General features: G+C 45.2%; 4 protein-coding genes and 1 pseudogene across 17 annotated transcripts; 3 read left to right on the top strand and 2 right to left on the bottom strand.

Moving 5' to 3' along the window:
* Positions 1–21,610: 21,610 nt before the first annotated feature.
* Positions 21,611–22,266, top strand: LOC122679281 (prolyl-tRNA synthetase associated domain-containing protein 1-like). The gene is made up of 2 exons (XM_043879812.1): positions 21,611–21,707; positions 21,811–22,266. The coding sequence occupies exons 1-2, from the start codon at positions 21,626–21,628 to the stop codon at positions 22,242–22,244; spliced, it is 516 nt and encodes a 171-aa protein (XP_043735747.1). The 5' UTR covers positions 21,611–21,625; the 3' UTR covers positions 22,245–22,266.
* A 2,445-nt stretch (positions 22,267–24,711) lies between these two features.
* On the top strand, positions 24,712–26,862 carry C21H8orf33 (chromosome 21 C8orf33 homolog). The gene is made up of 6 exons (XM_043879802.1): positions 24,712–24,810; positions 24,899–24,944; positions 25,042–25,184; positions 25,374–25,458; positions 25,604–25,750; positions 26,092–26,862. The coding sequence occupies exons 1-6, from the start codon at positions 24,805–24,807 to the stop codon at positions 26,229–26,231; spliced, it is 567 nt and encodes a 188-aa protein (XP_043735737.1). The 5' UTR covers positions 24,712–24,804; the 3' UTR covers positions 26,232–26,862.
* Positions 26,863–30,002: 3,140 nt separating this feature from the next.
* ZNF34 (zinc finger protein 34) lies at positions 30,003–49,391 on the bottom strand. 12 transcript variants are annotated; one of them, XM_043879705.1, is made up of 8 exons: positions 49,242–49,380; positions 48,523–48,638; positions 40,516–40,724; positions 35,205–35,257; positions 34,805–34,942; positions 34,367–34,493; positions 33,888–33,998; positions 30,003–31,782 (listed from the first exon to the last, which is right to left on the bottom strand). In XM_043879705.1, the coding sequence occupies exons 5-8, from the start codon at positions 34,835–34,837 to the stop codon at positions 30,419–30,421; spliced, it is 1,635 nt and encodes a 544-aa protein (XP_043735640.1). In that variant the 5' UTR covers positions 34,838–34,942; positions 35,205–35,257; positions 40,516–40,724; positions 48,523–48,638; positions 49,242–49,380; the 3' UTR covers positions 30,003–30,418. The 12 variants fall into 12 exon arrangements, with proteins under 12 accessions (XP_043735640.1, XP_043735637.1, XP_043735641.1 ...); XM_043879702.1 differs by lacking the exon at positions 40,516–40,724; XM_043879706.1 differs by lacking the exon at positions 48,523–48,638 and having other exon boundaries at positions 49,242–49,351.
* Positions 40,593–42,598, top strand: LOC122679645 (annotated as a pseudogene).
* A 2,434-nt stretch (positions 49,392–51,825) lies between the features above and the next one.
* On the bottom strand, positions 51,826–56,033 carry RPL8 (ribosomal protein L8). 3 transcript variants are annotated; one of them, XM_043879780.1, is made up of 6 exons: positions 54,401–54,537; positions 54,031–54,177; positions 53,807–53,948; positions 53,360–53,578; positions 52,247–52,362; positions 51,826–52,019 (listed from the first exon to the last, which is right to left on the bottom strand). In XM_043879780.1, the coding sequence occupies exons 2-6, from the start codon at positions 54,166–54,168 to the stop codon at positions 51,861–51,863; spliced, it is 774 nt and encodes a 257-aa protein (XP_043735715.1). In that variant the 5' UTR covers positions 54,169–54,177; positions 54,401–54,537; the 3' UTR covers positions 51,826–51,860. The 3 variants fall into 3 exon arrangements, with proteins under 3 accessions (XP_043735715.1, XP_043735716.1, XP_043735714.1); XM_043879781.1 differs by lacking the exon at positions 54,401–54,537 and having other exon boundaries at positions 54,031–54,384; XM_043879779.1 differs by lacking the exons at positions 51,826–52,019; positions 52,247–52,362; positions 53,360–53,578; positions 53,807–53,948 and adding an exon at positions 54,687–56,033 and having other exon boundaries at positions 54,158–54,177; positions 54,401–54,576.
* Between the last annotated feature and the right edge of the window lie 4,915 nt (positions 56,034–60,948).

Consider the following 60,948-nt stretch of genomic DNA (forward strand, 5'->3'; position numbering starts at 1 on the left):
CTTTCCTCCACAAAAAAGCTAGAAGGCAGTACCATAGAAAGTTCCGGAGAAGGGTTCTGAGGACATGGGAGGGAACTCACGTGAGAAACCAGGGCAGCAACTCTGAAGACTGTGCCCAGGAAATTAGCTCCCAGGAAGCAAGCAGCACCTCAAGCACCGGGCGGCAAGAACACAGGCACTGAGACACCGCTGGGCCACATAGCCCGGGGGAGGAGGAAAGCATGTCTGCAGCTCACAGCCAGGATCCAAAGCCGACAGACTCCCCACACAGTAACTGTAACCAACCCGTGGGAAGCCAGCCGGTGCCATGACTTCACCAGGAGGACCTGCCTCCCCCACCAGAGTCTCTCAGTAAGAGGCCACCCAGTGATGGGGACAGCTCTGCCCACTCACCTCCTCTCCCCCCAGAAGTGGATGGAGAACACACCAACACAATTTGTCAGCTGTCTCCCAGCCCCTTGCCAGCCAGTGTCCACCCCAGAGTTCAGCCTGTAGTAAACCCCAGTTTACAGGAGTTACTTGACTTCTCAGCAGGATGTTAACAGTTTGAATCTACACAGAAGCTTCACCTCATTTCTTAACAAACTTTGCAGTGTGCCTAAGGCTTCTCAACCAAAAAGGGACAACCCCTTTGAAGTTAAAGTTATCACATCCCTCACAATAGAACAAAACATTTTGAAAAGGCCCTAAAAGCAAACAAATAAGAAAACCCCAGGACTTCCCTGGTCGTCTAATGGTTAAGAGTTTGCCTTTCAATGCAGGCAGTGTGGGTTGGATCTCTAGTCTGGGAGCTAAGATCCCACATACCTCCAGGCAAGAAAAAACAAAACAAAAACAGAAGCAATATTGTAACACCTTGAACAAAGACTTTAAAAATGGTCCACATCAAAAAAGAAAAAGAAGAAAACCCCAATCCAGTTCCATCATGCTTGAAAGTCCATGGATCCCAGTTTCTTTTCTTGAAGCTGAAATAGATGATGAAGTTGAAAGAAAAAGTCAGCGGATAATAAAACACCTTACTGTACACTAAGGCCTGCTGTTGTAAAAACATGATCTAAGAAAGTATATTTGAGTTGAATTGCGTTCATTTAAAACACTCAAACAGAGAGCTATCCCCTGAATCTGAAGGAAGGCAAGCTGCCTTGGAATGTTTACCATGTAATATGGCAGCTTACCTTCAGTAAGCAGCACACTGACAGTTTAATTCCTTAAGGGTTGAATTTCCAAAATGTAAGTCATAAAGTGAGCTTTCTCATCAGTAGGGCTCTGCTGCTGTGAAATAAGGAAGAATTTATGACAGAATTACTCTCTGTCCACAGTGCAACTTCTGCTGCTGCAGAGATGCTGCCTGCGCACCTAACAGTTTCCCACAGTCATCACACAGATGTCCTTGCTCTCCACTGTAGAGTCTGTGAGCTTCCCTATGCGTAATAAGACCTCTTCTCAGACAGAAGGTTTCCCCACATCTGCTACACATGTAAGGTTCTCTGATGTTGAGTGAGGTGACAGCTTTGTTGGAAGGATCTCCCACATTCAGTGCATTTGTAGGGCTTCTCTGCAGTGTGGATTCTCTGATGCTGAAGGAAGGATAGGTGTGCCCCGAACACTCTCCCATACTTGGTGCACATATAGGGCTTCCCTCCATTGTGAACCATCTGCTGATGAGTAAACTGAGAATGCTGGCCGAAAGCCTTGCTGCACTTGCTGCATCAGTAAGGCTTCTCATCAGTGTGGACTTTGAGATGCTGAATGAGGGAGGAGAAGACATTGAAGGCTTTCCCACACTCACTGCATGCATAAGGGCTCTCCACAGCATGTATTCTCTGATAGTGGATGAGATGTGTGCTCTGGCTGAAGGCTTTTCCACCGTATTCATAGGGCTTTTCCCCTTTGTGTGTCCTCTCATGCTTAATGAGCGTGATTATCTTTCCAAACGTCTTCCCATACTTGTCACACTCGTGGGGCCTCTCTCCAGTGTGAACCCTCTGATGCTGCACCAGGGAGGAGAGCACACTGAAGTCTTTGTCACACTCACTGCACTTATAGGGCTTCTCGCCACTGTGTGTCCTCTGATGGTGAATGAGACTACAACTCTGGTTGAAGGCTTTCCCACACTCGTCACACTCATAGGGCTTCTATCCAGGGAGAATTTGCTGATGCTGAATAAGATGTCTCTTGTGACTGATGGTTTTCACACACTCATCACACCTGTTAGGATTCTCCCTGATGTGGATTCTCTGATGTGGGATGAAGCAAAGGTGAGCCCTGAAGAGGTTCCTACACTCATTGCAGACATAAGGCTTCTCTCCAGTGTGAACCTTCTTATGTTGAATAACCTGTAAGCGCTGACTGAAGGATTTTCCACATTCATTACAGTCATAGGTTTTCTTCATATGTGAGTTCTCTGCTGTTGGGTAAGAGAAAATCATGTGCTAAAGGCTTAACCACACTCACCACAATCATGGGGCTTCTCTCCAGAATGGGTTCTCTGATGCTGTCTCCAGAAGGCCTCCCCACACTCCACGCATGTGTGTGGCTTCTCTGCACTGCACACCCTCTGATGATGGATCAGGTTGGAAACATAACTAAAGGCTTTTCCACACTGACTGCACTCACAGGGCTTTGCCCCAGAGTGAACTGTATGAGACTGAATGTAAGATGGATGGGTACTAAGAGTTTTCTCACATGTGTCACACTCATGGAGTCTTTCTCCAGTGTGAGTGTTACAATGAATTCTCTGGTGCTCTGAGCAAAAGCTTTTCCATACACAGCACAGTTTTCAAAGGGTTTTCTTGACTGTTAATGCTCTGGTTCTCACTGAAAACTGAACTCTGCCTGGGCACTTTCACAAACACATCTGCATGACAGGCTCATTCTCATACACAGACACCCTGGAGGTTAAGGAGGTCCACACTTGCCTGCGAGTTTTCTCCACATGACACACTCTGGGGGGGACTCTCCCTGAAGATGGCCTGCAGTTTTTGTCAGGATTCACTTTGCAGTGCAGTCTTCCTCAGCAGCACTGAGCTCTGGGCCTCTCTCCTCTCTGGAGGTCTTCACATCTGCCACTGTCACTGGCCGGAACTGGGTCTTCTGGGGGAATTCCTCCTTCAATCCCTCTAATGGAGGTTTCTCCCAGAAATTCTGTATCCCTCCCTCCATGTTAGACATCTCTTCAAAATCAGATCCCTTGGAAATACTCCTTACATGTCCTGATTTTGTTCTCTGGAAGTCCACTTTTTCAGAAATTTCCTGCTTTGGAGTCAATTCTGTATTTTCCATCCTATATTCATAGCATAAAAGAATGGAAGAAAGAGTTACTCATGTTTTATTGCAGGAAATACTTAAAAGCATAAAGTGGGAACACTTATATGAACCAATTATCTCCTAGGATGATTTAGATTCTCAGAAAACAAAACCAAAAAATGACCTCACTGGGAAGAAAAAAGAGAAGGCAAGGACAGAGAAGCAATTGCTCAGAGCCATGAAAGCTGGCATGGGAGGGAGGGAGAGAAGAAACCCAAGGTCAAAGACCTCCCTCTGAGATGGACTAACAGGCACAGATGGGGCAGGAGTTTCCAGGTGTGACCTGAGGGAGAGGTGCCCTCGGAAAGTGAGGAGGGAGACTAGCACACTTGGTTGTTCATGGCTGACACTCAGCAGACATTCAAACATTTATTGATGTCGGGACCTGCCCAACATCAAACTGACCTGAGGGAGCGGTGCCATAGAAGAATAAAGAAAAAAGGACTCAGAAATAAAGTGGGGATCAGGGGGCTTACATGGCATCAGGGGATGCCATTCGCAGGCAAAAACCCAGATCCTAATCCTTGCATGCTTTTTATTGCTAACATCTACTTCCTTGTACATGCTCTAGAGATATCTGTTTTTTACAATTTCAGATCGGGGATAAAGATATACAATTCATAGTCCTCAATGTCAAACCTTCAGGTCTTTCATGACTCTCTTTAGCCCTTCAGCTAGGGATGACCTTTCTCAGCAACCCCTTCAAGGCTCTCATTATGAGAACAGTCACTAATGGTTTTCCATCAGTCACATCAGTACTTCAATATCTTATTTTCAAGATGTTTTTCCACGATGTACTTTTTACTGCTCCCAGCCCTTCACCTGGGGGTGATGAGAAAGTCATTCTTATTTTTCAAAGAAGCCCTGTTAATTATAGTACAGGCCTGTGCATAGTATATTCCCTACAGTTGAAAAATAAATGTATCAAAAATAACTTATAATGAATGAAGGGCATACAGAGTAACGAATAGTGGGAAAAATTATTTGATCTAGACAATTCGGTTACACAGAAGTAAATTATGGAAAACAGAAAAAAAAAAAAAAAACAGAAAGAAAGAAGCTATCTACCCGTTCAATAGCAGGTGCAGCATGAGGTGACAAAGCCAAACGTGTACATCAGTGCGTACCACATGCCTCCAATGTGTAAAAGTACCTGAAAAATTGTAAAAACTATGACACAACAGAATTCTGTGATTCAATGAAAGGGAATTTACCAAAAACAAAACTATCCGTCCAAAAGCACTAAACTATGTGACTACAAAGCCTGTGGGAAGATAAGCCTTGTGAGAACTGTGAGAGGGAGGCCTGTTCTGAGAGAACATGAAAGCACAATGGACTCTCTTTTGAAAACAGTGGTTATTATTAGAGCTGTGACTTTCAGACTGTTTAGTCAGAATGGAGAAACTGGGCTGAAAATATTAACAGGGTAGGCTCTAATATGGGCCAAGTCATCTTTGCAGAACTTCTTCCAGTGCTTCAAAGGCATTGATTCCACTATTCAAGTCTGGAAGGTAAAAAGCAAACAATAATTAATTCCAGAAACAAAGGAGCAGCCTAAAGGGGCAGGTCATAGATGGTAAAGGTCCTGAATTCTCGTGGCTTCTGTCAGGGGCATCTGAGGAGTTAAGAGTCCTCCACATTCTTGGACTAGAGTCTGAAAAGATAATCCTCAGATAATCCTCAGATTAGAGGTGTCATTTCACCAACTAGGAAGCAGAATGAAGGCTGTGACAAGACAAGAGACCACAGAACAGTTGAGAAGCAGTGTCTCACACCAGTTCATGCTGCCTCAGATGTTGGGAGTCCTTGGTTGCCTGTTTGTATTTTATGTGTTTTAAATTTTACTATTTCTTTAGCTCTTTTCAAAACATTGAAGTATAATTTATGCCTGTTTATATTTTAAATTAAGGCAATAAAAAATACTTGGGAACTCTATGAATGAGTGTGTTTATGAACCAAAAATGCATTTGCGTGAGATGGTGGCTATAAGGCCAGGACACCCATAAATGTCAAAATTTGGAAGACTTTACCTAGAGTTATTTGGTTTTTGAAGCAATCCCCTTGTTTTTGCCCTGCATAGAAGATATTTTATTGCTGGGTGTTCTTTTTGCAGGACTAGAGGAAGGATATGGAAAGATCAGCTGTCTTCTTCTTTTTTTTTTTTTAGCTGTCTTCTATATTTAGTTTTTTAGTTGGTATCTAAGGATTCAAGTTTGACTTTTTTTTTTAAATCCTTCATAAGTGATAGAATATTTTTCATCAGGAGGTGTAAAATGTCGTTGTCTCTCTTTTTGTGATATTAGTAGCCAATAAAAATTATAATTTATAATAATTTTAAAAATTGAAAAAATAAAAATAAAAATTGACACATGCCACAACTACTGAAGCCACATACAGCAACTACGGAAGCCCATGTGCCTAGAGTCTGTGCTCTGCAACAAGAAGCCACTGCCATGAGAAGCCTGAATACTGCAACTAGAGTAGCCCCTGCTTGCCACAACTAGAGAAAAGTCCACATACAGAAATGAAGACCCAGTGCAACCAAAATAAATAAAAAGATATAAAATGAAAATTTGGAATTGCAGGAATTTCCTGGCAGTCTAGCGGTTAGGACTCAGCCCTTCCACTACTGGGGCCTGGATTCAGTCCTTGGTTGGGGAACTGAGATGTCACAATTCAAGCAGCACGGTCAAAAAATAAGCAAATTTTTTAAAATTGGAGTTGCAAAATACTAATTTCTAATTTGGGCCTCGCTGGTAGCTCAACTGGTAAAGAATCCACCTGCCATGCAGGACACCCCGGTTTGATTCCTGGGTCTGGATGATCCCCTGGAGAAGGGATAGGCTACCCACTCCAGTATTCTTGGACGTCCCTGGTGGCTCAGATGGTAAAGAATCCACCTACAATGCAGGTAGACCTGGGTTTAATCCCTGGGTTAGGAAGATCCCCGGAGAAGGGCATGGCAACCCACTCCAGTATTCTTGCCTAGAGAGTCCCCATGGACAGAGGAGCCTGGCAGCCTACAGTCCTTTGGGGTCACAAAGAGTTGACAAGACGAGTGACTAAGCACGTACACAATTTCTAATTTGGTCATTCACTCTTTTTTGGCTAGAACTTCTATGAACAACGCATCAATTGTCTACTTATCCTGAGGGATAACACACTTAGTAAAAGCAGAATCAATCCTTTATTCTTTTATTTGCCAGTTTTCAGAATAACAAATCAAGTCCCTAGCATTCTTCAAAGGGGACCAGTGAGTCAGGAATTCTCCCCTGAGTATTGGACCAGCCCTAACAAGCCCTAAGACCAACCCCTAGATGTGACAAGGTGATCAAATGGTATTTTATCTGTCTACCAGAAGGAGACTTAATCCTCTTTCAAGAGTGTAACACCATATAAAGTCTCTATAGCTTTTAATCTATAATAATTAACAATTAAATGACAAGAAACCAGGAGAAAAAATACACAACTGAAACAACTTCATAGGTGATTCAGATATTATTAAGAAACAGTTTAAAACAAACAAAACAATGATTGGTATATGTAAGAAAACAAAGAGCTACAGAATGCACTAGAAGTCAAATGAAAATTAAAATTCAGAGTTCAATAGACAAGAGAATTCATTGGCAGATAGCAGGTAACAAAACAGAGGATTAGGTAACTGGAAAGTACATAAGTAAAAGTATTCAGGTTAAAACACAGTGAGAAAAAAGCAGGACGGAGAATACAGAAAAGAGCGTAAGGAGTAGGCACAACCAGGCGGGAAGCATATTGTGAGTATCTCACAGTCCTGGGAAGAAAGGAGAAAAGGAACAGGTAAAAGAAATAGTTTAAGAAATGTTGGCCTAGGTGATTCAGTGGCTAAGAATCTGCCTGCCAGCACTATTTACAATAGCTAGATCATGAAGACAACCTAGATGTCCATTGACAGATGAATGGATAAAGAAGTTGTGGTACATACACACAATGGAATATTACTCAGCCACAAAAAGGAACGCATTTGAGTCCATTCTAATGAGGTGAATGAACCTAGAACCTATTATACAGAGTTAAATGAGTCAGAAAGAGAAAGATAAATACTATATTCTAACACATATATACGGAATCTAGAAAAATGGTACTGAAGAATTTACTTACTGGGCAACAATGGAGAAACAGACAAAGAGAATAAATAGACTTATGGACATGAGGAGAGGGGAGGAGAGGGTGAGATGTATGGAAAGAGTCACATGGAAACTTACATCACCATATGTAAAATAGACAGCCAACGGGAACTTGCTGTATGCCTCAAGAAACATAAACAGGGGCTCTGTATCAAGCTAGAGGGGTGGGACGGGGAGGGAGATGGGAGGGGGCTTCAAAAGGGAGGGGTTATATGTATACCTTTCGATGATTCATGTTGAGGTTTGACAGAAAACAGCAAAATTCTGTAAAGCAATTATCCTCCAAGAAAAAATGAATTAATTTAGAAAAAGGATCTGTCTGCAGCCCAAAATAATAAATAAATAAGTCATAATAATAAATAAACAAAAGGTCTAGGATATTATTTTTAAAAAAGAAATATTGGCCTACATTTTTCCACAACTGACTAGTGTCTATTAAGCCATAGATTCAAAAAGTTTGATGAACCCTAAGTAAGGTCAATGCAAAGAACACACTCATGGGTATAATATAGTCAAACTGTCAAAAACTGAAAAAAAAAAATCAAAAGTAGCAAGAGGAAAAAGATGTATCATCTTCAAAGCAAAATAATACTGCAAACTGGCTTTTCAACCTCAGAAGTGGGAGATAGCAGACAAAAGGACAATTTTAATGTACTGAAGAAAATAACTGCCAACCTAGAATTTTAGGTTCAGCAAAACTATTCTTCAAAATTGAAAGCCAGGACACTGTGATAACAGTGGAATTAACTCTGTGAATCTATATCACAGCAGAACACAGCTGGCAAGTGTCATTAAAACAAAACAGAAAATCCAGTCCAAACTAACAACCTTCTTAATGTCTCTGGAAATTGTACTAAGGGTGAATAGCAAATGAAGAAATGTTTATTCAACAAAATCTACTAAAACTTGGTCAGAAAAGCAAGAGTGTGTGGCATCTGAACCATGACTCATTGCACACCCACCCAGCTCAGCATGACGGATGCTCCGCTGAGATGTAACTGAAGGGGCTTCCTCTCTGCTCCTCATCCAGGGAAAGTGCCCACATCTCACCAGGTTAGGCTGCCAGCATTTATCACCCCCTCCAAGTCCATCTGTTGATCTGTTGCTACTGGGGAAGAGCAGAAGGCAATTACTAACAGCTCCCAAAAGAATGAAGCAGCTGGGCCAAAGCAGAAACAACACTCAGTTCTGGATGTGTGTGGTGGTGAAAGTAGTCTGAAGCTGTAAAGAACAATAGTGCATAGGAACTTGAAATGTTAGGTCTGTGAATCAAAGTAAATTGGACATAGTTAAGCAGGAGGTGGAAAGAGTGAACATCAACATCTTAGGAATCAGTGAACTAAAATGAATGGAAATCAGTCAGTTCAGTCACTCAGTCATATCTGACCCTTTGTGACCCCATAGACTGCAGCACACCAGGCCTCCCTGTCCATTGTCAACTCCCAGAGTTTACTCAAACTCATGTCCATTGAGTTGGTGATGCCGTCCAACCATCTCATCCTCTGTTGTCCCCTTCTCCTCTTGCCTTCAATATTTCCCAGCATCAGGGTCTTTTCCAATGAGTCAGTTCTTCGCATCAGGTGGCCAAAATATTGGAGTTTCAGCTTCAGCATCAGTCCTTCCAATGAATATTCAGGACTGATTTCCTTTAGGATGAATTGGTTGGATCTCCTTGAAGTCCAAGAGACTCTCAAGAGTCTTCTCCAACTCCATAGTTCAAAAGCATCAATTCTTCGGTGCTCAGCCTTCTTTATGGTCCAACTCTCACATCCATACATGACTACCAGAAAAACCAGAGTTTTGATTAGGTGGACATTTGTGGGCAAAGTAATGTCTCTGCTTGTGAATATGCTGTCTAGGTTGGTCATAACTTTTCTTCCAAGGAGCAAACATCTTTTAATTTCATGGCTGCAGTCACCATCTGCAGTCATTTTGGAGCCTAAGAAAACAATCTGTCACTGTTCCCATTGTTTCCCCATATATTTGCCTTGAAGTGATAGGACCAGATACCATGATCTTAGTTTTCTGAATGTTGAGTTTTAAGCCAACTTTTTCACTCTCTTCTTTCACTTTCATCAAGAGGTTATTTAGTTCTTCTTCGATTTCTGCCGTAAGGGTGGTGTCATCTAAATATCTGAGGTTATTGATATTTCTCCTGGCAATCTTGATTCCAGCTTGTGCTTCATCTAGCCTGGCATTTTGCATGATGTACTCTGCATATAAGTTAAATAAGCAGGGTGACAATATACAGCCTTGACATACTCCTTTCCCAATTTGGAACCATTCTGTTGTTCCATGTCCAGTTCTAACTGTAGCTTCCCAATCTGCATACAGATTTCTCAGGAGGCAAGTCACGTGGTCTGGTATTCCCATCTCTTTCATAATTTTCCACAGTTTATTGTGATCTACACAGTCAAAGGCTTTGGAAAAGTCAGTAAAGCAGAAGTAGATGTTTTTTCTGGAATTCTCTTGCTTTTTCAATAATCCAATGGATGTTGGCAATTTGATCTCTGGTTCCTCTGCCTTTTTTAAATCCAGCTTGAACATCTGGAAGTTCACAGTTCACATACCATTGAAGCTTGGCTTGGAGAATTTTGAGCATTACTTTGCTAGCATGTGAGATGAGTGCAATTGTGCAGTATTTTGAGCATTCTTTGGCATTGTCTTACTTGGGGATTGGAATGAAAACTGGAAAATGAATGCGAATGGGCTAATTTAATTCAGATGACCATTCTATCTACTACTGTGGACAAGAAACCTTTGGAAGAAATGTAATAGCCCTCATAGTCAACAGAAGAGTCCAAAATGCAATACTTGGGTGCAATCTCAAAAATGACAGTGATCTCAGTTTGCTTCCAAGGTGACCCATTCAACATCACAGTAATCCAAGTCTATGACCCAGTCTCTAATGTAATGACTCTACCCATGGACATCACCAGATAGTGAACACTGAAATCAGATCGATTGTGTTCTTTGCAGCTGAAGATGGAGAAACTGTATACAGTCACCAAAAATAAGACCTGGAGCTGACTGTTGCTCAGATCATGATCTCCTTATTGCAAAATTCAGGCTTAAATTGAAGAAAGTAGGGAAAACCACTAGGCCATTCAGATACGACCTAAATTAAATCTCTTATGATTATACAGTAGAGGTGACAAACAGATTCATGGGATTATATCAGGTAGACAGAGTGCCTGAAGAGCTATAGATGGAGGTTCGTAACATTGTACAGGAAGCAGTGACCAAATCCATTTCAAGGAAAAAGAAATATAAGAAGACAAGTGGTTATCTGAGGAGGCTTTATAATAGCTGAGGAAAGAAGAGAAGCAAAAGGCAAAGGAGAAAGGGAAAGATACACCCAACTGAATGCAGAGTTCCAGAGAAGAGCAGTGAGAGATAAGAAAGCCTTCTTAAAAGAAAAAAAAAGAAAAGAAAAAAAAGAAGAAGAAAGAAAGCCTTCTTAAGTGAGCAATGCAAAGAAATAGAGGAAAACAATTGAATGGGAAACACTAGAGATCTCTTCAAGAAAATTGGAGATATCAACAGAACATCTCATGCAAGGATGGGCACAATAAATGACAGAACTGGTAAGGACCTAACAGAAGCAGAAGAGATTTAAAAGAGGTGGCAAGTATACACAGAAGAACTATACAGAAAAGGTTTTAAATACCTGGATAACCATGATGGTGTGGTCACTCACCTAGAGTCAGACATCCTGGAATACGAAGTCAAGTGGGCCTTAGGAAGTATTACTACAAATAGAGCTAGTGAAGAGGCTGGAATTCCACTTGAGCTGTTTCAAATCCTAAAAGATGATGCCGTCCAAGTGCTGCACTCAGTATGTCAGCAAATTTGGAAAATTCAACCATGGTCACAGGACTGGAAAAGGCCAATTTTCCCAGTCCCAAAGAAAGGCAATGCCAAAGAATGCTCAAAGTACTGTACAGTTGTGCTCATTTCACATGCTAGGAAGGTTATGCTCAAAATTCTCAAGGTAGGCTTCAGCCATACATGAACTGAGAACTTCCAGATGTAAAAACTAGATTTCAAAGAGGCAGAGGAAGCAGAGCTCTATGTGCTGACACTTGCTGGGTCATGAGGAAGGCGAGAGACTCCTGGAAACTCCTGCTTCTGATCCATCCACTTCTACTCCTGCACCGAAGCCTCTGACTGTGTGGGTCACAATAAACTGTGGGGGTTCCTAAAGAGACGAGTGTGCCAGATCACCTTACCTGTCTCTGGGGAAGCCTGTGTGTGCGTCAAGAAGCAACAATTAGAACTGGGCACGAAACAATGGGCTGGTTCAAAACTGGGAAAGGAGTACATCAAGGCTGTATATTGTCACCCTGCTTATTTAACTTATATACAGAGCACATCATGTGAAATGCCAGATTGGATGAATCAGCTGGAATCAAGATTGCCGGGAGAAACACCAACAACCTCATGCAGATGATACCATTTTAATGGCAGAAAGTGAAGAGGAACTAAAGAGTCTCTTGATAAGGGTGAAAAAGGAGAGTGCAAAAGCTGGCTTGCAACTCAACATCCAAAAGAACTAAGATCATGGCATCCAGTCCCATCACATCATGGCAAATAGGAGGGGGGAAAGGTGGGAGCAGTGACAGATTTTATTTTCTTGGGCTCTAAAATCACAGTGAATGGTGACTGCAGCCACAAAATTAAAAGACACTTGCTCCTTGGAAGGAAAGCTATGATATATCTAGACAGTATGTTAAAAAGCAAAAATATCACCTTGCCAACAAAGGTCCATATTGTCAAAGCTATGGTTTTTCCAGTAGTCAGGTACAGATGTGAGAGTTGGACCATAAAGGAGGCTGAGCACTGAAGAACTGATTTTTTTTATTGTGATGCTGGAGAAGACTCTTAAGAGTCTCTTAGATGGCAAGATCAAACCAGTCAATCCTAAAGGAAATCAGCCCTGAATATTCATTGGAAGGACTGATGCTGAAGCTCCAATACTTTGGCCACCTGATGCAAGGAGCCGACTTATTGGAAAAGACCATGATGCTGGGAAGGATTGAAAGCAAAAGGAGAGGCGGGGTGGCAGAGGATGAGATTGTTAGATAGCATCACCAACTCGGTGGACATGAATTTGATCACACTCCAGGAGATAGACAAGAACAGGGGTGCTGCCATCCATGGGGTCACAAAGAGCCAGACATGACTTAACAACTGAGGAACAACAAGAGAGACCGCGAGTGATGCAGGAAACCTGGATCTACCTACAGAAGGAAGAAGATCTGAGAAGAAACAAGTGAAGGTAAAAGAAAATCTTTTATTTGTCTTATTCCTAATTAAAATGAAAGGTCACTGGCTTTCAGAGTAATAGTCTTGACAGTGTATTGGGTAACTGTTGCCTGTGTAAGGTGGATGGTAGCAGTGTCCTGAGGACAGGAGGGAAGTCGGGACTGGGTTGTAAGTACCTGTGCTGCCTGTGAGGCAATGCAGTATTATTTGGAGGTAGACTTACATTAGTTCTAATACACACTGCACACTCTAAAACAAACCTTAAAATTCTTTAAAAGTATCATTGATATGCTAAGTAGTAGGAAAAATTGAATCCGATAAAATGCTCAGTTAAACCAGAGAAGACAGGAGAAGAGGGCAAGATTTCTAAAAAGAAATCAAGTGTAGTGAATAAAAAACAGTAACTACCATATTAATAATCACTTTAACAGTGAATGTCTAGCTACACCAATTGAAAGACAGAGACTGCCAAAGCAGATAAAAGAGAAGACCTAATTACACATTGTCTGTAAGAAACCCACTTTTAAATACAAAAATACAGATTAAAAATAAAGGGAGGAGAAAGGCATACCATGCTAACACTAACGAAAAGAAAGTTGGAGTATTTATATTGATTTCTGACATTGGAGCAAATAAAGTTATCAGGGACAAAGAGGGGGTATTAAATATGACAAAGGGATCATGTCTACAAGAAAACACAAGGCACCTTGCCATGTGTGCACCTAACAACAGAACATCAAATACCTGAGACAGAAACTGATAATACAGCACAGTTACCAACACCATTTACTCACGTCCTGTTTGGGTGTCAGATTTTTGTATTTTGCAATATTTCAAACCTATCATTATTATATTTGTTATGATAATGCACAGTCAATGATATTTGATGTTTTTAATACTACATGACTTGCTAAAGACTCAGATTATGGTTGGCATTTTTAGCACTATTTTTATTAATGTACGTACATTGTTTTTTAGACATAATGCTATTGCACACTTAACTAACTAATAACTTTTATATTCACTGGAAACTAAAAAATACATCTGACTTTTATTGTGTCACTCATTTTATTGTGGTACTCCGGAACTGAACGTGTCGTATCTCCAAGATGAACCTGTATTTTAATTGCCATACTTTTTTTTTATCTTTATGCTCTATGTTGGGGGTTTCACTGTTTAAAATTGCCTCAAGCATAGTGCTGAAGTGCTATCTAATGTCCCTAAGAGCAAGAGAACTGTGATGTGATGTCTTTCTGGAGAGAAAAATGTGCTACATGAACTTCACTCAGTACAAGTCATAGTGCTGTTGGCTGAGTTCAATGTTTAGGAATCAACAGTATATAGCAAATAAGCTGTCTTTAGAGAGAAACACGCATAAAAGAAGGTCATGTATTGATTGGTTAATGAAGATGTTGTGACCAGAGGCTCCTAGAATCCTAACTGCATTTCTTGCAGGAGCAGTGGTTTGTTATTTCCTAATTCACTGTTCTCAGCTACTTTATAGAAATACCAGGAATGATGAGAATGGACTGTACATAAATATTTATATCTTAAACAGGCTAGGTAAATGTGCCAAGGAAAGATTGTGTCAGTGATACAAGTGTGTCTCAGGAGACAGGAAGAGCCTTGATGGTTGAGAGTGAAACGTTAGGAGTGGTTTCTGGAGTGGCTGAGGGGGTGCATACAGCCAGGCACAGCTAGATAAAGGCTTGCCGTCCATTTTCTGAGCCTTTATAACATACCAGGGTGGGAGGCAATGAAGAAGAGATTTGATGACATGGAAGACTAGACTTTCTACTTCTTCCTCGCTAAAGTTCTGCAAACACCTACTGCCTGATTCTGGGGGTTTGAACAGGTGCTCATATTGTCAGGGAAGAAAAATGAGGTGGCTGGTCAAGCAGAGGGCAGTGGGGGTTGCAGGGGCCTGTAAGGAGAAGTGGGGGGTGAGGCTCAGAAGGCTGGCAGATCAGCAGGGCCAGAGCAGTGAGGTCTGGAAATAGTTGCCTCTGCATGATTTATGGGGCATGTGCTGGTTAGAAGTCAGGAGCTTGGACTTTATGCTGGAAGAAATAGAAGATTTCTAGGCAGGAGAGCATCACAGTTTTGTTTTCTAAAGACTACTCCCACCACATGGTGGTTCAGAAAAGACAGGAGGGAGGCAAAATGCAGCCAGAGAGATGAACAAGAACTCAAATGCAGTTCAGGTCAGAGACAGTGCGTGTTGCATGGTGGAGAGGGGTGGAGATTAGTTAGCAGATAAACTGATAGGTGGTTAAAGTAAAGTTCAGTTCAGTCCATTTCAGTTGCTCAGTCGTGTCCGAATCTTTGCAACGCCATGGACTGCAGCACACCAGTCTTCCCTGTCCATCACCAACTCCTGAGGCTTGTTCAAACTCATACCCACCGAGTTAGTGATGCCATCCAACCGTCTCATCCTCTATCATCCCCTTCTCTTCCTGTAAAACAAAGTCTGATGCTGTAAAGAACAACATTGCGTAGGAACCTGGAATGTTAGGTCCATGAATCAAGGTAAATTGGAAGTGGTCAAACAGGAGATGGCAAGAGTGAACATCGACATTGAAGGAATCAGTGAACCAAAATGGACCAGAATGGGTGAATTTAATTCAGATGACCATTCTATCTACTACTGTGGGAAAGAATCCCTTATAAGAAAGGGAGTAGCCCTCATAGTCAACAAAAGAGTCCAAAATGCAGTACCTAGGTCAAATCTCAAAAATGACAGAGTGATCTCTGTTTCCAAGGCAAACCATTCAACATCACAGTAATCCAAGTCTGTGCCTCAACCACTAATGCCAAAGAAGCTGAAGTTGAACCATTCTATGAAGACCTACATGACCTTCTAGAACTAATACCAAAAAAAAGATGTTCTTTTCATCATAGGGGACTGGAATGCAAAAGTAGGAAGTCAAGAGATACCTGGAATAGTAGGCAAATTTGGCCTTGGAGTACAAAATTAAGCAGGGCAAAGGCTAATAGAGTTTTGCCAAGAGAACACATTGGTTACAGCAACCACCCTCTTCCAGCAACATAAGAGACGACTCTACACATGGACATGACCAGATGGTCAATAGTGAAATCATATTGATTATATTCTTTGCAGCTGAAGATGGAGAAGCTCTATACAGTCAGCAAAAACAAGACCAGGAGCTAACTGTGGCTCAAGTCATGAACTCCTTATTGCAAAATTCAGGCTTAAATTGAAAAAAGTAGGGAAAACCACTAGGCCATTCAGGTATGACTGAAATCAAATCCCTTACTATTATACAGTGGAAGTGACAAATAGATTCAAGGGATTAGATCTGATAGACAGAGTGCCTGAAGAACTGTGGATGGAGGTTCACAACATTGTACAGGAGGGTGTTATCAAAACCATCCAGGAGAAAAAGAAATGCAAAAAGGCAAAATGGTTGTCTGAGGAGAGCTTACAAATAGCTGAGAAAAGAAGAGAATCAAAAGGCAAAGGAGAAAAGGAAAGATATCCCCATTTGAATGCAGAGTTCTGAAGAATAGCAAGGAGAGATAAGAAAGCCTTCCTCAGTGATCAGTGCAAAGAAATAGAGGAAAACAATAGAATGGGAAAGACTAGAGATCTCTTCAAGAAAATTAGAGATACCAAGGGAACATTTCATGCAAAGATGAACACAATAAAGGACAGAAATGGTATGGACCTAACAGAAGCAGAAAATATTAAGAAAAGGTGGCTAGAATACACAGAAGAACTATACAAAAAGGATCTTCATGATGGTGTGATCACTCACCTAGAGCCAGACATCCTGGAATGTGAAGTCAGGTGGGCCTTAGGAAGCATCACTATGAACAAAGCTAGTGGAGGTGATGGAATTCCAGTTGAGCTATTTCAAATCCTAAACGATAATGCTGTGAAAGTGCTGCACTCAATATGCCAGCAAATTTGGAAAACTCAGCAGTGGCCACAGGACTGGAAAAGATCAGTTTTCATTCCAATCCTAAAGAAAGACAATGTTAAAGAATGATCAAACTACCACACAATTGCACTCATTTCACATGCCAACAAAGTAATGCTCAAAATTCTCCAAGTTAGGCTTCAACAGTACATGAACCATGAACATCCAGATGTTCAAGCTGGATTTAGAAAAGGCAGAGGAACCTACCAACATCCGTTGGATCATAGAAAAAGCAAGAGAATCCCAGAGAAACATCTACTTCTGCTTTATTGACTACACCAAAGCCTTTGACTATGTGGATCACAACAAACTGTGAAAAATTCTTCAAGAGATGGGAATACCAGACCACGTGACCTGTCTCCTGAGAAACTTGGATGCAGGTCAAGAAGCAACAATTAGAACTGGACATAGAACAATGGACTGGTTCCAAATTGGGAAAGGAGTATGTCAAGGTTGTATATGGTCACCCTGCTTATTGAACTTACATGAAGAGTATATCATGCAAAATGCTGGGCTGGATGAAGCACAAACTGGAATAAAGATTGCTGGGAGAAATATGGCAATTGCTGGGAGAAATATGCAAGAAAGTGAAGAGAAACTAAAGAGCCTCTTGATAAAGGTGAAAGAGGAGAGTGAAAATGTTGGTTTAAAGCTCAATATTCAAAAATCTAAGGTCATGACACCCGGTCCCATCATTTCATGACAAATAGATGGGGAAACAATGGTAACAGTGACAGACTGTTTTCTTAGGCTCCAAAATCACTGCAGATGGTTACTGCAGCCATGAAATAAAAGATGCTTGCTCCTTAAAAGAAAAGCTATGACCAACCTAGATAGCGTATTAAAAAGCAGAGACGGCAAACAAAGGTTTGCACCATCAAAACTCTGGTTTTTCCAGTAGTCATGTATGGATATGAGAGTTGGACCACAAAGAAGGCTGAGCGCTGAAAAATTAATGTTTTTGAACTGTCGTGTTGGAGAAGACTCTCGAGAGTCCCTTCGACTGCAAGGAGATCAAACCTGTCATCCTAAAGCAAATAAATCATGAATATTCATTGGAAGGACTGATGCTGAAGCTGAAGCTCCAATACTTTGGCCACCTGAGGTGAAGTGCCAACTTGTTATAAAACACCCTGATACTGGGAAAGATTGAAGGCAGGAGAAGGGGATGACAGAGGGTGAGATGCTTGAATGGCATCACTGACTCAATGGACATGAGTTTAAGGAAGCCCTGGGAGATGGTGAAGGACAGGGAAGCCTGGTGTGCTGCAGTCCATGGGGTCACAAAGAGTCAGACATGACTTAGTGACTGACCAACAACAAATTAATAGGACTCAGTGACTGACTGGGAGTAATGGTTGTGGAAGAAGAAGCATCTGCAAACAGTGAGAGTTTCACTTCTTCTTTTCCTATCTGGATTGCTTTTACTTCTTTTTCTGCTCTGATTGCTGTGGCCAAAACTTCCAAAACTATGTTGAATAGTAGTGTTGAGAGTGGGCACCCTTGTCTTGTTCCTGATTTTAAGGGAAATGCTTTCAATTTTTCACCATTGAGGATAATGTTTGCTGTGGGTTTGTCATAATAGCTTTTATTATGTTGAGGTATGTTCCTTCTATTCCTGCTTTCTGGAGAGTTTTTGCAGATGACATAATCCTCTACATAGAAAACCCTAAATACTCTACCAGAAAATTACTAGAGCTAATCAATGAATATAGTAAAGTTGCAGATTATAAAATTAACACACAGAAATCCCTTGCATTCCTATATACTAACAATGAGAAAACAGAAAGAGAAATTAAGGAAACAATACCATTCACCATTGCAACAACAAGAATAAAATACTTAGGAGTATATCTGCCTAAAGAAACAAAAGACCTATACATAGAAAACTATAAAACACTGATGAAAGAAATCAAAGAGGACACAAACAGATGGAGAAACATACCGTGTTCATGGATTGGAAGAATCAATATTGTCAAAATGACTATACTACCCAAAGCAATCTATAAATTCAATGCAATCCCTATCAAGCTACCAATGGTATTTTTCACAGAACTAGAACAAATAATTTCACAATTTGTATGGAAATACAAAAAACCTCGAATAGCCAAAGTAATCTTGAAAAAGAAGAATGGAACTGGAGGAATCAACCTGCCTGACTTCAGACTATACTACAAAGCCACAGTCATCAAAACAGTATGGTATTGGCACAAAGACAGAAATATAGATCAATGGAACAGAATAGAAAGCCCAGAGATAAATCCATGTACCTATGGACACCTTATCTTCAACAAAGGAGACAAGGATATGCAATGGAAAAAAGACAACCTCTTTAACAAGTGGTGCTGGGAAAACTGGTCAACCACTTGTAAAAGAATGAAACTAGAACACTTTCTAACACAATACACAAAAATAAACTCAAAATGGATTAAAGATCTAAATGTAAGACCAGAAACTATAAAACTCCTAGAGGAGAACATAGGCAAAACACTCTCCTACATAAATCACAGCAGGATCCTCTATGACCCACCTCCCAGAATATTGGAAATAAAAGCAAAAATAAACAAATGGGGCCTAATTAAACTTAAAAGCTTTTGCACAACAAAGGAAACTATAAGCAAGGTGAAAAGACAGCCCTCAGAATGGGAGAAAATAATATCAAATGAAGCAACAAAGGATTAATCTCAAAAATATACAAGCAACTCCTGAAGCTCAATTCCAGAAAAATAAATGACCCAATCAAAAAATGGGCCAAAGAACTAAACAGATATTTCTCCAAAGAAGACTTACAGATGGCTAACAAACACATGAAAAGATGCTCAACATCACTCATTATCAGAGAAATGCAAATCAAAACCACAATGAGGTGCCATTACACACCAGTCAGGATGGCTGCTATCCAAAAGTCTACAAGCAATAAACGATGGAGAGGGTGTGGCGAAAAGGGAACCCTCTTACACTGTTGGTGGGAATGCAAACTAGTACAGCCGCTATGGAGAACAGTGTGGAGATTCCTTAAAAAACTGGAAATAGAACTGCCATATGACCCAGCAATCCCACTTCTGGGCATACACACCGAGGAAACCAGATCTGAAAGAGACACGTGCACCCCAATGTTCATCGCAGCACTGTTTATGTGCTGGACATGGAAGCAACCTAGATGCCCATCAGCAGATGAATGGATAAGGAAGCTGTGGTACATATACACCATGGAATATTACTCAGCCATTAAAAAGAATTAATTTGAATCAGTTCTAATGAGATGGATGAAACTGGAGCCTGTTATACAGAGTGAAGTAAGCCAGAAAGATAAAGACCAATACAGTATACTAACGCATATATATGGAATTTAGAAAGATGGTAATGATAACCCTATATGCAAAACAGAAAAAAGAGACACAGATGTACAGAATAGACTCTTGGACTCTGTGGGAGAAGGCGAGGGTGGGATGTTTTGAGAGAACAGCATCGAAACATGTATATTATCAAGTGTGAAACAGATCACCAGCCCAGGTTGGATGCATGAGACAAGTGCTCGGGGCTGGTGCACTGGGAAGACCCAGAGGGATGGGGTGGGGAGGGAGGTGGGAGTGGGGATCGGGATGGGGAATACATGTAAATCCATGGCTGATTCATGTCAATGTATGGCAAAAACCACTACAATCTTGTAAAGTATTTAGCCTCCAACTAATAGAAACAAATGGAAAAAAAAAAAAAAAGCATCATCATCTGGAGTGAGGCTCAAGTTCAGGCACACATGTCTGGGCTAAGAAGGCTTCTGCAGGAAGTAGTCCTGGCCAAGTCATAAAGAGAGTTCACAGCCAAAGAAAGCAGGGGAAACCCCCTTAGCATCTGGAATTTACTCACCTCCAAAACTCTCGTTTCCCAGAACTTAAAGACATCCTAACTGTGGTTATTTTATAATATGTCTACCAAAAAATAAATTAAAATAAAAAACACCTAAAACGTCTTTGGTATTACTCCCTGAAGAGAAAGACTGAGCTAGAACCAACCAGCTATGCTTTGCTAGATTCCTGATTCTCAGACACTATGAGTTAATGAATGTTTGATATTTTCAATCTGCTACGTTTCCTGGTAATTCATTACCCCTCAATAAATACCTAATATGTTAGCTTTTTGAGTTGGCCAAAAAGTTCATTCAGTTTTTTCCATAAGATGGCTCTAGTAGTGCTTAGTTGTCTTTAACTTCATTGTAAGCAATTTTGTTAGATTGCACTGTGACAGCTGTTGTATGGGTGTGCATTTAAAACAACTTACCAAAATCGGTAAATTTTTCTTTTTTCTATTCAACCACTGTGAGCAGAATGTAGGATCTTACTTCCTTGACCAGGGATCAAACCTGTGCTTCCTGCAGTGGAAACATGGTGTCTTAACCACTGGACAACTAGGGAAGTCGGTAACTTTTTGTGTAACTATTTTAATATTAGAGATGTTAGGGGAAAAGCAACATTTTTGGCCTATTATGCTTTATAATTTCAAGAAAGGTAAAAACACAACTGAAATACAAAAAAAAAAAAAAGATTTGTTTGCAGTATATGAAGAAGGTACTGGGACTGATTGAACGTGTCAAAAGTGGTTTGTGAAGTTTCGTGCTGGATCTTTCTTTCTGGATGATGCTCCACAGTAGGGTAGACAAGTTGAAGTTGACAGCAATCAAATTAAGAACATTAATTGAGAACAAGCAAATTACAGCATGGGGGAGATAGCCAACATATTCAAAATATCCGAATCAAGCATTGAAAATCAGTTACAACAGCTTGGTTATGTTCATCACTTTGATGTTTGGGTTCCACATAAGTGAAAAAACCTTGACGATATTTCCACATGTGATTCTCTACTTAAACATAATGAGGCAGTGGGCAGTCCGCGGGAAGCCACGCCCCGCCCCTCGGCCGGGTCTCTAGCCGCCTCCACGAGGACAGCATGGCAGGCGCTGAGTTGCGGGCGGCGCTGGAGCAGCGGCTCGCCGCCCTGGCCATTCGCACAGAGGTCGTGGAGCACCCAGAGCGCAACATATTGAGAACTTGTGCATCTCAAACTGGCCTGCGTATGTAAGTTGCCAAGCAGTAAAACGTTTCTGCAGAGGCTATGATGCATGCGGGACACCAAGGTGTTTACAGTTGAAGAAATGATGCCTCATATCCAGCATTCGAAAGGCGCACACAGTAAGAACTTATTTCTTAAGGACAAAAAGAAAAAAGGCTATTGGCTGGTGACAGTTCTTCATGATAGACAAATTAATTTAAATGATCTCGCCAAGCAGTTAGGTGTCGGGAGTGGAAACCTGCGGTTTGCTGATGAAGCAGCCATGCTAGAAAAACTGAAAGTTGGCCAAGGTTGTGCCACACCATTGGCACTCTTCTGTGATGATGGAGATGTGAAGTTTGTTCTGGATTCTGCCTTTTTGGAAGGTGGATATGAAAAGGTGTACTTTCATCCAATGACCAATGCTGCAACCATGGGATTGAGCCCTGAAGAATTTCTCACATTTGTGAAGAACACAGGACATGATCCCATAATACTAAACTTTGATAAAAACTAATTGGGCTAAAAAAAAAAAAAAACATAATGAAAACTTTCTGTTTTTAAACAAATTGTGACAGGCAATTAAAAGTGGATACTATACTTTAATGTGGAATGGAAGAGATCTTGGGGCAAGAAAAATGAACCAACACCAACCACACCAAAGGCCAGTCTTCATCCAAAGAAGGTAATGTTGTGTATGTGATGGGAGTGGAAGGGAGTCGTCTGTTATGAGATTTTTCCAGAAAACCAAACAATTAATTCCAACAAGTACTGCTCCCAATTAGATCAACTGAAGGCAGCACTTGACAGAAAGTGTCCAGAATTAGTCAACAGAAAATGCAAAATCTTCCATCAGGATAATTCAAAACTGCATGTTTCTTTGATGACCAGGAAAAAACTGTTAGAGCTTGGCTGGGACATTCTGATTCATCTGCCGTGTTCACCAGACATTGCACCTTCAGATTTCCATTTATTTTGGTCTTTACAAAATTATTTTTTTATTATTTTTAATTGGAAGATAATTGCTTTACAATGTGTTGTTTTCTGCAATACATCAACATGAATCAGTCATAGGTATACAGATGTACAATATTCTCTTCATGGAAAAAAACTTCTATTCCTTGGAAGACTGTAAAAGTCACCTGGAAAGAAAAAAAAAAGTCTCCTGGAACAGTTCTTTGCTCCAAAACATAAAATGTTTAGGAAGATGAAATTATGAAGTTGCCTGAAAAATGGCAGACAGTAGTGGAACAAAACGTTGAATAAATTGTTCAATAAAGTTCTCGGTGAAAATGGAAAATGTGTCTTTTATTTTTGCTTAAAAACTAAAGAAACGGGCTTCCCTGGTGGCTCAGTGGTAAAGAATCTGCCTGCCAACACAGAAGACGCAGGTTCAATCCCTGATCCACGAAGATCCCACCTGCGCTGGGGCAACTAACCCGGCGCACCACAGCTATTGAGCCTGTGCTCTAGAGCCCAGGAGCCCGAACTATTAAAGCCCATGGTCCACAACAAGAGAAGCCACCACAATAAGAAGCCCATGAACCACAACTAGAGAGTAGTCCCCACTCAGCACCATTGGAGACAAGCCCCTGCAGCAATGAAGACCCAGCACAGCCAAAAATAAATTAAAAAATGGTAAAAAAAAAAAAAAAAAAAAAACAAAACTGAAGGAACTATCGGGATGAGCAAACTCAACTTTCTGATACCGCCCATCCTCTTGCCTCAGGAAGCGACCCACATTTCACTGACAGGAATGATGAACTGCACCGCGTACTCCCGTCCTCCTGACCCCTGTGAAAGAAAGGGAAAGTGAAGTCGCTCTGTCGTGTCCGACCCTTGTGACCCCATGGAGTGTAGCCTACCAGGCTCCTCTGTCCATGGGATTTTCCAGGCAAGAAGAATACTGGAGTGGGTTGCCAGTTCCTTCTCCAGGGGATCTTCCCAACTCAGGGATCTAACCCGGGTCTCCAGCATTGTAGGCAGACGCTTTTACCGCCTGAGCCACAGGGAAGTCCCTGACTCCTGTCGTGCGGGGCCAACAGCGGCTGTGCAGTAGGGTGGCCCTGGGCCGGGAGCCTCGAAGCGCAGGGAGATGGTGCCGACCACACAGCAGCCTCCGGGGAAGGCCGCGACACTGCGACACTCCTCCGAGGGGTGAGGGGGTTCCCTCAAACCCGGACCCCCTCCCACCCCTCTTCCACTTCTCTTGAAACAGGAGCCGCCTGCTTTGAGGTCCGAGGCCCCGCGACCCGCCCACCTCGCCGTGCTGCTCGCCCCCGCCCTCCTTCCTGCTACCAGACCAGCCCCGTCAGGGCTGCAGCTCCTCGGAGGACTTTGCTGACCACTCCCCGCCGTGCTGGGGCCACTGTTACAGCGTCGCTCTCAATGACAGTTATTCATGTCTGTTTACGGCCCTTCTTTATTTTATTATTTATGTATTTTTGGCCGCGCCGGGTCTTTGTTGCTGCACACGGGCTTTCTCTACTTATGGCCAGCAAGGGCTACACTCGAGTTGCAGCCGCAGGCCTCTCGCTGCGGAGGCTTCTGTTGCAGATTCAGGGTCTAGGCTCCGCGCCTTCAGCAGTTGCCAACTGGGGGCTCAGCTGCCCAGGCACGCGGGCTCTTCCCAGACCATGGATCCAACCCGTGTCCCCTGTGTTGGCAGGCAAGTTCTTAACCGCTGGGCCTCCAGGGAAGCCCGCAGTTTCCCCACTGTTCCCGCCCCACTAGCAGGTGAGCCTTAAAGGTACATTCCCTTGAGTAGCGTCCCTTCATCCAGAGCAGTACGTGCAACCTCTCCAGTATCTTGCCCGGGGAATCCCAGGGACAGAGGAGCTGGCGGGCTACAGTCCACGGGGTCGCAAGAGTCAGACACGACCGAGAGACTAACCCACCACGACCACCTGCAACCTAGGAGGTCCTGAGTGGGTCTCGTCCAGGAGGTGCTCCGAGAGTCCGCGCCCCGCCTACAGCGCGCACAGCCCCCGCCCCGCGGAACTCTGCGACGCAGACTCGTTTCCCTGGGAGCGCATTCGGCGTGGGACCGCAGCCCTCCTCGGTCCCGGCGGCAGCGCATGGCGGTGAGCGGTGTGCAGGCGGGGACCGCGTGGCGGGGCTTTGGGCGGTCGGCGGCTCCTCATGACCCTCGTTCTTTCCCTCTTTCCCCAGGCTCCAGGACATCCTGCTCGGGAGACAGCGGCAGCCCCAGGCCCAGGTACTGCCCGTGCACCCTGCAGCCCCTGGTTCCCCAGGCTGCTTCCTAAAGCCCCGAGTCCTTCCACTGGAAGGCCTCATCCAATCCGTCTGCTTAGGGCGCCCTACGTGCCGTGACGCTAATTCGAGGACCAAGAAGCAAAAGAAGAAAAGCCGGGATGGAGCGTCTGTTGCCAATGGAGGCGGGAAGACCCCAGAAAAGCAGGCCCCCGAGGAAGCCCCCCTAAGCGCAGAGGCCCAGGCAAGGGCGGGCCTCAGTCGGGAAGGGTGAAGTCCCGGGGGCATTCTGGGCGGGAGCCCGCCTGTGGTGTGGTCCCGGATTTACAGCCGGAAGTGGATGAGATGCGGCGTTTTGGGTTCCTGTGGCATGAGGCTGGAGGCCCCAGCGCCCCTATGCCCGCTCACAGTCACTATCCACAATCCATCACAGGCTGAGCAGCTGGCTCGGGAACTGGCCTGGTGCGTGGAAAAGCTGGAGCTGGGACTGAAGATGCAGAGACCCACCCCTAAGCAGAGTGAGGGCCCGTCTGTAGAGTTGGGGGAGGGAAACGGTGACAGTCCTATGGCCTCAGATGCTGCCAAGGGATGGAATTGTTGCCTTTGCGGTAGGACAGTTGGAAGTGAGGATAGAGGTTACTAGTCCTTTGTTTTCATCTGCAGAAGAACAAGCTCTTGGGGCAATCCGAACCCTGCGCAGCCAGAGAACACCCCTACCCCGGAAGAGGCAGCTGATGCGCTCTTTGTTTGGGGACTACAGGGCTCAGATAGAAGCCGAGTGGCGCGAGGCCCTGCAGGCTCTCAGGACTGGTGAGAAGCTGAGAACTGGTTGATGAAGAACTGCCTAGTTCAAGGGTGCAGGAGGAAAAGCTTGGGCAGTGAAACGGGGAAGCCTCGAGCAGCGGGCTGCCACAGTAGGAGGGGGCTCAGGAAAGCCACGGGGAGAAAGCCTGGGGGGCGGATCACAGAACTCCGGCTTGGACGGGCAGAGTTAGTGAATCTGTGATTCTTAAGGGTGTGTGATGATAGTACTTACCTTATAATTTTGAGAAGCCAGTAAGTTAATTTTTACAGTGAGCTTAGAGTTGTCAGGGCAGTTAATGTTTGCTATTATTATTCAATTCTGATACTGTCCTTCTCTTCCCTTACAGCTGCCCACTCAGCCCAGGTGCAGCCTGTAGGTGAGGCGGCCAGAAAGAAGAGCCGAAGGGTCTGCAGACTTCGTCCAGAAGGAAGGTCTAAGGGCACCTTGGATACTCGTGATGAAGAGTTTAGGTTTAATTTCTTTTAGCCTCTTCCCTGTTCTAGAGTGGCCACCTCTGCAGTGGTGCAGGGTTTCTCTGGAGTGCAGCACTTTTCCAGGAATGCTGTGGGGCAGATGGGAGACCTGCATGTTTGGTGCTGACAAGCCCAGGACCCCATTTGCAGGTTTTCAGCTGAGATGTCCCTCCTGCCAGAAGAGGGAGGTTCGTTTAGATGGTTCTACAGTAGACTGAATTGAGTGTTCACAGTGTGTTGTAAAACAGCTGTCCCCAACCTTTTTGACACCAGGGACAGATTTCATGAAAAACAGTTTTTCCACAGAGAGGGTGGGAGGTGAAACTCAGGTCATAATGCAAGCAATGGGGAGTGGATATAAATACAGATGAATCTTCCTTTGTTCACTGTCTTTTCATCTCCTGCTGTGTGGCCTGGTTCCTAACAGGCCATAGACCAGTACTGGCCCAGGGGTTGGGGACCCCTGTTATAGAAGACTCTCAACAGTCTCAGGAGCAGACTAAGTAGGTGTTGTTAATAAGGGTTAGTGGGGAAGCTGTAGAGTTGTACATTGGTGCTCACTTATGGAAGGATGTCCTCAAGGGGTATGGCGCTCCATACCATTCAGTCCCATTGCTGTAATAAAACTGTTTCTTATAAACGTGGATAAGCAAAAGCGTGTGCTAACTATGCTGTTACAGGAAATGTAGGTGAGGTGGTGTCAGGCACTGCTGGGTCCAGGCTCTCACCCCAGGGCTTGGTCCTTTGTATTGCCTTCATTCCTGAGCAGGTGTCATCCTCAAGGAGCCAGTGTATCCCCCAGCAGCCCAGGCTTTGTTCTGAGGAGCAGGTAGCTTCCTGCCCTAAGAATCCCAGCCAAACACCAGCATTGAATCTCTGGGCAAGCTCTGATGTCAGCTGCTCCAGGTGATAGTCCCAGGACTTCTGCATTAAGTTGGGTTTTCACGATGGCTTAATTCTCTTGTGACTGTGATGCCATCTTTGGTAGTGTCTCCCAAACTGACTAGACAGATACCCAGAGCCCACCTGCCTGCATCTCTGCTTTGGTGTTTCACAGATATTTCATACTTGACATGTCCACAACATCTGATTAGTCCCTAAATCTGTCTTCTACTTTCCAGTGAATGGCACTACTGCCCACTGAGTTGATTAGGCCCAAAATCTATGTCATCTCAGCAAAAGGAATTCCTCGATCCAGTTCCAGAGAGTGAGTGAGTGTGTGTCTGTGTATGTGTGCGCACCTTGGCTTCCTCACACCAACAGCAATTCTTGGATGTCGGCAGCATATCCAAAATTCAACCCAGTTATGACGCTATCTACCCAGACAGAGTCAGATTCCACAGGAAAGTGCTCAACCTCACAAGACCCAGCTCTGCTTCACGCACCAGTTGCAAGTCCAGTTTGTTACCTGTATTTCTGACCAACTGACTACAAATCAGCTTCCCGTGACCCACTTCTTGGGTTCAGTTAACTTGCTACAGTGGGTCACAGAACACAGGAAAACTTGTTTACTCACCAGATTATCAGTTTATCACTAGGATGTGAATAACAGGCAGATGAGATACAGAGTGCCAGGCACGAGGAAAGGCATGGAACTCCATGCTCACCACCCAGAAGCGCTGTTGGTTTCTATAGAGGCTTCCTTCACAGACACCATCAGTTCAACCTCCAGCCCGTCCCCGCTCCCTAGAGGTGGAAGTTTTTAACCCTCTAACCACAGGCTTCATTCTCCTGCCAGCAAAGTAACACCTGACAACTCTCTCCACCAAGTGAGGACACACTGAGGTGGCTGGACTTTAGACCTGGGAAAGAACCCTGACCAGGAGCTCAATCAGCCAGCACACTGGTCTTGGACTTCCCAGCCTCCAGAAACGTGAGAAATAAACTTCTGGATTTTAAACCACCTGGTCTGTGATATTTCATTATGGCAGCCTGAGCTAACACACCATTCAGTGGGTGGGGGGAAGAAAAAGCTTTTCAAGAAATGTTATAGGGAAAACTATATCCACCTGCAAAAGATTATAAAGTTGGACCCGTACCTGTTAAGATATATAAAAAATTAGCTCGAAACAGATCAAAGACCAAACCATAAGACCTAAAACTATAAATCTCTTTGAAGAAAAGAGGGGCCCATCTTCATAATATTGGATTTAATAAATGATTTCCTGAATATGACACCCTAAGCACAGGCAACAAGAGAAAAAACAGGTAAGTTTTTGTTTTCGTTTTGGCTGTGCTGGCTCTTCACTGCTGTGTGGGCTTTCTCTCTAGTTGAAGCGAGCAGCTGTGCACAGGCATCTCTCATTGCCTCTCTCGTCGAGGAGCAGGGGCTCTAGGGCTAGGGAGCTCCAGAGCACAAGCTCAGTTCGGCGCACGGGCTTGGGTGCTCCAGGGCGTGTGGGCATGTTCCCGGGTCAGGGATTGAACTCACGGCTCCTCCACTGACAGGCAGATTCTTTACTACTGAGCCACCAGAGATGCCCTAGATGAGCTGAACTTCATAAACATTAAAAACTTTTGTGAATGAAAGGACACTATCAAGAGAGTAGACAGAAAACTCAGAATGAGAAAATATTTGCAAGTATTATTAATCTGATAAAGATTACCCCTTTAATATGAATAGAATGCTAGATTTCTAATTAAAAAATACACATGCAACAAGCAACAAAGGTTTACTGCATAGGAAACTAGTCAACATCTTGTATAACCTCTGATGGAAAATAATTTCAAAAATAATATGTGTATCTGTATAACTGAATCACCATGCTGTACACCTGAAACACTGTAAGTCAACTATACTTCAATAAAATATTTTTTAAAGGGAAAATTTAAAAGATTACCCTTCAAAATACATAAAGAACTCCTACACCTCAACAACAAAAACAGCCCAATTCAAAAACGGGCACTTCTCCAAAGACATAAAAATAAATGGTCAATAAGCACATGAAAAGATGCTCAATATCATTAGTCATCAGGGAAATGCAAACCAAAAGCAAATGAGATACCACTTCACACTCATCAGAATGACCAATATCAAAACAATGGAAAACAAGTACTGAGGAAGACATGGAGAAACTGAAACCTTCACGAACTGACAGTGGGGATGTAAAATGACACTGCCATTGTGGGAAAGTTTGGTCATTCTTCAAAAACTTAAAAGAATTACCATATGATCCATCAACTTTATTCCTGGGATTATATCCCAAAGTATTGGAAGGATGGAAAGTACAAGCACAGACTTGTACACCAATGTTCACAGCAGCATTATGCACAAAGTCAACAAGCAGAAACACCCATAACCCATCAACAGATGACCACGGGTGAGCAAAACATGGTGTCTGCAAACAATGGAGTACACTTCAGCCATGAAGAGAACTTACGCTAAGTGAAATGAGCCAGGACACAAAGGCTAATGTGTGACCTCACTTACACGAGGTACTTTAGAGTAAGCAAATTCTTAAGAGCGAGAATAAGGAAAAGGGGAAGAGTGCAGAGTTTCTGTCTGTATTAAAAAAGTTTTGGAAACAGATTTGCTGATGGTCATACAACACTGTGAATGTATCTAGTACCACTGAGTTGTACACTTAAAGATGGTTAAAATGGTAAATGTAATGTTTTCACTTGGGAAGGAAATGGCAACCCACTCCAGTATTCTTGCCTGGAGAATCCCATAGACAGAGGAGCCTGATGGGCTACAATCCATGGGGTCACAAAGAGTCAGACACGACTGAGTGACTAACATACAATGTTATTACCACAATAAAAAAGGCAGTATCCAAAAAAAAAAAAAAAAAGGCAGTATCAACTCTATTAAGTGACATAGGAAAGTATGAACAACATGCTGTTTTTAAATTTACAAGGTGTAAAACCACATAAACACGTAGAACTCTCCAGTGTGAGTTTTCCAGGACTGAGGAAACAAGAGCTGCACTCACAAGTTCCACAGTACTTCTCTTGTGGATGTTGTTTGAGTGGACACAACCTACACTGATCGCAATAGTGGTGAGTTCTCTTTCTAAGGGTAGGCCACAGGGCTTCTCCCTTTTGCTTACCTTTTTCCACTCAACTTCTCTAAAATGAACATGCACTGCTTTTAAGAAAAGAGGCTTTTTAAAATTAGAAGTGCCTGTTCACCTGTGACACCATGTGAACAGTAAGTAAAGAGACGGCGGTCACACGGGGGAAGCACGTCACAGACAGTCACAGGGAGAAGTCCTCCCGGAGGTGAATCCTCTGGTGCTGGGACATGTTGGAGCTGTGCCGGAAGGCCTTGCCACACTCGCCACACGTGTAAGGCTTCTCCCCAGTGTGGATCCTCCGGTGCTGCAGGAGGTACGTGCCCTGGCTGAAGGCCTTCTTACAATCAGCACACTTATATGGCTTCTCTCCGTGGTGTGACCTCTGATGGTGAATGAGTCTGGAACTGTTGTGGAAAGCCTTCCCACAATCACTGCACTTATAGGGCTTCTCTCCTGTGTGGATCCTCTGGTGCTGGATGAGGTGGGTGCTCTGGCTGAAGACTTTGCCACAGTCATTACACTCATAGGGCTTCTCTCCAGTGTGGCTTCTCTGATGTTCAACAAGTTTGGTTTTTTGGATGAAGGCTTTCTCACATTCATTACATTTATAGGGTTTTTCCCCAGTGTGAATTCTTTGATGCTGGATCAGATTGGAGCTCTGGGTAAAGCCTTTGCCACACTCTTTGCACTCATATGGCTTCTCTCCAGTATGGGTCCGACGGTGCCTGATGAGGATTGAGCCATCGCTGAAGGCCTTCCCGCAGTCACTGCACTTGTAGGGCTTCTCCCCTGTGTGGATCCTCTGGTGGTAAATGAGGGAGGAATAGGCACTGAAGTGCTTCCCGCACTCGCCACACTTGTAGGGCTTCTCCCCAGTGTGGATCCTCTGATGCTTCATGAGGTTGGGCCTCTGGTTGAATGTCTTCCCGCACTCATTGCAACGGTAGGGGATCTCCCCAGAGTGCATCCTCCGGTGACTGATGAGCTCACAGCTCTGGTGGAAGGCCTTCCCGCACTCTTCACACTTGTAGGGCTTCTCTTCACTGTGTAGTCGCTGGTGCTTGATAAGGTTAGCACTGTACCTGAAGGCCTTCCCACAACAACCACAATAATGCAATCTTTTCCCAACAGGAATTTTCTGATCTTCTTTAACAACTAAATTCACAGGGAAAATTTCCCCTGAAACGTGAACTATATTTGTTTTTTTGCACCTGTGTACACGTTTATGGTTATTAAGGTATGATCTCTGTTCAAAACTCTGCTCACATATATCACATTTGTGAGGTCTTTGATCAGGGATAGGCCTTGACCCCGACCTGAGGTTTCCTCCAGACTCCAGGCCACATTCCTCATTGGCCAGTGTGACTAGCCTGGGGCCTCTCTGCTCCCCAGGCCTGTCCAGGCGCCTCTCTGGCTCCCCGACACGCTCACGGGCTTCTCCTGGCCAAGGTCCCTGGAGAACACTCCCCCTGAGTGCGTCCAGTTCTCTCCCAAACAGCATTTCACCTGAAGTCACCTCCTGGTTCTCAGTCCTGGTCCCATGAGCTGAAACAACAAACAGAACACCTTGGGGTCACCTGTTCTGACTCTGGAAGGAAGGTAAAAGATGCTGCCAACCACCTGTGGACTACCAGCTCCACCATCTCCAATGTCATGCAGACACGAGAGCCTGGCAGTCAGATGCTAAAAGCCTTGCCCAGGGCTGCAATCACAGGGCAGTGCAAGCATCCACCCAACTCTTAATACCCAACCTTTCCTGCACACAGAGCCCGCTGGGTGAGACTGCCGGATACCCGTCCTCGTCCCAAAAGGAAGGAAGATGGAAGCTTCACAGCATCACCAAAACCAGAGCAAGGAGGGGCCCCAGCGGACACCAAGGGTATCTGATGAAGAAGTGAAAGCTGAACAAGTCTACAGCTGCCTGACAGCAGCTGATCCACCCCAACATCCATGGGGGGAAACTGGCTGCCTCCCCAGGAGCACAGAGAGCACAGCTTGTGCTAACTGAGGATGAGGGGGACAAGCACACAGGCCACGTCCGTTCTCAGGGCTCCCCCCAGGGTCCTGAGAGACCACCCATGAGCCACCAGCACTTACGCTCCAGACACCACAGAGGATGCCCTCATCTGAGGCCCTGTCTCCACCCTTCCTTCCCTGACAAGACACACAGTGACTCCACGTGTGGGAACATGCTCATCAGAAACTTGTTCTCTGTGAGCCAAGACACACACACACACACACACACAGCTCATCAGAAACTTGTTCTCTGTGAGCCAAGACACACACACACACACACACACACACAGTGAGCCAAGACACACACACACACACACATGCTCATCAGAAACTTGTTCTCTATGAGCCAAGACACACACACACACACACCACACACACAGAGACACAGACACACACACACCACACACACACACACACACACAGGCAGACACACACACACACAGACACACACACACACACACACACACCAGGCCCGAGATTTGGGGACAACCAAATACTCTGCGGTGTGTTCATGACAGAACAGCAAATGGTGATGAGACCAAACAAACTCCATACAACACAGCAGCCCTGCCCTGCAGGAGTCAGAGAGAAGGCCCAGGGGAGCTATGGGAGATGACAGAGGCCCTGTGGTCTCCCAGGGAACTAGGAATGTTCTCTATTTTGATCTGGTGAGTGGACTGTCTGTATAAATTCACTGCGCTGTAAATAGGATTTGTCTCACTTCTGTAAGTATTTAGATCTGAAGAAACAAATTTACAAAAGAGAAATTCAAGTCCTTTGAGCCAGGGACACTAGGAAGACACCTGCAGGACAACACTCTCAGGTCATCCACAGCAGTGAGTCTAGAGAACACCCTTCCCAAGTACCTCCAGTGAGCACAGGGACACAGAAACAGAAACACATTCAGTGAAACATCAGCAGCCCAGCAATGCACACAGATCACTGCAATCCTGCTAGGAAGTGACGTCTGTGTGCTGGCGTGGACTAGACTCCCCTGGAAAAGGGACAGCAGGCGCACACCAGCACACATCTGTACCTGGGTGCTGACACCCAGGGTGATGTGCGCCCCCCCTTCCTGTAAAAGCCTATGACCACCCAGCAGGTTAACTTAGGGGAGGGTGACGAAGTGATGTTCTTCACTGTGGCCCCGGCTAACCACCTGATGTTCCTTGGAAGGCAGGACTCTGGAGGGCAGGGCTCCACGGGGTCCCTCAGGGCGTGCCCACGTGTCCTCCCCTCTTCTGCTCCATCAACACAGCCCCCTCTCACCCTTCTACAAGATTCAGCTCAAGAATTACCCCATAACTAAACAACAAAGATACTGTGCCACATGGGGGAAACAGCCATTATTTTGTAATCATTTTAAAAGGCATATAATCTAAAAAAAAAAAATAAAAGGCATATTATCTGTAAAAATACTGAATCACTAAATTGTAAACCTGAAACTAACACAATGCTGTAAATCAACTATATTTCAATTAAAAGAAAGAGCACCCAGGTTTGGCAGAGGCCACTCCCAGGGCCACTGCACTGACTATCTTCCTCCAAACCCATGAGTCAGTTTGGTACCACATTCTGTGGGCCCCCACACATGCTTATTCAGCAGGTGAGTTGGGTGGCAGCCCCCCACGCACCTGAGCCATCCACGCTTGGTTGCTCTGCCCCATGCATGTCCAGCACCCACAGCTCATCCCCTCGCTCCAACTGTACAATCACCTCCGGCTTGGGATCTGCAAGTCCAGCTCCTGGGAAGGAGACGGGGCCTCGGGTGGGTGCCACGGACACAGTGCGGGCTCACCCAGAACTGCCAAGGGAGAGGACATACACGTGCGGAGGTGACAGGAAGTCTGGATACTCCCTGGAGGGGTGGGCGTGGGCATGCAGTTGAAGATCTGAGCACAAGGGCTCTCTCCACCAAGGGGCGCATCTGCCTTGGGCCTGGGGAAGGGAGGCAGTCTCATCTGGGGCCCTCTGCTGTGCAGACCAGGCCTGCCTGGGACCAGAGTCAGTGATATGTCTCTGAACTCAGGGGATGAGGCCCCCAGCCCAGCCCCTGCTCAGTCCTCAGCCCCCAGGATTGTTCCTTGAGTTGTATCCCAGCGAGGGGCCTCACCTAGCGATAGCAGGTTCCTGTAAGTCTCCAGCATCACTTCCCTGTAGAGGCCCTTCTGAGAAGGGCCCAGAAGGCCCCACTCCTCCTGCGAAAGAAGCACGGCCACGTCCTCGAAGGTCACTTCAGCCTGTAACAACAGGAGCTGCTGAGGCCCAGGCGTGGCTCAGGCTGGGCCCTGGGCTAGAGAAGTAGCACAGGGGTGACCACAGGCCTGACCCTGCATGTGTGGCCAGGAGTAGTGAGGGGAGGGGTGGGCCCTGACCCTTTGGCTTCTGAGTCAACCCATTCAGGGAGGCTAGGCAACCTCAAGGTCACCCTCCCTCTGCTCAGCACCCCTCAACATCCCACACCAGAGAAGCCTGACAGTTTGCTAAGGCCGCGCAGACAGGGAAGCCCTGGGAGAAGACCTCCCCCCTCCCAGGGAAGACAGATGCTCACCTGAGGCAGGGCACACAGATGCAAAGCTGCCATCCCCTGGTACCCTGGGCTTCCTGGGATGGATGCAGGAGCCAGTCACTGGCTGGCCCCTCCCCGCAGTTGGCCTCAGCACTCGGCCTCCCAGGCAGACTCTGCTCCCTACAGACATGGGCAACATTTCAGATCATCTGCCCCTACCTCCTCCCAGGCACAGAGTTGTCTCATTCAGGTGGAGAATGGAGACTCATTCACTTTATATGAAAGAATAAAGATAACACATTAAGGGCTGAGAAGGAAAGGGAAGTTAAAAAAAATTCAACAGAAGGCGAAAAGCAAAGACAAAGATTAGGAGCCAAAAGATACAAAATGAGCAGAAGTAAGTCCAATGGATGGGTAATTGAAGCAAACGGACTAAACTCACCTACTGGATGCAAAAAACTCCCCAAGTAGATACACAAAGTGCACCTATATAACCTAAAATAAAATACACAGAAAGGCTAAACATAAGGCGGACCAAAGAAACAGTAATTCAAATAAAGCTACAATAGCTATATTTACCTTCTCTGTATTTTTAAAGCTCTTTGTTGGAGTAAACCATTTATACAGCAAGGCCAACAAATCCTGACCACACCGCTTGCTGGGAGCCAACACACGAGACCCTACCCATGATAAGGTCATGAGGAGAAAGCCTGACAGGCAAGGCAGATCAGGTTTTCAGGGGTTTCGAAAAGGCCAGCTTATGAGATCCCACCCATGACAAGGTCATGAGGGAGAAAGCCTGACAGGCAAGGCAGATCAGGTTTTCAGGGATTTCGAAAAGCTGCCCCCAGCGCTCACCTTAAAGATGATGATATCTGTCTTTCTGATGCCTGCCTCAATAGAATACTCCCTAATTTCTGTGACACAGGCCGAAGGCCTTCCCCGATCTCTTTCCAAATAAGAATCAATTTAGAGCTTTAATCAATAAGTTTCCCAGGTGGTGGTATTTTATGAGATTATCCAGGGTGAAAGGAGTGTTTTAATTTAAACTCCTTTGCTGGTATTTTAGTTTGTTTGGCAAATGCATTTATGTCCTTGGTACTAATATGCATGATTGCTTATAATACCCTAATCATAAAATAACATAAAGAACCTGATCATATAAAGGCCCTAACAGACATAGAGCTCTTCGGGGGTAAGGAAGCCCTATTAGAAAACACAAGAGGGCTTTCCTTGTAGCTCAGCTGGTAAAGAATCTGCCTGCAATGCAGGAGACCTGTGTTCGATCCCTGGGTTGGGAAGATCCCCTGGAGAATGGAAAGGTTACCCACTAAGAAAAAAGAAAGGCTACCCTCTGCAATATTCTGGCCTGAATTCCATGGACTATACAGTCCAAGGGGTTGCAAAGAGTTGGACACGACTGAGTGACTTTTGTATGAGGCCCACATCTCCACCAAAAAAAAAAAAAAAACAAGAAAAATTATTCTAAAAGTAGCTATTGGGTGAACATTTGCTTGCTGTGTTTTGCTTGCTGTGTTTTTGCTTTTAATGTGCTAAGGTTGTGTTATAGAAACCATTGTTAATATAGTTAAAGATCTAGAGAAATAAGAGCTTAGCCCTAGTGTGGTAACAATGAGATGGTTGTTAATTGTCAGCCAGGAGTGCTAGGCAGAGGCTGCCTCACCAAAGTCGCAGAGTCAGTCTGGGGTAAACTTCTTACATAAATGCAACTGACAACTTCTGCAGAAGGATTAATTTTTGCGTTAACAAGGTTATACTTCTACTCTGTACTGTTGCCCTATGAGACTGCTACCTTTCAGTTAAGGTCACCATAGAAACAGAAAATAGGTTTACATTCACCTGACTTGCATAAAATGTTAATAGGCCCCAAGGCCAGAAGATAATGTACAAGACCCTCATAAACAAAGAAGTATGCAGAAAACACCCTGTTTCGTGAAGAACAAGCTGATGTCATGTTAAACTATCTTCCCCTTAGAAATGTACTAATTTAGAGTATAAAAGCCACGGTAAAAAATAAAGCATTGCCAGACTCTGCACCCCCCGTCTGGTCACTCTCACTCTCTCTCTGCCTCGCAGACTTGGCCCTATCAAGGCTGGTCTCACGTGTCTTCTCTCTCTCGCCGACGCCGTTCATCCTGAGGGTACCCCCTGGATCCTGCCGAGGCTGGACCCCAGCAAGTGGCGCCACGAACAGGGAACCCAAAGGTAATCCCACCCTTCAGTCTTCAGGACAGCTAGGACCCCACTAGGGCGCCGCGGGCCCCCCTGCATAAGATAGGCAGGGTAAGGAAAGTGGGTAGGCTTCAGGTTTTAGAACCCCACTAGGGCGCTACAGGCCCCCCTACATAAGAAAGGTAGGGTAAGAAAGGTGAGTACGTTTCAGGTTCTTTCCTTCTTCTCTAAAATTAAGCCTCATCCTTTTTTTCCCTCTTTTTTTCCTTCTTCTAATTAGTAACAAAAATGGGTAAGAGTGAGTCAAAAGAAAGACAGCTTTTTATTGGAATATGCAACTCCTTAACAGCAGAGGAATTAAAGTTAAAAAGACCAGTGTTCGGTCCCTTTCTACATTTGTCCAAGAGCAATGTCCTTGTTTTCCAGAAAAGAGCAGTTCTCCTGGGTTCCCTTACCCTCCTGCCCTCCACCCGGGTGCCCTTTCCGATGAGATCTCTTGCTCTGTCAGCACATGTGTCTCCTCGGACAGTTCATTTATAAAAGCCCAGTTCCAGGCCCTGGAAGGGGTCCCCTTTCCTGCAACTTGTGGGGACTCTTCTTTGCTGAGACTGACATCCTGACCACTCAGGGTACTCAGAAGCCAGCTTGCCTGCCAGTGGACCAGACCCAGCGGCCACAACTGGGACCCTTTTGTCCCTGGTCTCCTCCTGACACAGACAACTGGCCAGAGTGCCCCGACTAGTAAGGAACAAGAGACTTTATTGACCTCTCTCCCCTTTCCTCTCTCTGTCCTCTCCTTAGCCCTTCCTATCCTTCCCATTTTTCTAATTCCCTGGTCCTGGACGCAGGAATTTGGTCGAAGGGCCTCAGCCTGAGCTGAGGATTGGAGACTGATCACCTCCTCTTGGCAGAGAACTCAAATTCCGGTAGGGCCGAGTTCCAGTCCTCCCTTCTCTGGAAGCCCAGGGAAAAGTCCCGTAACGCCTGGGTATCTGCAGGTGGCAGGAGATGTCTGTAAGGCCACCCCTTTTACCCCCCTTTCCCGCCTCCTCCTCCTTCCTCTTTTCCTTACCTCCTCTTAAAATCTTTGAAGACATCTGAAGTTCTGTCTCTATAGAAGGTTTTCTGAGAGACTGTATTCTTGTATTTAAGGGAGTGTCTGATGAGGACTGCCAGGTTTATGTGTGTGTGTTTTAACTCTGTGTTCTGTGTTGTGATTTTTGATGGCCATTTTGCTTTTTGTTAGAACTTGATTTTCTTTCCCTGTGCCTTGAGACCAGGGCTCTCAGGAACACTTATCTAGACCATCTCTAAATCCTCAGACTGAGGGGAAAAGGGGAAAAGCCTTTAAAATTTTTATTTATTCAACTTTTTTATAAACTAGTAAATTTTATATTGTAATATCTAATTCATGACCAAACTTAAAAAATGAAGCTAGATCTTGCACTGTGTCTATCTAAATATGTCTTGGTATGTCTTTGTCTCTGGGTGATATTTTTTAGGTTAATTCGTAAATGAGCTCTATTTAATTGGCTTAAAAAAAAGGTAAGCGCTTACAAATCAAATAATTCTAAATTAAACAATAAATTTCAGGTTCAGGTAAACTGGAAAATATTCAGTATTAAATACCTGATATTAATGTTTGTTTGTTGACCTATCTAATACAGACATGTCTTAGAGTAATTAACATCAAGTAAAATATTTTCATTATGCCTAGGTTTATTATAAGTTAAATATTGTTATATTGTAATATCTGTTACAAGTTTGTCAACAAGGAAAGTACCTCAAGTAAAGAAACTACAAAAAAAAAAAAAAAGTAAATGAGATATGAGCTTTTGAACTTTATTAAGATTAAAAATGTCTGTCTAAAACAGTTTCTCTACATTTTGGTAACCTAAATTTCTAAGGGTTGTGCTAAACTACCTTTAAGTATTGGAAGTCTATTGAATAATTAGGTCATTTCCAAATAAAATAAGATTTTGAAACATTTACTACTAAACACTGATTTCCCTTTACAGAAAAATTAAAGAGATTTGGGACTACAAATAAATAATGTTTGATGCCATCCTGAGATGTTCGATAATTTTTTTAGAAATTATCACTGGTATTTATGTTCACCAATCTATAGAATGCTAATATAAAAGTAAATTCTTGGTTGCTTAAAGAAAGTAGGATGTGTGTGTTCAGTAAAGAAGGTATGAAAAATGAAGTTACATTTTATTTAAAAAAAAAAAGGAAGTAAGTCTGACGTACAGGTGGCTATTTCAGGATGGGAAAACAAAGTAATGGGTACAGAAAGTGTTAAGAAGGTTGGATGGTAAGTGCACTCCAAGGGAAGAGTTTTGTGCATAAATACAAGTTTTCTTGAGACATTGAACTGCCTTTGATAATGGATTTTAAGTTTCTTTACCTCTGAAGTGATCTGTTCTATGTTTATTTTTAAAATCTTCTTTTTTACTTTGGCTAAGTAAATATATTATTTCACAGTGATCTATATGATTCTACCTGAAAGAGTACTATAAACCCTTTTGATATTTATTGACAAAACTGCCTAAATAGCTTGACTTCTAGCTGACTTTGGGATGCTTCAGAGGGCCCCTGAGACATCCCAAAGAGCTATTAAACTACCTGAGTTCATCTGACATGTTAAATTTCATGGGAATTATTGTTGGAGGAGTGATAAATCTTCTCAGGTTATATTGTATGGTTGATGTTACTTATATAGATATCCTAGAAATTATATAAAATTCATGAAAATCTGATATGTCCTGGTAAAATGTTGTCAGTTATAATTTTAGTTATCATGTTAAAGTGTTACAAGTCACAGCAATGACCAGGCTACTTTGTCAATTACAATTTAATTAGATTTTAAACATGCCTTGTATGGTTTCACTCTCATGCCTTTAGAAAAATACTGCTAGTTCTTCAAGATTTATAAAAAAAGACTTCTAAGATTAACTGAAAAATTTTGTTTGTCTGCTATCTGGTAAATTGGTAACAGACTGGAATTTAGTCTACTCTCTATGTTAAGAGAATAAAGTTTTCTTAGAATGAATCTTTCAATAACAGATTATGAATTTCTTTGCCTTTAAGTGACTTATATTTGTTTTTAAAATCTTTTGTTACTTTAGTAAATACATGTAAAAGCTCATTCTGCTTCTACCAAAAATAACCCCTCACTGTTAGACTTGTGCTATCCTAATGTCTTAAAACTGACAACGCCCCTGCTTACACTTCTAAATCTTTTCAAGACTTTTGTACAAGGTTTCATATAAAACATAGCACAGGTATCCCTTATAACCCACAGGGACAAGCCATCGTAGAAAGAGCACATCAGACCCTAAAACCTCAAATTTTAAAACTACAGAAAGGTGGATTTAAGTATAGTTCCCCTCACCAGATTCTACAACACGCTCTTTTGTGATAAATAATCTAAACACTGATTCATTTGGGGTTACTGCAATGCTCCAAGATTGGAGTCCAGAGGAGCAGAGTACAAAACCTCTGGTTAAATAGAAAGACCTTTCAGGACAATGGAAGGGTCCTGACCCATTACTAACCAGCGGCCAAGGGTATGCTTGTATTTTTCCCCAGGGTGCTGAGTCGCCAATTTGGGTCCTGGACAGACTGATTCGCCATGTCGCAGTCCCCCAGACATCCGGTTCCCCCATTGCTTCGACCACAAAAGAAGAAGGACACTTCTCTGCCCCTGCCTCCGCCGCCCACCTGGAAGGTCCAGCAGACTCTGAAACAACCGGCAGCAGAGATCCTGGAAGAACAAACGGCAACAAGTCTCCATACCCACATGGGGGCAAATGAAGTCGCTGTGTTGTCAAGCACAGGGAATAGCTTCTCTACAGGGATCTTCAGCCTCTCCTGAAAGGGTTTTTATTGCTATGCTTGCTTTACTGTCTTGCCAGGCAAGTGCTACCTCTTCTACATCAGAAAAATACTGGGCATATTTCCCTGCTCCCCCGACCTTCCAAGCAGTTACTTGGAACAATGACCCTATACGGGTCAACACAGACCAGCTTCATCTCTTGGGAGGATCCTATACTTCTTATGATAAAGATCACTACCCCATCAATTTTAACTATACTTTTAGGGGATTAACGGATGACCTTCCCCTTTGCTTTAACTTCGCCCATAGTCATACAAGTGATCTTATCACTCCCTCTAAGGAGGGGTGTGTTGGAGCCTCCAAGAAAGCAATTCTGACAGATTCTCCAGCATCAAAATTTTCAGAGGAAACAGGAGATCGGCTGGTTTGGATATTGCAGGCCCATATGCCCAGGGTCCTTGACTCCTATAAATCTTTGTTCCTTAATGCTCCACCAAAATATCCAAATTGTGTTGATGTTGCTCCGTCAGATGTCATATGGAAATCTATAGACAACCGCCTTGGATACCTGGTATAAAAATCTTGTACTTATAATTAAAAAAAAAAAAATCTTGTACTTATAATTCAAAAATAGATTATAGAATACCGGGAGGCGGAAACTATTCGGTACAAGACTGGAGCAATCCAAATGCAAGTCAGAATCCAGGATCTGTTTCTGACCATGTCAGCAGGTTTAGCAATTGGAAAGGTGATTCCCTCCCTTGGCCATTGGTGTCCAGCAGATGGCATTATAATCAACTTGTTCCCCCCATGTTGTCCTATACAACTAAGGGTAAAACTTTCTGGCAACCAGAAATTTGGAGAGCCCTTGCTGCCACCTCCCTTGTTACTCTATCTCGGCCAGAGAATGATTCCACCTATTCTGTGCTGGCTTGTTTACCCTCCCCTTACTTTTTTTGTTTACTAATGATTCAAAAAGGCTTCACATACAAATGGTGGACTAAATATAGTCTACTGTGAACAATGCATGCTTTCATCCTGTTTAACCCCTCAATATAATATCTGTTCTTTTGTGGTGCTGCAACGTCCGCCCTACCTTATGGTGCCTGTCACAATGAATGCCTATTGGTATGACAATTACGGTTTAGCCGTTCTGCAACAACTACAAGATTTAATGCGTTCCCAACAGTTTGTAGGACTACTTATTCTAGGGATTTCAGCTTTGATAACAGCAATTACCTCTGTCACTGTGGCAGCGATATCCTTGATTCAACAAGTACATACTGCTCAATATGTCAATGATGTGTCAAAAAATGTTTCTTTAGCTCTAGCGATGCAAGAGATTATAGATAGGAAATTAGAAGTAAAAATAGATGCCCTAGAAGAAGCAGTCATGCATATTGGAACTGAGTTGCAGGCTTTAAGGGTAAAGTTAGCATTATCCTATCGGGTGGATCTGTGTAATGCCCCTGAAAGTAAATGATACAGATTACAATTGGGAAAGGATTAAAAATCACATTTCAGGTGTATGGAATAGCTCCAGCATTAGTTTAGATCTTGGAAAGCTTCACGGTCAGATAAAAACCTTAGAACATTCCCACCTGGACTTTACTGCTGCAGGAGTTGCTCATGATATTTTTCATACCTTTTCTAACTTTATTACTGGAAAAAACATCCTATCAACTATCTTCAGTTACGCTGCTGTAGCAGCCCTAGTTTTACTTCTCATTATAATCCTTCCTTGCATTGTCAGAACTCTCCAGCAGAGCACTCAGAAGCTCAGAAGCACTCAGATGGACTGAGATCCATCTGGCTGTCTTAAAAAGTAAAAAAAGGGAGAGATGCTGGGAGCCAACACACGAGACCCTACCCATGACAAGGTCATGAGGGAGAAAGCCTGACAGGCAAGGCAGATCAGGTTTTCAGGGATTTTGAAAAGCTGCCCCCAGTGCTCACCTTAAAGATGGTATCTGTCTTTCTGATCCCTGCCTCAAGAGACCACTCCCTAATTTCTGTGACACAGGCAGGCCTTCCCCGATCTCTTCCCAAATAAGAATCAATTTAGAACTTTAATCAATAAGTTTCCCAGGTGGTGGTATTTTATGAGATTATCCAGGGTGAAAGGAGTGTTTTAATTTAAACTCCTTTGCTGGTATTTTAGTTTGTCTGGCAAATATTTATGCCCTTGGTACTAATATGCATGATTGCTTATAATACCCTAATCATAAAATAACATAAAGAACCTGATCATATAAAGGCCCTAACAGACATAGAGCTCTTCGGGGGGTGAGGAAGCCCTATTAGAAAACACAAGAAAAATTATTCTAAAAGTAGCTATTGGGTGAACATTTGCTTGCTGCGTTTTGCTTGCTGTGTTTTTGCTTTTAATGTGCTAAGGTTGTGTTATAGAAACCATTGTTAATATAGTTAAAGATCTAGAGAAATAAGAGCTTAGCCCTAGTGTGGTAACAATGAGATGGTTGTTAATTGTCAGCCAGGAGTGCTAGGCAGAGGCTGCCTCACCAAAGTCGCAGAGTCAGTCTGGGGTAAACTTCTTACATAAATGCAATTGACAACTTCTGCAGAAGGATTAATTTTTGCGTTAACAAGGTTATACTTCTACTCTGTACTGTTGCCCTATGAGACTGCTACCTTTCAGTTAAGGTCACCATAGAAACAGAAAATAGGTTTACATTCACCTGACTTGCATAAAATGTTAATAGGCCCCAAGGCCAGAAGATAATGTACAAGACCCTCATAAACAAAGAAGTATGCAGAAAACACCCTGTTTCGTGAAGAACAAGCTGATGTCATGTTAAACTATCTTCCCCTTAGAAATGTACTAATTTAGGGTATAAAAGCCACGGTAAAAAATAAAGCATTGCCAGACTCTGCCAGACTCTGCACACCCCGTCTGGTCACTCTCTCTCTCTCTCTCTCTCTGTCTCTCCCTCGCAGATTTGGCCCTATCAAGGCTGATCTCACGTGTCTTCTCTCTTTCGCCGACACCGTTCATCCTGAGGGTACCCTCTGGATCCTGCCGAGGCTGGACCCCGGCAACCGCTCAAGGGGCTCAGCCCACAGAACCAGCTGTCAGCCCTCTGGCAGCTGTGGGCTCTGCCTGCTTCCTGACCTCCCAAGGGAGAGCCGCTACCCTCCTCTCACCAGCACAGACCAGGGCCCTGGGGACTCCATCAGACTAGCTATGCCTTCTACATTCTGCGCTGGCTTCCTCCCTTAAGCACACTATTTGCAAACTTAATATGCATTGCTGCATGTGGTTTAGCAATATTTATACTAATCAAAACAAAACTCAAACCAATAATTATTATTAGGAATAAAAGCAGACACTGCATTTTAATAATAGGAAAAATCCAACAAAAAGCTGTAATTATAAACACATGTGTCTACCAACAAATCCTCATAGTCAGAGCTAAGTGCAGTGCCAATAAGAAACATACAAACCAAAAAAATAAATATATAAATAAACATACAAACCCTCCCCTGCAATGAGATTTTAACACACTTTCCTCAGAAGTGAGTGGATCAAGGAGAGAATACCTACTTAAAGGACAAAGAATACATACACATTCTTTTTTCAAAATGTACGCTGAACATTATAAGAAATATCACATACCAAGCAAAAAAAGAAAGTTTCAAAAAATTCCAAAGACTGGTATCTTTTGGCAAACATTCATATTGTGGTTCTACTATCTGATTAATTTTTTAAAAGTACCCCTTCATGGCAACCCACTCCAGTATTCTTGCCTGGAAAAGTCCATGGACAGAGGAGTCTGGCGGGCTGAAGTCCATGGGATTACATGACTGAGCATGTGTGCACAAGGGTGGACGGAAATGGGTTGGTAGCAATAAAGTGGTAGAACTAAAAAAAAAAAAAAAAGTACCCCTTCAAGAAAAACATAAGAACAGAGACTGAAGGGAAAATGTAAATAAAGGTTACCTGAGGAAAAATGTGCATCCTTAACACATTTATTTTAACGAAGGGACTGAAAGAATAATCTAAGCATTAAACAAGAAACCAGACACAGAATAAGAAAGCAATTCAAGGAAAGAAGATGAAGAAAATAAACATGATTTAAAGAAACAGAAAAATAATCTCAACCTTGGTTCTTTGAAAATGCTAATAACATCTGGCAAGTCCAATGTGGCGAAGGGGAAGAGATGGAAAAGGACACAGTATTTTAAAGAACAAAAAAGGGAACACATCTCTACATATAACACATACAGCAGTGGTTTTCAGAGTGTAAGCCTAGCCCCTAGCAGTCCCAGCACTCGAGTCTGGTTGGTAGCAACCCTAAGGTAACACAAGAGAAGTGTCTGCACTGGTCAGTGACAAGATGGGAATGCTTGCTTCCTCACTCCGCTGCTGTAACAATGCACCAAAGACCCCAGTCAATGCATTAAGTCACAGAAAAAGAAGCAGATGCCATAGTTCAGTGGTTAGGGAGCACAGGCCCGATCTTGGGTCAGGGAACTGAGATCCTGAATGCTATCACTTAACCAGAAAAGAAAAGAAACACAAGCCATAAAGACTGGAAGAGAATAGACAAAATCATCATTATTTGAGAATGGTAAGACCATCTATATAAAAAATGCAAGAGTATTAGCCAAGCGTTGGGATGATAAAGTTCAACAGGACTGCCACATAGAAGGTCAACAAACTAGTTAATATCACTCCTGTGTACTAGTAATCAGCAACCAAAAAACAGCTTTCACAAAACCTACGAAAACTACACAGCACCTAACAAAAAACATGCATGTTTATGAACAAAACTTTACTGAAGGACACTAAAAAAAAAAACAAAACCACACCTATGGAAAAGTAGACAGTGTTCATAAACAGGACTCAATATAAAAATGTCAGTTCTCCCCAAATGAATCTATTAATTCTATACAATCAAAATTGCAATAGGACTTTCCTGGTGATCCAGTCGTTAGCAATCCATCTGCAGGAAACATGGGTTCAATCCCTAGCCCGGGAAGATCCCAAGTGCCAAGGGGCAACTGAGCCCATGTGTCACAACTACTGAGCCTGCTCAGTCTAGACCCCAAGAGCTGCAATTACTGAGGCCACAAGCCCTAGAGCCCACGCTCCACAAGAGAAGCCACTGCAAGAAGACTGTACACCACAACTAGAGAAAGTCCAAGCAGCAAGGAAGACCCAGTGCAGCCAAAATAAAAAACAACATATCATGATATCTGAGCACAATGACTAACTATCATGAGAGTCATGACCTAAGATTAACCAAGGAAATGCCAAAGAAGAACTCAGGCAGAGCCATGACCTACCAGATATCAAGTCTTATCATAGGGCTGTGTCATAAAAGTGAAATACAGTTGTCCCAAAAAACTGGAAACAGAACTGCCATATGACCCAGCAATCCCACTGCTGGGCATACACACTGAGGAAACCAGATCTGAAAGAGACACGTGCACCCCAATGTTCATCACAGCACTGTTTATAATAGCCAGGACATGGAAGCAACCTAGATGCCCATCAGCAGATGAATGGATAAGGAAGCTGTGGTACATATACACCATGGAATATTACTCAGCCGTTAAAAAGAATTCATTTGAATCAGTCCTAATGAGATGGATGAAACTGGAGCCCATTATACAGAGTGAAGTAAGCCAGAAAGATAAAGAACAGTACAGTATACTAACACATATATATGGAATTTAGAAAGATGGTAACGATAACCCTATATGCAAAACAGAAAAAGAGACACAGAAATACAGAACAGACTTTTGAACTCTGTGGGAGAAGGTGAGGGTGGGATGTTTCAAAAGAACAGCATGTATACTATCTATGGTGAAACAGATCACCAGCCCAGGTGGGATGCATGAGGCAAGTGCTCGGGCCTGGTGCACTGGGAAGACCCAGAGGAATCGGGTGGAGAGGGAGGCGGGAGGGGGGATCGGGATGGGGAATACATGTAAATCTATGGCTGATTCATATCAATGTATGACGAAACCCACTGAAATGTTGTGAAGTAATTAGCCTCCAACTAATAAAAAAAGAAAAAAACAAACAAACAAAAAAATACAGTTGTCCCTAACTGTCCATAGGGAACTGATTCCAGGATCATGCTCAACTGGGTATCAAAATACAATATAATCTCCTACGTAAGCTCCATGCATATACTACAACACACTTGCAATGTTAACAGCAGTGCACCATTCAATAAATGGGACTGGCACAACTGATTTTCCACAGGCAAGTAAAATTAGATCCTGCCTTCCACAGCACACAAAAATGTATTTCAGACAGGTTGAAGGCCTGTGTTCTTAAAAATGTTTATAGCTATTATAAGAAAATAATATGGAAAACACACCAAACAGAAAAAATTGCTTAATTTTACGCTATCAAAAAAAACTTCTGTATGAGACACCACAAAATTAAAAGCAAATGGCATGATGAGAGAAGATATTTTCAAACATACTTAATAAAAGTTATGGGCTTCCCATGGTGGCTCTGCAGTAAAGAACCTGCCTGTCAGTGCAGGACATAGCAGGTTTGATCCGGGTCAGGAAGATCCCCTGGAGAAGGACATGGCTACCCACTCCAGTATTCTTGCCTGGGAAATCCCATGGACAGAGAAGCCTCATGGGCTACAGTCTGCTGCTGCTGCTGCTAAGTCGCTTCACTCGTGTGCGACCCCACAGACGGCAGCCCACGAGGCTCCGCCGTCCCTGGGATTCTCCAGGTAAGAACACTGGAGTGGGTTGCCATTTCCTTCTCCAATGCATGAAAATGAAAAGTGAAAGTGAAGTCTCTCGGTCGTGTCCCACTCTTCGCCACCCCATGGACTGCAGCCCACCAGGTTCCTCTGCCATGGGATTTCCCAGGCTACAGTCTACCAGGTCACAAAGAGCCAGAAACAACTAAGCAACTAAACAGCAGCAACAATAAAAGATATACATAGGATATATTTAAAAATACAAAAAGAAACAAACAAACATCAATATTTAAGTCAGAATTCCCTGGTGATCCAGTGGTTTCACTATGCTTTCACCGCCGAGGAGGCCGGCGTTCAATTCGGGCCCTGGTCAAGGGACTGAGAGCCCACATTCGCTGCCCAACTAAGGCCAAGCACCAAAACTACTGAGCACTCGCCTCAACTAAAAAGAAGCCGGCTGGTCCCTTGAGATCTGGTCCCATGATCTCCCTTGAGAGATCATGCATGCCACAACGAAAACCCGATGCTGCCAAAAATAATAGTTATTTAAAAATAAAAAATAAGGCCATTCAACACACACAAAATAAGCCAGGATGAAACCTAGTAAATCAGATAAAGAAATCAAACTGTCCAATAAACATCTGAAGATTTTCAATGTAATTAAGAATTAGGAAAACGCAAATTAGAACAAGACTTCTTATCATCACAGATAAGGGAAAATATATAAAATGCTTCACAATATCTACCGCTGGTGGTAAAGAATCTGCCTGCAATGAAGGAGACTCAGGAGACGCAGGTTTGATCCCTGGGTGGGGAAGATCCCCTGGAGACGGAAATGGCAACCCACTCTAGTATTCTTGCCTGGAAAATCCCATGGACAGAAGAGTCTGGTGGGCTACAGTCTATAGGGTCACAAAGAGTCAGGACACGACTGGGAGACTGATCACACGAAGGCCTGAGAAACAGGGACTCCCAGAGTCCCGCAGACAGTCTGCTAGTCACTCTGGAGACCCACCTGGCCCTACCTGGCAGAGCCGAAACTCTTCGAAGCCCTGGGACAGGAAACCAAATTGAAGGTACGTGCCCTTTAGAAATTCTTGCTAATGCACCAAAGACGACGCGCAAGGATGTTCCTGCATATCTGTGTACAAGCAAAAAGTATTTTTTTTAAAGCGACATATTAAAAGCAGAAACCTATGGGGCAAATAAAAAGGTTTCAGACCTTGAATAAAAGCCTCTGAGAAGAGAAATAGAAACCTTGCTGCGGGCAGAAAGGTCTCAGAGCATTGAAGCAGAAACGGGTGGGGAGGAGAAACGTGCGGGGGGCGGGGCCCGCAGAGGAGATGGGGAGGGGGCTGCTGCGGGAGGTGACAGGAGCTTGCGCGCGGGTGTGAACCACCCCCGGCCAGCTGGAGGCCCCCGAATCAGGAGGCGGAGGTGGAGAAGGCCCACGGTGGGGTGAGGCCGGCGTGCGCGGCGCTTGGTTACCGGCAGCATCTCACTCCGCGGAAGCAGCCCCTTGGGGCGACCCAGAAGGGAAGTCCGGTGGAGAAACCAAGACGGGCTTGGGGCCGGGGACGCAGGCTCCACCGCGGTAGAGGGGCCCGGCGAAAAACGACCCCAGCCGGGAGGGACCCGTGGGGTTCGAGGCCTTCGGGTGGGACCCTCGGCAGGAGATTTGGAGTCCCCGCCCAGCGTCCCGGGCGCCCCGCGGCCGCCCCCGCACCCAACCGCCCACCCTCACCTCAGCGCAGCCCAACAGCGGCTGACAGACCAGGCCCCGCCTGCTCCTTAGGCCCTAAAGACCTAAACCTGACCGGAAGTGACGATACTTCCTCCGAGATCCAGGCAGGAGGCGCCTTCCGGTCGCTCTGGGAACAGGACTTCGCGTCTCTGTGGTCGGCCGTCTAGAGGAACATAAAAGCTAAGCCTTAGGTCCAAAAGCTGCCGCCAGTTGGCAGTCTGGACTCACGACCCCGACTCTGCAACGAAAGCTAGGCGGAGTGGGAGGGGGGATCGGGATGGGGAATACATGTAAATCCATGGCTGATTCATGTCAATGTATCACAAAAACCACTACAATATTGTAAAGTAATTAGCCTCCAACTAATAAAAATAAATTTAAAAAAAGAAAAGAAAGCTAGGCAGAGGCTTTTGGTGCTCAAGATTCCAAAAATTATTTTCAGTGACACTCTCCCTAGACAGACTCCTTAGACAACTAAGATCAGGAAGGCCGTTTTATTTACAGCTAAAGGCAGAATGTGAACTAAAGGGCCTCTTGATGAAAGTGAAAGAGGAGAGTGAAAAAGTTGGCTTAAAGCTCAACATTCAGAAAACTAAGATCATGGCATCCGGTCCCATCACTTCATGGCAAACAGATGGGGAAACAGTGGCTCACTTTATTTTTCTGGGCTCCAAAATCATTGCAGATGGTGCTTGCGGCCATGAAATTAAAAGACGCTTACTCCTTGGAAGAAAGTTAAGACTAACCTAGACAGCATATTAAAAAGCAGAGACATCACTTTGTCAACAAAGGTCCATCTAGTCAAGGCTATTGTTTTTCCAGTGGTCATGTATGGATGTGAGAATTGGACTATAAGGAAAGCTGAGTGCAGAAGAATTGATGCTTTTGAACTGTGGTGTTGGAGAAGACTCTTGAGAGTCCTTTGGACTGTACTGAGACCCAACCAGTCCATCCTAAAGATCAATCCTGGGTGTTCATTGTAAGGACTGATGTTGAAGCTGAAACTCCAATACTTTGGCCACCTGATGCGAAGCGCTGACTCATTTGAAAAGACCCTGATGGTGGGAAAGATTGAGGGCAGAAGGGGACGACAGAGGATGAGATGGTTGGATGGCATCACCGACTCAATGGACATGGGTTTGGGTGGACTCCGGAGTTGGTGATGGACAGGGAGGCCTGGCGTGCTGCAGTTCATGGGGTTGCAAAGAGTCAGACACGACTGAATTGAAAGGCAGAAAAGTACACCTTTCTTCAGGGCCATGTGATCACTCAGAAAATGAAAATGCTTCCCTGGTGGATCAAAGAGTAGAGTCTGCCTGTAAAGCGGTTTCATCCCTGGGTTGGGAAGACCCCCTGGAGAAGGGAATGGCAACCCACTCCCATATTCTTGCCTGGAAAATCCCATGGACAGATGAGCCTGGGGGGCTACAGTCCATGGTGTTGCAAAGATTCACACACGAATGAGCGACTAACACACATACTGGTCAGAGTAGCCCTTGTTTCAAACCACTGCCCCCAGCACCGCCTTTAAATGGGGCCTTAATGCTCTTGAAGCAAACCCTCCCTATTGGCCAGCTCCCTGGACAAAGCCGCAGGCTTTACCCAGTAAAGCAAGTTATGTCCTGGCAAACATGTCCAGTGCCCTTTTCTCCAGGAAGCTTACAGTCCTCTCATCACAGAGGTCTCAGCAACAATATCTAGGCGTGGGTGGCTGAGGGCAGGTGGGGCCCCAGAAAGGCAAGACCAAAACTGAAGTTCACACTAGCAACAGGCATGGACCATGAGAACAGAGCCACCTGGAACCAGTGGCACCCTCTCACCCAGGAGGGACCCTGCCACACAGCATCCAAAGACAGCCAAGGTGACCAGCTGCTGTGCACCACTTAGGAAGGTGGCTGCCAGTGCCTTCCACCCAGGCTATAGAGGAGCATCCTTCCTGAGCCAGCCATCCACCACCCACCCTTACTGTCCCCTTACCATTACCTTACCCCTTAGTCTGCTTTCCATTCACTGCTGTGGTCAGTTACCCACAGTGGCTTGCAGCTCTTGCTTTGACATCAGCTCACAAGCAGATCCACCGGGGCAGGGCACTCTAGTTGGCCTGTGTAAGTACATGGTCTTGTCACTGATGGGCCCCCACTCCACATTGGTGCCCAAGCCAGCATGGCCCTATCAGCTTTGACCAGTCCATCATTTAAGTCCCAGACAAGGTGCAGGTGAGCTATCACCAAAAAGGAAGCCCGTCTGTGAAGTCAGTCTGGTCCTTCCACTGCAGGACAGAACACCCTGGCCCTCAGCCTGTGGCACCAGGGGTACCACTCACACCCAATAGCACCCAGACGCTCAAGACAACTTGAAGGTAGTTAACGGGATTCACGGAGATTACATTCCTTGTGAGTGGGCTTCTCTGCTCTACATGTCAGGTTGGGGGAGGGGGGGAGGCGGGCAGGTGGGATTTACAAGAGGCAAGGTGTGAAGCCACCCAGCAGCCTCACCATCCGGAGCCTCCACTGTTCCCTGGTGCGCACGGCACTCCTTGGAGAGGGGAACCTTCCCTCTGAAACCACAGAAACACACAGCTCGGTTGTGAAAAGAAACAAGCTTTATTGAGCCACAGCCCTAGTTCTCCTTCTCCTGCACAGTCTTGGTTCCCCGGAGACGCCCAGTCCGGCGGGCAGCAATGAGACCCACTTTCCGGCCAGCAGGGGCGTCTCTGCGGATAGTAGAGGGTTTGCCAATGTGCTGGTGGTTGCCACCTCCGAAGGGATGCTCGACAGGCTGCAGGAAGAAGGAGGTGATGGTGAGGTGGGGCTGACCCTGATCTACCTCAGGAAGGCCTGGGAACCCGCAGAATCAATTGGCCTGCGCTTACAAACTATCAGCCACCTCACACCACAGATCTCCCAACATAAACAGGAGACACTCCAGGCAGGAACTTGTCCACCTAGTCTCACAGCCCTCATACACTGAATACTGACCCCACTGTCCACTTCTGGGCTACTTACATTCATGGCCACACCCCGCACCCGCGGCCAGCAGTTCCTCTTTGCCTTGTACTTGTGGTAGGCACGGCCAGCCTTCAGAATGGGCTTGTCAATGCGGCCACCTCCTGCCACCACACCTGTTGGAGACCAGAAGACTCAGGGAGATGTATCACCCACCCCACCCAGCACTGGGGGACACTCCCATCAGGCAGAGCATCCCCTGCTGTGTCCTTGCCAGTGCCCCACCACCATGTGTCATTCAGGATCACATGATCCCAGGAGCCTCAAAAATGCCTGGAAACCATCACCAAGCAGTAAATCCTGTTACAGCCTGTCAGCTAGGGCTTCCCTAGTGGCTCAGACAGTAAAGAATCTGTCTGCATTGCAGGATACCCGAGTTCAATCCCTGAGTTGGGAAGCCCTGGAAAAGGGAATGGCAACCCACTCCAGTATTCTTGCCTGTAGAATTCCATGGACAGAGGAGCCTGGCAAGCTACAGTTCATGGTATCGTCAGGCGTGACTAAGCGACTAACACACACAGCCTGTTGGCTGACAAAGGTTCTTCCGCTGCAAGGTAGCTAAACCAGGACTTTACTCACATCACCTGGAATGCCCACCGTGAACCATGGCTTTTCAGAAGTCCTCCCCTTTGTACGGTCTGACACTAGGCTCCTTCCCACCCCAAACAGGACAGCTGACCTGGCCCACCACTTCTCTGCCATTGTTTTGCTTATTCTGTGAGCACACCCTCCAGAGCCTCCCCCAGGCAGAACTGGATTTGCCACACGGATTCAAAGATGTTGTCAGCCAACAAACTTGAGTATATGCATTTCAACACACTGTGTGGCTTTAACCAGGTGGCCCACAAAAGCAAAAATCACGTAAATCTAGGTTATCCCAGAGTGCAGCTAAGGGTACCTTTACTTTATAGAGTCCAGCATGTTGAACCCACTCTCATTCAACACCCAACCAGAAGTTAAACAGGAACTACTTACACCCACTTAATAAGTATCCCGAATTAGACCACACATTGTGTTCAAACTTGAGTGAAGCAGGCAACTGGGTTCCTGGCTCATCTAGCTGCTGGCTATCCACAGGAGACCCACAGCATACAACCGCTGCCTTCCACTCACCGACCACAGCTCTGTTGGCAGAGGAGATGACCTTCTTGGAGCCCGAAGGCAGCTTCACTCGCGTCTTCTTTGTCTCAGGGTTGTGGGAAATGACTGTGGCATAGTTTCCGGAGGCTCTTGCCAGCTTGCCTCGGTCACCAGGCTTCTCCTCCAGACAACACACGATGGTGCCCTCAGGCATGGTGCCCACTGGGAGCACATTGCCGATGTTGAGCTGGGCTACAAGAGAAAAGTCAAGCAGTGTCTTCGCCACTTCCGACACTGCTTGCCAAAACCAAGGCCAGCCTCCTCCTACAGCTCTCCGGGCACTCACCGGGATACCTGGCCAAGCAAGTGTCCCCAAGTGAAGGCTACAACCTCAACGTTCCTCCCTCGACCCAAGCTGTAAACCGCCAGGCACCTCAAGTCCCTCCCCATCAAGACGTTTCACCTCGGCGCGGAGCTCACCCTTTTTGCCGCAGTACACAAACTGGCCGGTGTGGATTCCCTCAGCAGCGATGAACAGCTCTGTCCGCTTCTTAAAACGGTACGGATCCCGGAAAACCACTTTGGCAAGGGGCGCTCCGCGGCCCGGATCGTGGATGATGTCCTGCGGATCGAGACAGCGTGAGGGGCTCAGGGGTCCCGCTGGGCGCCCCGCGCCCCCACCCGTCCCGGCCCACGCCCCGAACCTTTACGATGCCCTTGATATATCCGTGTCGCTCAGCGAAATCCACGGCGCGCAGGCGCGCGGCGCCTTTTCTGTGCTTCACATGTGCGCGGAACACCGAGCCGGCGCCCTTCCTCTGCCCACGTATCACGCGGCCCATGGCGGCGGTCTGGAGGCAGCTCACGGTCAGGGGCCGTCCGGCCCTGGCATCCCCACCAGCGGGCTTCAGGGGCCCCGCTCCCTCGGCTCCTCCCTCCCGCCCTCAGGACCCTCCGCGTCTCCAGCCCCAGCCGTGCGCCCCGGCGCTTTTTCCAGAGTCAGCTAGGGTCCCTAGCGGAGCCTAGGACAACGGGGGGCGCCGGATGGCGCCGGATGGCACCAACACATCCTACCTGCTGCAGAGCGCGGCCGAAAAAGGAGACACGGGCCTTGAGAGCCGCCTTATCTTCCGGGGTGGGGCCGAGAGCCCCCAACCTTCCGGTCAAGGGCCGCCGCCGCCGCCGCAATGCACACCGGGACTTGTAGTTCTATGGCGGTCGCCCCTAGCCTCTCCCGCGCGCCCGGCCCTCTGCGCAGGCGCACTGAGTTAGACGGGCCTGCGCGGCACTTAAGACCCGCGGGTCTGGCGGCGAGGCTGCTCTTTAGCAGACGGGGCGCGGATTCGGCAGGCAAGGCTACCTGGCAGGGAGTCTCCAGCAGGATACATTTTTCTTTCTTTCAGAGAGGGGTCTCTTGGAGAAGTGGGAGGAGTCCTTCCAGTGAAGGTCCCTGGAGTTAGCAGAAGAGGAGGTGGAACCCCTGAATGATAACAGAGTAGGCACAGACGGGGAGAGTTTAGTGATCAGGACCCTGGGTGTGCAGATTAGGCCTGAGTGGGGAGAGCAGGCGAGGTAGGGAGAGAGGGAGGGCAGGGGTCTCACGGAGCAGAGGGGCTTGCTCTCGGGACTCCAGGGTGGAGTTTTTGCTCCAGTGTGGCCTCGCAGGGGTGGATGCCAGGGAGACATCGGAAGATGACAGGAGCGGGAAGGAAGTGGCCATGTGGCCACATTCTGAAGCCAGAGGGAGCAGAGGGGACTGTGCATGAGGCCCAGTAAGAGGCAGCCAGCTGGGCTTGTCAGGGAGAGCCCACTAGGGGGCAGCACTGCCCACAGCAGGGCCAGAGCTGAGGGGCACCTGGATCTCCTTGGGGCAGGTTGAGGGGTTTTGGGGTCAGCTCCGCAAAGGCCTGACCAGAAGGTCAGAGGGATGGAGGTGAGGACAGTGCTTGGACTTGTGTGATGTGGGGTCCCTGGGATGGAGTATGGGGGAGGGGCGGAGTGGGACATACGGCCCTCTACTCTCCCTTTGACCCTAAACTGGCTTCCCAAGCTGTGGATGCAGCCAGAATGAGGCTGACCAAGCCCACTCCAGGCTTGTGTCCAGGCTCTCACCACAGTCTGGGTACGACAGAGGTAGCAGTGCAAGCCCAAGAGCCAGGACGTGTCTGGTGGCTGTGAGACCCCACTGGGGGCCATGGGCCCAGGGAAGCCTGAGACGTGCTGTTTCAGGGGTTGTGCCTCCTGTGGACTCCTCCCTAAGGCCTACCTTGAGGCACGTGTGTAGACTCAAGGGAGGGCAGCTGATGGTGGGGCTTGGAAGGTGCACACCCCTGCCTCATGCTTGGTGCATCTATGCAGAGATGATGGTACTGGCTGGCGAAGCTCCCACAGTCCCGAAATCTGTGCCTGAGCTCCCCTCACTGGTCTGAATGTCGGCTTCCATATAAGGCCACTGAGTCTGACATACAGCCCGGTCGCTGCAGATCCAGGTCATTCAAGGTGGTGAGGACAGTCTCCCTGGGCATGGGGTTCTCAGATCTGCAGGAGGGGCCCAACTGCCTCTGTCCCCAGATGAGGCACTCCCCACACAGTGCCTTTGCTCACAATGGTCAGCCAGGGTGCCCTCTAATACCACCGAGGTCCATTTCCTTTAAAAGTTGTTCTTAAATATTTCTTCTCGCACCTACCCACATGAGTAATTTGGAATAAACTCGAGTAACCATGCCCCGCTTCTGTCTTGTTCAGCTATGCTCCCTGTGAGGCTGCGCCATGACAGGCAGCCTAGATTAAGAGTAGGCCTGGTTTTCCAGGGTAACATGATTATCAGGCCACCTGGAGCCAGCCAATCAATATGCGCCCAGTAAGGAAAAGGGAACCTATCAGGGGAAAGCTGAAAAGCCCGCAAACGCCCAAGTTTGAAAAAAGCCAGCGAAGGTTTGAGCCAATAAGATTACTTTGCAAACATGTAACCAATCCGCTTAAGCCAGCTACCAACTGCTTATGCACACCTTATAAATTGGGGAACAGCTCGCGCTCAGCACTTTCTGACCCTGTACCACTGCGTTGGTTGCGGCAGTGAGCCCTGACTCGAGTCAGCAATAAACTTCCCTTTTTTGCGAGTTGCATTGTCTTGGAAGCCTTCTCTCTTCCTGCTTGGGGATTCCGACATCGGGCATAATGCTCCCCACGCTAGCATCTCTGGCAAATAACAGAGCCCTACACTCCTGCTGTCTTTCATGGGAACAATAATACTACCTATCATAAGATCATTGTGAGGGTTAGATGAGTGAATATGCACGAAGAATACAAAGTAAGCCTACAAAAATCACCAGGGCTGTAGAAGTCAGAGGGGCCAAGCTCCGGCACAGACAGGAGAGGTGGCCTGAGAGAGTGAACACAGGGAGCCTTCAAGGTCCTGGGCAGGATCAGCTTGTTGACAAGAGTTGTGCTGCATGCTGAAGGTGTTTTTATCTCCTTTCTGTGTATTCTACTTCTAAAAATGGTGTTATTTTAAAAGTGTGCATGGGGGACTTCCCTGGTGGTCCAGTGGATAGGATTCCACACATCCACTGCAGGGTTCAATCCTTGGTCTGGGAACTAGGAGTTCACATGGCACAACTAAAGAGCCCACACACCTCAAGGAAGATGGAAGAGCCTGCATTTCACAACTAAGACCCAGTGCAGCCAAATAAATAAATAAATATTAGAAGAAAAGTTAAAAAACTTTCTCTGAAAGACCCACTTACAGTGATAAATGCTGGCCTGAGGTGCAGACAGGCCATTGCCTCTGAGCTGTGTCAGGCAGTGGGCCCTCTGGCTTCAGAGCTCCTGCAACCCCACACCAGAGCCCCCTCCCCACACACACACAAACCACTCAGTGACCATCTGGTCCCACACTGCAGGTCAGGCCGGCCGCTGTGATTTTATCTGCATTTGGGGGCCTCCTGGGGGCCTCTTGGATATTTAGGGGTTGTGTATGGGGCCTTCTTAACTTATTTGTCCCTTTCCGTGGACAAATAGCCCTTCTGTTCACTCCACCCTTTCCCGTGTTCTGCCCATGTGCTCTGTGTCGTTTATCTGGAAACTGTCTCATCCGCTCTCCTATTTGTTGTTCTACAGAAAAACTGAATGTTCTGGAGTTGTCCAGCAAACACACACAATAGAGCCTTTATACTTTCACTTTGAGTTAATTGCCGCTGATTAACATAAGCATAATGGGAATTTTCTTCTGATTTTCAAAAAATATTAATGACTTTCCTGATGATGCAATGGCTAAGACTGTCTGGTCCCAATGCAGGGGCCTGCATTTGATCCCAGGTCAGGGAACTAGATCCCACATGCTGCAACTAACGCCTGACACAGCCAAATATATATATATATAAATATATTAAAATATTAGCAAATCTCTGAAGTACTTGCAAAATGTGGTCTTCCCACTAATAAGCTAAGAATGTACTTAAAGAAATACTCTTTTCCCAAACAAAGTGCATTTTTAGCCCTGACATTTTTTTTTCCAACTTTTTAAAGCATGGTAAAATATAATATTCACCATCTTAGTCATTTATAAGTATGCAGTTTAGTGGTATTGGGCTTCCCTTGTGGCTCAGCTGGTAAAGAATCCACCTGTAATGCAGGAGACCTGGGTTCAATCCCTGGGATGGGAAGATCCCCTGGAGAAGGGAAAGGCTACCCATACCAGTATTCTGGCCTGGAGAACTCCATGGACTGTATAGTCCATGGGGTTACAAAAAGTCTGACATGACTGAGTGACTCACGTATTAGGGTTAGGGTTAGGAGAAGGGCCCCGGGGCTGGACACCTGGTGTTTGTCAACAGGAGTAAAAGTCAAGCTTTGTTCTCACCCTGACACTTCAAGGACAAAGCTAGTGGCAAAAACTGAGCTCTGTTAAAGAAATGAGATGACCACTCCTGAGGTTAAGGAAGACTTCTCTGTCTGCACTTGCACAGGAAGGCTTCATGGGGGTCAAAAAACAAGGGAGCCCCACACCATTACAAGTGTGGACATGCACCCACAGGCCTCTGCCTTGGGATCCATCTTAGAAAAAAGTTGTGCACACATATTGGAGAGGGTCCAAGGACCAGTCAGGTGTGAAGAAAGAAACAAAATAATTGGCCAAATGTAAACAAAGACCCCAAACACCAGGAGAGATAAGAAAGCCTTCCTAAGTGATCAATGCAAAGAAACAGGAAAACAATAGAGTCAGAAAGATTAGAGATCTCATAAAAAAAAAAAAAAAAAAAACAGATTGGAGATCTCATCAAGTAAATTAGAGATAAGAAGGGAGAATTTCATGCAAAGATGGACACAATAAAGGACAGAAATGGTATGGACCTAACAGAAGCAGAAAATATTAAGAAGAGGTGCAAGAACACACAGAACTATACAAAAAAGATCTTAATGACCCAGATAACCACGATGGAGTGATCACCCACCTAGAGCCAGACATCTTGGAGTGTGAAGTCAAGTGGGCCTTAGGAAGTGTCACTATGAACAAAGCTAGTGGAGGTGATGGAATTCCAGTTGAGCTATTTCAAATCCTAAAAGATGATGCTGTGAAAGTGCTACACTAAATATGCCAGCAAATTTGGAAATCTCAGCAGTGGCCACAGGACTGGAAAAGGTCAATTTTCATCCCAATCCCAAAGAGAGACAAAGCCAAAGAATGTTCAAACTACTGCACAATTGCACTCATCTCACACGCTAGCAAAGTAATGTTCAAAATTCTCCAAACTAGACTTCAACAGTATATGAACCGAGAACTTCCAGATGTTCAAGCTGGATTTAGAAAAGGCAGAGGAACCAGAGATCAAACTGCCAACATCCGTTGGATCACAGAAAACGCAAGAGAATTACAGAAAAACATCTACTTCTGTTTCATTAACTACACTAAAGCCTTCAACTGTGTGGATCACAACAAACTGTGGAAAATTCTTCAAGACATAGGAATACCACACCACCTTACCTGTCTCTGAGAAACTTGTATGCAGGTCAAGAAGCAACAGTTAGGATTGGACATGGAACAACAGACTGGTTCAAAGTTGGGAAAGGAGTATGTCAAGGCTGTATATTGTCACCTTGCTTATTTAACTTATATGCAGGGTTCAGTTCAAACTCATGTCCATTGAATTGGTGATGCCATCCAACCATCTTATCCTCTGTCGTCTGCCGGGGGCCAGCACACGAGATCCCACCCATTACAAGGTCATGAGGAGAAGGCTGTATCCTATAAGATTATCCAGGATGAAAGGAGTGTTTCAATTTAGATCCCTTTGCTGGCATTCTAGCCTGCTTGGCAAATGCGTATTAATGTAACACAAAAATATTATTTTAAAAGTGGTTAGAATTGTTCATTTTAACCAGGAATGCTAAACAGGGGCTGCCTCACCAGAGCTGCAGAGTCTTTGTGTTGTAAACCTTTTAGATAAATTCAACTAATAACTTCTGCAAAAGGACTAACTTTTGTGTTCATTAAAGAATAGATTACAGGAAAACAGCTTTGCATTCACCTAGGTCATAAAATGTCAATAGGCCCCGAGGCCAGAAGATAATGTATAAGACATAAACAAAGAAGTATTCAGAAAACACCCTGGTTTCCTGAAGAACAAGTTGATGTAATGTTAAACTATCTTCCCCTTAGAAATGTACTAATTTAGGGTATAAAAGCCACGGTAAAAAATAAAGCATTGCCAGACTCTGCCAGACCCTGCAAACACCCCCGTCTGGTCATTCTCTCTCTCTCTCTCTCTCTCTCTCTCTCTTTCTCTCTCTCTCCCTCGCAGACTTGGCCCTATCAAGGCTGGTCTCACGTCTCTCTCTCGCCGACGCCGTTCATCCTGAGGGTACCCCCTGGATCCTGCTGAGGCTGGACCCCGGCAAGTGGAGCCACGAACAGGGAACCCGAAGGTAATCCCCCCCATTGTTCAGTCTTCGGGACGGCTAGGACCCCACTAGGGCACCGCGGGCCCCCCCGCATAAGATAGGCAGGGTAAGGAAAGTGGGTAGGAACCCCACTAGGACGCTACAGGCCCCCCTACATAAGAAAGGTAGGGTAAGAAAGGTGGGTACGTTTCAGGTTCTTTCCTTCTTCTCTAAATTAAGCCTCTTCCTTTTTTCTCTTCTTTTCTTCTTCTAATTAGTAACAAAAATGGTAAGAGTGAGTCAAAAGAAAGACAGCTTTTTATTGGAATCATAATGCAACTCCTTAACCGCAGAGAAATTAAAGTTAAAAAGACCAGTGTTCAGTCCTTTTCTACCTTTGTCCAAGAGCAATGTCCTTGTTTTCCAGAAAAGAGCAGTTCTCCTGGGTTCCCTTACCCTCCTGCCCTCCACCCGGGTGCCCTTTCCGATGAGATCTCTTGCTCTGTCAGCATGTGTCTCCTTGGACAATTCATTTCCGAGTGTTAGACAAGAGCCCAGTTTCAGGCGCTGGAAGGGGTCCCCTTTCCTGCAACAAATGGCGACTCTGGTGGGGACTCTTCTTTGCTGAGACTGACATCCTGACCACTCAGGGTACTCAGAAGCCAGCTTGCCTGCCAGTGGACCAGACCCAGCGGCCGCAACTGGGACCCTTTTGTCCCTGGTCTCCTCCTGATGCAGACAAC

Source organism: Cervus elaphus, chromosome 21 (genome assembly GCF_910594005.1).
Source record: "Cervus elaphus chromosome 21, mCerEla1.1, whole genome shotgun sequence".
NCBI classification, from domain to species: domain Eukaryota; kingdom Metazoa; phylum Chordata; class Mammalia; order Artiodactyla; family Cervidae; genus Cervus; species Cervus elaphus.

Coding starts and splice junctions, on each gene's coding strand:
- LOC122679281 (XM_043879812.1), top strand. CDS start 21,626: ATGGCAGGCGCTGAGTTGCGGGCGGCGCTGGAGCAGCGGCTCGCCGCC. Junction 21,708..21,810: donor AGAGGTCGTGGAGCACCCAG/AGCGCAACATAT, acceptor TGCGGGACACCA/AGGTGTTTACAGTTGAAGAA.
- C21H8orf33 (XM_043879802.1), top strand. Junction 24,945..25,041: donor AGCGGCAGCCCCAGGCCCAG/GTACTGCCCGTG, acceptor CCGTCTGCTTAG/GGCGCCCTACGTGCCGTGAC. Junction 25,751..26,091: donor CCTGCAGGCTCTCAGGACTG/GTGAGAAGCTGA, acceptor CTTCCCTTACAG/CTGCCCACTCAGCCCAGGTG.
- ZNF34 (XM_043879708.1), bottom strand. CDS start 34,837: ATGGCAGCTTTGCATCTGTGTGCCCTGCCTCAG. Junction 34,494..34,804: donor ATCTGTGTGCCCTGCCTCAG/GTGAGCATCTGT, acceptor CTGTTGTTACAG/GCTGAAGTGACCTTCGAGGA. Junction 31,783..33,887: donor ACCAAGCGTGGATGGCTCAG/GTGCGTGGGGGG, acceptor TTGTTGTTTCAG/CTCATGGGACCAGGACTGAG.
- RPL8 (XM_043879779.1), bottom strand. CDS start 55,522: ATGGCCCCCAGTGGGGTCTCACAGCCACCAGACACGTCCTGGCTCTTG. Junction 54,577..54,686: donor TGCTGGAGACTCCCTGCCAG/GTAGCCTTGCCT, acceptor GCGCCTGCGCAG/AGGGCCGGGCGCGCGGGAGA.